At 44.3% G+C, this 72089-nt stretch overlaps 1 protein-coding gene across 2 annotated transcripts; it reads left to right on the top strand.

Moving 5' to 3' along the window:
* The first annotated feature begins 30551 nt into the window (after positions 1-30551).
* FBXO32 (F-box protein 32) lies at positions 30552-68216 on the top strand. Of its 2 annotated transcripts, XM_059995155.1 has the most exons (9): positions 30554-31253; positions 37334-37446; positions 38297-38346; positions 39520-39612; positions 51015-51108; positions 51953-52137; positions 57733-57915; positions 58853-58996; positions 59396-64765. In XM_059995155.1, exons 1-9 carry the CDS (start codon positions 31138-31140, stop codon positions 59483-59485), a joined length of 1068 nt encoding a protein of 355 aa, XP_059851138.1. In that variant the 5' UTR covers positions 30554-31137; the 3' UTR covers positions 59486-64765. The 2 variants fall into 2 exon arrangements, with proteins under 2 accessions (XP_059851139.1, XP_059851138.1); XM_059995156.1 differs by lacking the exons at positions 58853-58996; positions 59396-64765 and adding an exon at positions 68020-68216 and having other exon boundaries at positions 30552-31253.
* The last annotated feature ends 3873 nt before the right edge of the window (positions 68217-72089 follow it).

The raw sequence follows: 72089 nt of genomic DNA, 5'->3' as shown, positions 1-72089 counted from the left end.
TTCTTTGAACTTGAGGCATTTGACATCCACTGTGCTTGTCTGGCAATTAACCACACACTGTCCGTGAACTTGAATTGTTGTCTTGCATTGTTCCTTATCTCTTCCAGGGCTGAACTTCTCATGCAGTGATGATTCATCTACCAACTGAGATTTACAGGGTAGACTTCTTACAGATTTCAGTTGACAGAGAGAGACAGACGTTAGCCATCGCTCAAATGAGTCTATAGTTAGATATTACAGACTGAGACAGCAAAATGAAGGAAAATAATTCAGTTCAATGAGAATGGGTCACATTTAGGAGATCCAATCTGGACTGGAGGGAAGGAAAGGACTCCCTAAGAAAGTGGTCCTGGAGCTGAGATGGGGAGCAGATGAAGAAGAATGTAGAAAGGCCCTGGGCAGGAGGAACGGTGGGTCTGTACAAAAGTTGACATGTGCACTGTACAAAAGTTGACACTGTCGACCGACACTGAGGCCAGAGCAGAGACAGCAAAGGGGGCTGGAAGGGACTGAGGCAAGAGACTCAGGTGGATCCTTGTAGAACGTTCCCTAAAAGCAATGAGAAGCCCTTGAGGGGTCTGATCAGATTTGCACATCAAAAAGGTCTCCTGCCTGCAGCATGGAGCAGCCTTCTCTAAACATTGGATTACACATCCTTAAGAGTAAAAAGGTTTTATGTAAACTTACGTATTGTATATTTGTATATTCATATATACTGTATAGTTCATGTACATTATAAAATGTACAAATATAGAAATGTTTTTAAAGGGAGCTAAGAAATAATTTTTAAAGTCTTGTCTTGGCAAAATGCTGATAATTGTTGAAGCTGAGCAATAGGTACATGGGGTTTCATTATTATATTTTCTATCTTGTGTATGTTTGGAAATGACCACAAAGAAAAGATTTTCTTTAAATCTTGCAAATTATGATGATGACTAGATACTATCATTAGTTAATATCTCAAAGCACAATGTACACTTAGGGTGAGGTTTGTTACCAACACTAGTAGATGTTTGTCCGTATTTCATGTGATATTTTTGATCACTGAATTCGGGGGCCAACTTAGAGTCTGACTTGATTAGGTCATCATTGTCTTTACTCATTCGAGGAGGTGTAATGGCTCAGCTAGTAGCCTATCATTCCCTCTTACTTGTCTTTAGTATTATCTTCAATCTACAAATGTGATGCAGGAATCTTTTTAAGTCACTTGTCCATTTTCTGAAAGTTCATTTAATTAAAGCTACTTAATGTAATACTTAAATGGCTTCTCCAGGAGAAGATACAAAATGCAGCACATTGTAAGACACTGAGAACAAACGCGCAGAGGACCTGAATAGGCTTTTCCAAGATGGCCAACAGGAATGCGAAAAGATGCTCAACTTCACTCATCATCAGGAAAATGCAAATCAAAACCATCATGACAGATCACCTCACACCTGTTAGGATGGCTATTATCAGAAAGATGAAAGAGAACAAGTATTGGTGAAGATGTGGAGAAAAGGAAACTCTTGTGCACCGTTTGTGGGAGTGTAAACTGGTGCAGCTACTATGAAAAACAGTATGGAGATTCCTCAAAAAATTAAAAATAGAACTGCCATATGACCTAGCAATCCCGCTTCTGGGTATCTATCCAAATGAAATGAATTCAGGATCTCAAAGAGATACCTGCAGTCCCATGCTCACTGCAGCATTATTCCCAATAAGCAAGACATGGAAACAACTTAAATGTCCATTGATGGATGAATGGATAAAGAAGATGTGGTACCTATATATGCAATGGAATATTATTCAGCCTTTAAAAAGAAGGAAATCCTGCCATTTGCAACAACACGAATGGACCTGGAGAACATTATGCTGAGTGAAATAAGCCAGATGCAGAAAGACAAATATTGCATGATCTCAATTATATGTGGAATCTAAAATAGTCAAACTCATAGAGACAGAGAGTAGAATGGTGGTTACCAGGGGCTAAGGAATGAGGGAAATGGGGAGATGTTGATCAAGGGGTACGAAGTTTCAGTTATGCAGGATGAATAAGTTCTAGAGATCTACTGTACAACAATGTGAGTACAGTTAATACTGTATACCTGAAATTGCTAAGAGAGTAAATTTTAAGTGTTCTCAACACACAAAAAAAGGTAACCAAATGAGGTGACGGATATGTTAATTAGCTTGATTGTTGTGACTATTTCACAATGTATATATGGATGTAAAATCATATACATATGTATATAAAATCATCAAATTGTATACTTTAAATATGTACAACTTGTAATCATCAATAAAGCTGGGAAAAAAAAAAAAACAAGCAGAAAACCATGAGGGCATCCCCTGAACCCTGCCATGTTCTAGAGGCTTCCTCTTGATACCTCTTGAACCAAATATGACGTGCATCTGTCTGGCACAAGGATTAGGGTGAGAGCCCAGGTCAATCCATTTGTTGAGTATCAGTAAATCTTTGTTTTTAAATTGAAGTATAGTTGATTTACAATGTTGTGTTAGTTTCTGGTATACAGCAAAGTGATTCAGTTATACATATATGTTTTTCATATTCTTTTCCATTATGGTTTATTACAGGATATTGACTATAGTTCCCTGTGCTATACAGTAGGACCTTGTTTATCCATTCTATATATAGTAGTTTGTATGAATATCAGTAAAGCTTTATTCTTAATTTTATTAAAAATAAATTTTTAATGACTTTTATTTATTAAAAATAAATAAAAATCAAAATTCTGCCTGCACCCCAGTGGACTATACTGTATTCAGTTTTGGAGACACAGCAAAGTTTTGGAGACAGGAGCGACCCAGTGAGGACATCCAGGAGGCCACTCCAGTACGGAACGGAGTGATGATGGGGTCACAGTAGCGATGATGGAGGGATGTAGATGGATTCAAGAGATATTTGGAAGTATTGACACATCAATGCCAGATTGAAATGGGGATGGAGAAGAAGAAGGACACAGAAGCACTCCTGGGTTTCTGTCTTGCACAGAGTTATGCTTTCTACAAAGAAAGTACATTTATTCAAATGTTGAATTAAAGTAGCACAGTGTCATAAAACTGCAACCTATTTGTGCTATTTAAATGGATTGTTTATACTAATAGTGCTTACGGTGATACCTTCTCTGTTTTTGTTTCTTAGTAGTTCTAGAAAGTGCACCAGGTTCTCACTCAGCTAATTTCACTTGTGGGAAGCTTCTGATTTTGAACCCTGAGCCCAGGCAGAGTCTAGGAGACAATGGTAGATGAGCTGCACGTTCAAGCCTGTGCAGTGCAGCGCGCATCCCAGGCACTTTGACTTGGGTCAGTCCTTCCCCTCCCGGCACCAAGAACCAGCTTCCCTGACAGGAAGCTCGGTGTGAGGGCATATCAGAGTCAGGATGATGCGGAGAGGATGGTGAGGTGAGCCCCGGATATGGGCCGAGCAGGTGACCGCCTCCTCTAGTTTGACTGAGGGGCCTCCAGGAAGACCAAGACCCAAAGGCCAACTTTCCTCTCCTATTCACCTGGCCCCATTACCTGAGATTCTCCCCTTGGAAATGAATTACTCTGCATTAAGTATCATCTCCCAGGCATTCTGAAAGGAGTAAAACATTATCATTGTCGCCTTAATATGAGTGGGTTTATCAGATCACTTTTCTCATGGGCAGGAAAAGCCCGAAGTTTCATGACAACATTGTATGTCTGGCAAAGCACGGAAATGAGCATGCAGGAAACCCCCCCAATACAAACATCCTTGATGTGTCCTTGCCACACTACCAGGCTGCAAGGGGCAGGCAGACAGAGGTACCTCTTCCTTCTCACAAGCCAATTCCCCCAACTAGGGAGATTATGCCATTCTAGAATATAGAACAATAATGATAATATTGTTAAATTTTAAAAATTCTAATTTACTAGGAAATTATGTGTGCCAGGCACTTGGGAAAGCACTTTACAGGTAAAATCCCATTTATTCTTTACCGTAAATCCATGGTAGGTGATTATGATTGCCTGTACTTTACAGACGAGCAAAGATCAGAGAGGCTAAATACTTGGGTAATGATGAAGCATGAATGATGAAGCCAAGATGGTATTCAAGTTAGCAGGATGCTGTAGATTAAAGAAAACTGCACCAAGGATCAAGAGACTTGAGATTGAAATGCAGCTTTCCCAGGCAAGAGCTATGTGACCTTGGGCGACCTCAGAGCCTCAGTTTCCTCCTCTGTAAGATGAGAACCCGATGATGTCCCGGGCTCTCCCAGCTCTGACATCCCATGAATCTACTGAGACATAATCTTTCATCCGCCAGGCCTCCCATCCAACCACACACTTTCTCTTGAGGCCAGTTTAATTAGCCACTCTGTGCTCTAGCTCAGAGGAACTTTTCAGAGAGCAATCAGATGTTACAGTGGTTGTCTTTCTTTAATTTTTAAATTAAACTGAAAAAAGCTACTCTAGTGCTAATAAGATTAATGCCTGGGCATTCAAAGGGTCGGATGGAAAATATCAACCTGCTGAGTGGACAGGCTGATTCGAGGCAGGCTGGCGTGTTGCTGCCACTGTGTTCCTGTAACCAGGGCTGGGGAGGCTTAGCTTAGGGCTTCAGCTGTTCTATCAGCTGCGAACTATTCGTGTTTCTCAATTCTCAGAGTTACTCTGCCTTAGGCAGAGTTACTTTCCACAAAGACACATGACAGCTGGCCTGGGGTCCCCACGTAGCACCCAGGAAAGCCGTAGCGACCAGGCCTTGCTGCAAACAACTTTTCAGAAGAGGAAGTGCCTTCCTTTATAACCCGGAGGAGCCTTCATCCGGAGCCTGACTCTTGTTGATTCATCTCAAGTCAGCCTGGATCATCACATGTGAGCGCCATGAATAAGCTACACCTGGCTCTGGCCATGGGGTCATAAATCTCAGCTTTGCCGTTTATTAAGAACACCTGGGCTAAAATCCCAGCTTTGCCACTTATTAAAAACATCACCTCAGCTAAGTCACCTAACACCCACAAGCCTCAGCCTTCCCACCTAAAAAATCGAGATTATAGTACTTTACAGGGTCATTGAAAATATTAAGTAAGTGCTGACTTATATGGGAACACGTCTAGCCCAGGGTTAACATACATTAAGCACTCAATAAGTATTTGTTAAATCTGCATCATAAGTTGTAAGTCTCCAAGCCTGTATGGGGAAAGTTAAAGATTTTATGTCACTCAGAGGAAATTGTGGAATTCTGCAGCCCTCAAGAGCCATTGGAAATTTAATTCCATTTTTTCTGCAAGTCTTTACTGAATGTCTACTATGTACCAGGCACTGTTCTAGGTACCAAGGATACAGAAAAGAACAAGACACACAAGAACTTGCTCCCATGGAACTTCTTTAGTGTAAGCTATTTGAAATTTTCAAAAGTTTAAATACATTTGGGGGACTTCCCTGGTGGCACAGTGGTTAAGAATCTGCCTGCCAATGCAGGGGACATGGGTTCGAGTCCTGGTCCGGGAAGATCCTACATGCCTCGGAGCAACTAACCCCGTGTGCCACAACTACTGAAGCCCACGTGCCTAGAACCCATGCTCTGCAACAAGAGAAGCCACTGCAATGAGGAGCCCACTCACCGCAATGAAGAGTAGCCCCCGCTAACTGCAACTAGAGAAAGCCTGCACGCAGCAACGAAGACCCAACGCAGCCAAAAATAAAAACAAATAAATTAATTTATTTTTAATAAATAAATAAACCCATTTGGGGACAACAGTGTCGTATTAAGCTGTTAGGCCATTAAGAAAACCCAGTGTCCGGCCTCTAAGCCTGGCCTCAGCAGAGGGCAGCCACACGCTCTTGCAACACTCTTCTTGGTGGCCCTATCACAGAGCACATTCCTGGGCTGGAAGACTGTGGCTCTGACCCAGTGTGACATTTCTTATGTCCTCGGGTATCCCTTCTGGCCTAAGCGGACAGGCCGTATAGTGTAACACAGCCTCGCTCCCCCCCCCCCCGCAGTATATTCCTCAAGACATGACTAGATGATCAATGAGAAAAGAGTTCCTTGTCTACACAAGTTCAGGAAACAATGCCTTGAACCAAGTTCAATAGGTTTCTTTGCTTCAGGCCTTCTCAGAGGCTTTAGTAAGCTAAGGTGCTTGTGAGTCTCAGAGAGGATTACAGTGTGCAGCCTTTGACCAAAGCGCTGCTTTGACCATGGAACACTTCTTTATTCTGGAGTGTATGGTAAGTCTGGCTTTTCCCAGCACATATTTTCAGACACTGGATTCTTGGAAAGAAGTCAGGAGTCCCGAGTTCTGGTCGCTGGATGCTGCCGACTCACTCTATGGTCTCAAGCAGGTCAAGTCACTTCCCTAGGTCTTAGTTCCCTCATCCAGAAAAACGTGTTTGTGTGGTCAAGATGGGGCAAGAAGGTGATGAAGAGGAGGGAGGAGGCTGGACCACATCAACTTGAAGATCCCTTTCAGAAGGACCAGTTTATCATCTGGAAGGTCACCAAGCTCCCTAGCGTACAAGCTGGCTCATGACTCTGTGTGCTGGCCCACGGGTTCCAATGGCCCCTCAACACTCAACGCCCCTGGGTTTGACTGGGACGCAGTCTCCGTCATCCCAAAGACCACTCCTGCTTCCCTTCAGTTCTATTAACACACTTTCCATTTTATGGTCCACTAGCTCTTGAAAGAATTGCTCAGTAGCTTGGGTTAGCAGTCAGGTGGGGCCTTAAAGATGCTCCAGGATGAGCAAGAGTCAGCCCAATCCCATCTGAACCCTTTCTAGGGGACCGGGTGAAAATTATGCAAATATCATGAGCTAATACTTTTAACATGATCAAGCATGTACAAATCAATATCTGTCTATCTAACTACCTATCTATCTATCTAAATAGAGAGGGAGAGAGAGAGAGACATCTATATCTATTTATTTATCTATCACCCATCAAGAAACAAAGAGATGAGAGACTGGAAAAAATTCCAATAACATATTAGCAGTGGTTTTCTCTGGATCGTGGATAATGCGTGACTATTTTCTTATTGAAACTTTTCTATATTTTCTAAATGTTCATCAATAAGCATGTATTATTTTTATGATACAACAAAACTAATTCCTCCCCCCTTTTTAAAGAGTCATCTAGGGCAGGTCTGGCTGTGAAAGAAACCATCCAGCAGATTTTGTCAGGTTGCCCCAGCAAGAGTCCTCCGCGTTCCTGTCTCCCATTACCTTGGCTTGTTTCCCTGATTCCTAATCTTCAACACCAACTCGCAAGCACAGTTTTTAATAGCTCCCCAACTGAGTTCCTGGTATTTCCATGTGACCCCTGGCTATCAGCTTATGCAGGCCCCAAAGCCTTGGAGTAGCCACATATATTCCTGCAGGTTGTCCACTGCACACCTCCAGGGGTTACAATTATATAGATGACAACGTGAATGGTACCTCCTGAGTTGTTCAGTGCACAGTCTACACAACCTTACATGGCAGCCCTGGCTGCCATGAGTCATTTACTCATGCCCTGAGTCATTACTCATGATTGCCTGAACATTTTGTAGAGACAAGTGCTATGCAGAATACGGCAGTAGCTGGGCTTGGGAGGCATCTACCTAATGTATCACAGCATGGGCTCTGAAATCCAACTGCCTGGTTTATACACTAGCTCTGCCACTTAGCAGTTGAGTGACCTCTGACAAATTATTTAACTTCTCTGGCAATACAGCTTCAGTTTCTTGGCCTGTAAAGTGAGATAACACTAGTACCTACCCCCTAGTGTTGTTCTGAGGATTAAACGCAGTTAAAATATAAAGCACTTAATTTCCTGTCCCATGGTAAGCTCAATAAATGTTAATTACTGTAAGTATGATTTGCTCTGAAGTCACACCTAGAGACAAGCTCTTCAATGCTAATTAAAACTTGCATTCTTATTTAGCTCTATCTGGGCGGGATAAAGGGAAAGCCAGCCAGGGAAGGGATGAGTTCCTTGGGGCCAGAACTGGATCATGGGTTCTCACCAAGGCAGCATAGGATTCAGAGAGCCAGGGAGTCAAGCTGAATCAGGGTTGGTTAGTTAAGAACAGACATCAGTAGCAGGGGCAAGAGACAGGATGGAAATGAAGGCTGCGACGCCAAGACTGCAGCCGTCTGATGGAAAAGATGCTGGATTTGGAGAGTCAGGGATCAGGAAAGAAGCTCCAGAATCCTCACTGAAATATCCTTGGGATGCTCCCACCTTGTAGAGCCTGGATCTGTTGGACCTCCTTAAAGGTCAGTGCTAATCCTCTTCTTCCTACAATAATTGGGATTGACTCCAGCTGTGAGTTTTGAAAGCACCCCTAATAAGAGTGGCTTGAACAAGATTGAAATGTCTCACTCAACTCAAAGTGTGGAGGTAGAAATTCCAAGGCTGGTCCATGGCTCTGCTCCCTCCAGCCCACACCTCCATCTTCTATGGGGCCTGGCCTCAGCATCGTGGTCCAGTTGGCATCCACGTCTAGGCAGTAGGATGAAAGAGAGACAAAGAAGAAGAAGGGAAGGGGCGCTGCCTGCCGCCTGAGATTCCCAGGAGCTGCCACACACCTGCTCTGTCTACAGCCAGAACTCAGTCGTACCCACTTGGATGCAAAGAAGCCCGAGCAGTGTCCCTTTTATTCCCGGCAACGTATTAGTTTCCTACTTCTGCTGTAACAAATTACAAACTTAATGTTTAAAACAACACAAATTTTTATCTTGTGGAGGTAAAAAGTCTGAAATGGTTCTCACTGAGCTAAAATCAAGATGTCATCAGGACTGGGTTCTCTTCTGGAGGCTCTAGGGGAGAATTCATGTCCTGCCTTTTCCAGCTTAGAGGTCACCCCATTCCCTAGGTCATGACGTCCTTCCATCTTCAAAGCTGGCGCTGGCCAAGCAAGACTTCTCCCAATGCCATCTCTCCGGTTCTGACCCTTCTGCCAACTTCTTCCCCATGTACGGACTCTTGTGATTACATTGGGCCCACCTGGATAATCCATGATAATCTCTTTATTTTAAAGGCTACTGATTTGCAGTCTTAATTTAATCTGTAACCTTCATTCCTCCTTCCCATATACCATAACATATTCATAGGTTCTGGGGGTTAAGAGGTAGACATCGTTGAGAGGCTTAACATAGGCAACCATGGCAAAACTCCTATCGCTATCCAAGTAGGGCAAAGGACATGCCACACTGCCAAGAAGTCTGTGATCTCAGACAGTGGGTGTCCTGACACCCCACCCACCCACTGCCAAGTTCTGCCATGCTGATGGCATGGGAGGTGCCCACTGTGGAGGAGGGGCCAGCATCTCTTAAGGATGCCCAGCATCTTCTCATCTGCCCAGCATCTCTTAAGGATCCTGCTCCCCTATGTGCAGTTCAGGCAGTTCAGGTGGGATGGCCCCAACCCTCTCAGCCTCAGACAGTGCCAATCAGACTGCTCCTGGGTGGAACGCTGCTTCAGGAAATGGGCATGTGACCCAAGCCAGGTCAGTCATGTCGTTCTTGGTACTTAGGCTGGAATTTGGGGAATGATGCTCTCCCTTTTTTCTAGGATCACTGGCTTGTAGGACAAAGGAAGCTGGGAGGGGCCAATGGCCATCGTTGTCACCACTGAGAAAAGCCTGCCTGGTGTTGAAGCCAGCGCAGAGGTGAGCAAGAACCTGTGATGGGGAGAAAGAGACAGAGGCACAGGGGACCTCCAGCCATGCCCACAGCCTGACAGCCACCACTGGGCTTTCAACGCTCCTGGGCCAATAAATTCCCTCTGCTATTTTCTTTTTCCTTAAACTAATTTGAGTTTCTTTCACTTGCAGCCAAATGCCTCAGCTAATATGCTCAAGAAATACCTGTTGGGGCAAGTCACAACTTCCCAGAGCCCTGGAGTGTCTCCTGAATCCCAGCTCTTCAATGCTCTGACTCTAAGCCAACAGTCAGGACCCACGAGGCCCTCCAGCTTCTATATGCCCTCACAGATACTCAAACACCTGGCCTCCCATGGCCTAGCTCAGCCCAAATGCATGTAGACTTTGCCAAGTCATTTACTCTGCCTGGGAAAAACCCCCATGTAACCAGGGGCCCTTCCTGGCCACTCAACTGCTCTTTTCCTTCTGCATCTGCTGGGAACACTAACAAAGAGTTCAGAGGTAACCAGAGACCTGCATGGCTCTTGTAGGACATCCATATGGAAACTCATGGCTGCAGAAGGAAGAGAGAAAAAACAACTCTCTTTCTCTGAGTGGCAGCTGTGAGAACCTACAGTTATTTCCTCTCTCCCGCAGCCCCCTCCCAAGCACAGCTTTTCCTGGCCTGAGTCCCTCCCTGCAGTCCAGCTCTTGGCTCGGTTCCAGGTAAAAGACACTCCTTTAAATGTAACCGGAAGCAGGAATACCACCTCCAGGGAATCCAGCTACGGAGGAGGAATTTAGAAGACATAGCCATCCCCAGCCATCCCCTGTCCAAGCTAAGGTCAGAATCAGAGCGCTTCTGAGTTGGAGCAATGGAACTGAAGAATGGAGCTGAAGAACTGAAGAAGTTTACAAAGTACCTGGAGAGCTGCTTTGCTATTATAAGTGTCTCATTTCAAAATTTCCTGCCAGTAGTACACCTGGCTGGCTCATGGGAGCAGCTGTGAGCATCCTCTCTCAGACTTAAACATCTCCCAGCCCTTACCTTTTCCCAGCTGGATGGGGCAGGAGAGCCTATAAGACCCATCTGGGTTCTGGTGTCTTTAAAGAAATCAACACCCTCTTAGGTCATTTATTAAATGAGAAATTAACTTGTACTTTGACTAAAATCAAGTGTGAAGTCATAGTAATCACTGCCATTTACAGAGTACCTCCCATGTACCAGACACTCCACTTAACCTAACTACAACCTACCAGGTTTATTATCCCCAATTTACAAGTTAGTTGCCCAGGAACTCACTTACAAGAAGGTATGTGCTCAAAAAGAACTCAAGCCCACTGAATTAATTAATAAATAAAATTTACCTAGCAGTACAGCTGTCAACATCTGATAGGAGTGCTCACCCCTGCTCCCCAGGGGACAGCGCCTCCTTTATTTGTCTTCCATATGACTTCGTTCTGAGAAAAGTCCCATGGTGACACAGCGTTTAAAGACCACTTGTAGAAAGAGCCCAGTTCTTGGCGAGAGAGAATGTCTGGGATTAAATTCTGGCTCTGCTGCTAACCAGCTGTGCAATTTTGGATAAGTCAAGTAAGCAAGCTGAGCTTCCAGTTTTCTCAATGAAAAATAGAGCTCGGAATACCCATCTCTCTGGGGTTGTGTAGGGATTTGAGATAATATTTGTAAAGTGCCTCGCAGTGAGTACATGGTAAGTGCATGGTTTTATTGGTAGTTAGGTACTGTAACTGGTTGATCTGGGACAGAGTGATGGGCTCGATGAATGGGAGGATGTTGAAGGCAGAGAACCCGTTGAAAGAAGGCCCAGGAGAGGGCAGAGGTCACCAGACAGCAAGGTGCAAGGGGCAAAGTTACAGGGTAGACCAGGAACTGTAGAAGGAGCAGTGAGTGCCACTGAAGACAAATGGCTCTAGTACCAAGGTGCCAAGGATGCCATGGCCTGGAGCCCAAGAGCTGGCTGGAGGCAGAAGCCCCGCAGGAACTTTCTTCCAGAAGGACCACTCGTCCAGATGCTGAGGAGCACCAAGACCCTTGAACTGACTTCCTGTACAAAGGGGTGGAGACTCAAGAAAGTTCACTTGCTCACTTGCTCTTCCATCGCCAGATAATCAGCCCCTCTGCCCCCTTCCCACCCTTCCCCCCATCACTCTCCAGGAGGCCGAGTGGAAACATTCCCCAGAGCCTCCTCTCACTGCAAAGCCATGGGTAGGAGGCTCTTAAAAAGCAAATATTCAGCTTCATAAACATGTCATAAATTCATAACCAGTTTTCCACATTCTTTGTGTTTTTTATGTGATGCATCTAATATCTTTCTACTCTTGGCTTTGAACTCACATTTTTGGGTCCAGGTTACTAAGAAGCAGCTGTTCACAGGAGATTTTATTACTGTATATTACTTCTGTGTGGATGGGGCAGTTGCTTCTTTTTTATTTATCTCCAAGAAAAATATATTCCCTGTGGCACTTAGACAAAACATGATATTAGACATATTTTTCTTTTTCTGAAGAAGTTGCTTCAACTTCTGGTAAGATAGCGCCTAACCTGGATCTCCCAGAGGCTGCTTGCTTTCATGGTTTCAGGGTGGGGGCCACTGTGTGGGAACCTATGTCTATTTCCTTCCCTCAGAATGAATGTGCTCAAGAGAAGTGCTATCGGATGCCCAGCAGGCTCCTTGCAGATTCTATCCATAAATATGCATAAACCACAAAACAGGAGGGGAGCCAACACTTGATTAACCAGTATTCAACCAACCAGAACTCTCAGTTAACCAAAACTCTGTACTTGACTTCAAAGGAAAGGCCTAAGAACGCAGAGGAAAGAAGCTAATACTGGAGGGTTAGCTTTAGAAACAAAGCTCTTCCAACATACAGATGGCCAGTAGGCACATGAAAAGATGCTCAACATCACTAATTATTAGAGAAATGCAAATCAAAACTACAATGAGGTACCACCTCCCACTGGTCAGAATGGCCATCATCAAAAAGTCTACAAATAACAAATGCTGGAGAGGGTGTGGAGAAAAGGGAACCCTCCTGCACTGGTGGGAATGTAAGTTGGTACAGCCACTATGGAGAACAGTGTGGAGGTTCCTCAGAAAACTAAAAATAGAACTACCAGCAATCCCACTCCTGGGAACATACACAGACAAAACTATAATTCAAAAAGATACATGCACCCCTGTGTTCACAGCACCACTGTTCACAATAGCCAAAACATGGAAACAACGTAAATGTCCATTAACAGATAAACAGATAAAGAAGATGTGGTACATATATACAATGGAATATTACTCAGCCATAAAAAAAGAATGAAATAATGCCATTTGCAGCAACATGGATGCAACTGGAGATTATCATACTAAGTGAAGTAAGTCAGAAAGAGAAAGACAAATACCACATGGTATCACTTATATGTGGAATCTAGAATATGGCATAAATGAACCTATCTACAAAACAGAAACAGACTCATAGACATAGAGAACAGACTTGTGGTTGCCAAGGGGGAGAGGGGGAGAGGGGGAGAGGGATAAAGCGGGAGGTTGGGGCTGGTAGATGCAAACTATTACATTTAAAATGGATAAACAACAGAGTACAGGGAACTATACTTAATAGCCTGTGATAAACCATAATGGAAAAGAATATTTTAAAAATGTTAAAAAAAAATCCTTTCCAGTAGCTGTTTTTATCATAGCCAATACTTACCAGGAGCTCACGGAGTGCCAGACACTAGGCTAAGTAGTGCACATGCGTTATCTAATTCAGTCTTCACAACAACCCTTGAAGGAAGTACTCTTATTGTCCCCATTTTACAGATCAGAAAACTGAGGCTCAGAGTGGTTAAATAACTTGCCCAGTCACACAAGACTGCCCTTAAACCCAGGATTCTGACTCTAGAATCCACAATCTTAACTGTTTTAGGAAATCAGTAAATTCAGTTCCAATGTCTACACCTCCTACAGACATATCTAAAACTAACAAGAGTCTATTTACCCCCTCTTTTTACAATCAAGGAAATGGATGCCCAATAAAAGGAAGGGGTCAGCCTGTGGGCACCCAGCCAGCAACTGACAGAGCCAGGATTTGAAACAAGTTCAGCCCTTCAGACAGTACCCAGAGGCTGCATGTTTAGAAAGATGGCACAGCCAAGTTCCCCAGTTTCCACGACAGCCCTCTCTACTGCTCCTGGGGCTCATTAATATAGGACAGTGAGACCTTAGTTTTTCGATAGATTTTGAACAAGAATTTGGAAGGGAGTAAATTAGCCACTTAATTAACTTTTTAATTTATCATCAAGTAGCAGGAGCTAATTGAAGTTTCCTTTGGGTATGAGGTTCAATAAGCCAACATAATAGCCAGGATTCACTGAGCACACACAATGTGCAAACTCTACCCTGAGTAATTTACATGTTTTAACTTAGTTAATCCTCACACAGGCTGATGACTCGGGACTGATGTTATTCCATTGCACAGGTGATGAGACTGAGGCACAGAGAGATTAAGCACTTGCTCAGGGCCTGCTAAATTTATGTACTATTTGTATAAAACTGCTTCCACATATATTTTCTTATTTAATGTCACAGCAAACTTGTGATTCACAAACGAATATTTTATTTATTTATTTATTTGCGGTACACGGGCCTCTCACTGCTGTGGCCTCTTCCGTTGCGGAGCACAGGCTCCGGACGCACAGGCTCAGCAGCCATGGCCCACGGGCCCAGCCGCTCCACGGCATGCGGGATCCTCCCGGACCGGGGCACGAACCCGCGTCCCCTGCATCGGCAGGCGGACTCCCAACCACTGAGCCACCAGGGAAGCCCTTATTTATTTTTATTTATTTATTTATTTTGGCCGCACTGCGTGGTTTCTGGGATCTTAGCTCCCCACTAAGGAGGGATCAGACCTGGGCCCCCTGCAGTGGAAGCGCAGAGTCCTAACCACTGGACCGCCAGGGAATTCCCGAATATTTTCTTATTTTTATCACCTCCATTTTAGAGGAGGAGAGCCAGAGTTTGCACCAGCCCTGTCACTTTTGAGCTATGTAAGCTTGAGCAAGCACTTTACCTCTTCAAGCCCTAATTTCTGTAAAATGGTCAGGGTGAACCGGACGCTCTCTAAGATCCACCCCCACCTCCTCCAAGCTGGAATACCCAAGATAGTGAAGAGAGATGGCCTTGTTCTCTGGAATGTCCCTTCCCTATGTCTGGCAAACCTGAGGTGTCTTGGCTTAAATACAGGCATGTGGGCACCACCATAGTTGTTGTGAGTAACTATGAGACTTAACTATCCACGTGCCCAAGGGCAGAGGAGAGGGGTTGCATTTTTACACTGATCTAATCAAAGCCTGCTTCATTCAGGATGTGCAACAATTCTGATTCCATGAGCACCCGTTGGATGGTCTGGGGCCAGCTTCCCTTGAGGTGATGTTGAGGAAATGACACGGGGAGTTCACTCATGAAAAGTCCTGGGGCTTCACCCAAGGAAAGAGCCACATGGGAGATGGACACGGCCATCAGGCCAAGCCTCTCATGGTCTAAAGCATCAGGGAAAGTCCCCGATTACATATGCACGGCAAGATCGGAGGCTGAAGCCCCAGTGTTTTTCTGGGTATATTTGTTTTGTTTTTTTCTTTTCTTAAGGCACTCAATTCCGTTTACATTTAAAAGGGCACTATGTTCTGGCAGGATTTGCTTTTAAAATAAAAGGTAGGGATAGATAAGAAATTAATAGGTCTCTTGAGTACATGATGACCTGTCATAGCTTTGACACCTGACATTTGGAGAGTCGGGAGTAGATGAAAAATAACACAGTAAAGCTTTCACTGACTCAAAAGATTCAGAGAACTGGGCATTTTGTCAGAAGCTGTTGAACAACTACAATGTATTCAATTTGGAGAGATCTAGCTTGTCACCTATTACTAGAGTAAAAAAGAAAAATTTCTACCCAACACTAAATCTTCCTGTTCTAGAGAATTCCCCACTGAGAGTTCTGGGGTAAGGCAGAGCCTTAGACAGAAGTCTAAAAGATATTCACTTTCCCAGCTTCCCTTGCAGCTAAGTCACAGCCAATCAGCTGGGCCCATGAGCTTTCAATCAGAAACTGGTGATGCAAAGAAGTAGGGCCAATGGGGCTCCCCCAGTCGCGCAGTGGTTGAGAGTCTGCCTGCCGATGCAAGGGACACGGGTTCGATCCCCAGTCCGGGAGGATCCCATCTGCCGTGGAGCGGCTGGGCCCGTGAGCCATGGCCACTGAGCCTGCGCGTCTGGAGCCTGTGCTCCGCAACGGGAGAGGCCACAGCAGTGAGAGGCCCGCGTACCGGAAAAAAAAAAAAAAAAGTGGGGGCATTGCAAAGCTGGATTGATACGATGCATAGACTGTATGAAGCTGGAAGAGAATGTAAAAGTCATCCACCCGCTCGTCTTAAAGATGGGAAAAATCAAGGCGTACTGGAAGATTTTAGTGACTTGGTCAAAGCCACACAGATGCTCCTGTCCCCTAAGTTGTCCATTTATGGCTCAGTCAGGACACATTTGGTTGTAAAGGGCAGAGCCAGTGAAAAGTCCACAGGCAGGGCTGGATCTGGGGGATCAGATGATGTCATCACAACACATTCCCACTCTCTACTTGAGGTAGAGACTGTCCTGATCTGCCCAGGACTGAGGGGGTTCCCAGGATGCAGGACTTTATGTTTCAAAATCAGGTCAGTCTGGGATGAGTTGGTCACTCTAGTTTATCTCTTCAGCTGTGCTGTCCTCTCCATCTTCTCTCACAGAGGCAAGATGGCTGCAGGGCTGTGTCCCACCCTCTCAGGAACTCCTGCAGAAAAGGGCTATCTGAGTATCACCAGCAGGGGTCCTGCAGCTCGCTCTGATTGGCCAGATTTGGGTCACATGTACTGCATACCTCACTATATCCAAGAGGTCAGGCTTGTGCTCAGCTTCTCCTAGACCTTGTAGGGACATGACTATGCAAGACCACAGACTGGTCACCATTTCATTGCTGTAATTCGATGCCCATGTGCGACGCCTGGAACTGCATCACAAAATATATGTATATAAGTACATAAAAGATGATTGATACATAGATGACAAACATATAAACAACTGTATAACAAGATGGTGCTGGTGACCCTGTAAGAAATTGTTCCCAGGACCTAGATTTCAGATCCAGATGATACACCCTGACAAAGGCACCTTTTGCAATCATATGAAATGATGCTACAGGAGTTTCAACCGGAACTCACCCTGGACAGGCAGAAGCCCATCACCACAAATCCAAATGTATCTCCTAGGAGGAAATGGGGTGACCTAAAGAAGCAGTCCTCCCTTGGGACTTCCCTGGTGGCACAGTGGTTAAGAAGCCGCCTGCCAATGCAGGGAACACGGGTTCGATCCCTGGTCCAGGAAGATCCCATGTGCCGTGGAGCACCTAAGCCTATGTGTCACGACTACTGAGCCTACGCTTAGAGCCCTTGAGCCACAACTACTGAGCCCACGCACCGCAACTACTGAAGCCCGTGTGCCTATAGAGCCAGTGCTTCACAACAAGAGAAGGCACCACAATGAGAAACCCGCACATGGCAACGAAGAGTAGCCCCCACTTGCAACTAGAGAAAGTCCATGTGCAGCAACAAAGACCCAACGCAGCCAAAAAATAAATTAAAAAAAAAAAAAACTTTATAAAAAGAAGCAGTCCTCCCAGTGCATCCTCCAGCCTGAAACTTCCTGGTCCACTTTGCTGAGATTGTACCCTTTGTGCTTGTCACAGGAAACTGTGCTATCTGTAAGATTCCGGGTTGGTTTCGTCAAGCCCCCAACCCTGTCCTGTGGAGAAATGCTTCACCAGGGCCACGTGCCCACCCTGTCACCTGTAGGAGAGGCAGCCCCATACAACACAGGTGAGTTAAGTATCAAGGACGGCGTGCTGTTGCCAAAAGAAGGAGGGCGATGCATTTAAGAGTCCCAAAACACACATCCACCCCATCCTTTCGTGCTGTTTAATTCTGCTGACTTTTCATATCACGATAGGCCCCTCTTACCCGCGCTTTTACTTTCTTCGGTTTCAGTGACCCGAGGCCAACCTCCATCCGAAAATTTAAATGGAAATTTAAATGGAATTTAAATTTAAATGGAAAATTCCAGAAATAAGCAAGTAATAAGGTTTAAATCGCACGTTCTGAGCAGCGTGATGAAATCTTGCATCATCCTGCTCCATCCTGCCTGGGACGTGAATCATCCCTTTGTCCAGCGCATCCCATCCCGTAGTCACCTAGTAGCCGTCAGGGTTATCATCAGATCGACGGTCACGGTATGGCAGTGCTTGTGTTCAGCTGACCCTTATTGTACCTAATAACGGCCCCACACCCTGGCACACTGCTGATGGGGTGCACATTGATTAAGCCTCTCTGGATAACATTTGGACATCCCTGCCAAATTTTAAATTCCCATACCCTTTGACTTGGGAATTATCCTCCCAGGAATTTATCCAACAAATATTTTGGTAAGTGGGGAAAGGGTGTATATTCAGGTGAATTACCGTGGCATGGTCAGGGAGGACTGGAAACCAGCTGTTAATGGGAGGGTCGATGAAATACACTGTCGTGTGCCCGCAATGGAATGAGACTTGCTCAAGGCATAAGGCAGCTCTGTGTTTACTGATGTGTATCTCTAATATACATCGGTAAGTGCAGAAGCGCAAGGTGAAGAATGGGCCATATAGTTATTTTGTATTATTCCTGGCATGGCTGCATGTAAATCAGACACTTGTAGATGAAATTGATTTAAATATTGTAGAAACTCTTTTTCAAGAAACACTACTACATATCCTTTGAGAAAATGAAGACTGCTTCAATAAAATGAATAAAATGAAAATGTTATGCTTCAGTAAAATGAAATCAGCTCCCAATTTGTATCACAGGGACCCAGCAGGTTACAAAACTCTGCTCAGATGGTTTAATTTAAGAGGTTTTAATGAAGGGATCAGTTACGGAGGTGTGGATAGAGTTAAGGGAGCCTTCAAGAGATGACGGCAGCAGGAAGCTGTTGCTACCTCTGGGTCTTCAAGGGCAAGGGGAGAAAAGCAGTTCTGCAGAACCCAATGAGAACTGAAATCAGGGCAGAGGAGCTGCCCGGCAGGAATTAAAGTCACGGAAGGGTCAAGCTGGTGGTGCCGAAGCAAAGAGGGAGTGAGGAAGAAATAGTCTGACTTCTCTCCTCCCACCCTCTAATTTTTTTGCCCGTAACTTCCATTGACCAAACCGAAATGGAAACCAGAGGGCAAGGGAGCCCAGGTAAGGTGATCTGTAGGGCTCAGCCCTAGGTCTAGAGAAGGACAGCACGTGCACTGAGGGGAGGCGAGGGGAGGGATGCTGAGAGTCCCCTGCACGATCCACCCTGTTGCATCCACTCAGCATCCATCTTGCCCCTCACTCGGATGAAGAAACTCTCACCCCCAGCATTACCGACACCAAATTCCATAAACTGCCCTGTCGTGGAAAGGAGATGTCAATTCAGTCACACTGTCACTTGGAACCTAAATTGTAACACACCCTTCACGTGAGGCAGCAGAAAGGCAAGCAGAAAAAGGAAACTGTAATTGATTAGATAAGACATGTATAACTACCATCCACACCTTTCGGTCCCCCGCTGATCAAGGGACTGAAATCAACAATCAAGCCTCCTTCTTCCACCACCCGATCCACCTTCTCCCTTCTCTCAGCACTGCAGATGACTAGAGTTTTATTTACTTGATAGGATGACTCAACCTTTTATTTCCATAGGATTAGAGCCCGTAGTGACTCAATATTCACTGGGTTGTCATGGTTTTTCACTAACCATTATGACTGTATGTGAGAGTGCTAAGAAGTGACCCAGTGAATCTTCTGGGCTCTGGATATGTTTTTTTTTTTGCCTTTGCTGGGTAGCAGTAACCTAATTTTCCTTGATAATGAGGACCAATCCCCCCAGTCGACACAGTAAGCTTCTATCTGCTTGTTGGTCCAGGGGCATGAGGAGCCTCAAATGGCCAGGGCCACTTTCAGCTTCAGCTCTAACAGAACTATGCCTGTGGTCCCTGGTGGAAACCAGGGCCTCCAAACTCACCAACCAGGGATTTCAGGGATGGGAAGCCAAAACACTCTAAGTGGGTTGTTAGGTGTCATAGTCTAAAAATGAGATGAGGTTACTCCCACCTCCCCCTTGGTTCCACGGACTTGTATTTTGGATATGGGGGAAACACTGTATTTACTATATTTCACAGGACAGAAGCCCCAAACTTTAAGGACGTTATTTCCCAGTGGTCTTTAGGTCATTCTACAGTTCTAAGCTTCTGAGTGGTGGGTCACATAGTATCAGCTAATTTTGTCACCAAGAGGCCAGTGCTGTACTTCCTCTGCCATAAGGCGAGTTCCTTGGTTATTTAGAGGTGAGATGGTATAGGACACCAAGGCAGTTGAGGTCCCTTCAGAGTCCACATGGCAGCTGTGTTAAAAACCAGTCAGCTACGTCTCTGGTCCCGATTCTCCTTTACATGGAAGAAGAATTCTCTTCCTAAGGTCTAGCAGCCTACTCTCTGTTTTATCCTCCCTGCTGGTTTCCTGTAAACTTCAGGAGGTGGAATGGTGCCATAGGAAAGCACATGAGCTTTAGAGTCAAAAGTCCCAGATTCAAGTCCCAGCTCTGCCCCATATGAGCTGTGAGAGTCCAACTATGCAGTTTCCTTGTGAATAAAATAGGCATATTATACCTACCTTGCAGGTTTTGGGGTGAATTAAATAAACTAATGTAGATAAAAAGTCAGGCACACAACACACATTCAATAAACATTCCTTCCTCCCTCCTGCCTTCAAATTAAATTCCACATCTGAAGCATCCATTTTAGAAACTGTTTATAACAAAACATGTACCTTAGGGAAATTTATAAAACAATACCAGTTGAATTTTCTCTGCCTCAGCCTTGCTGCCCTGATGATGCGCGTGGCATAGATTTATAATAAAAATCTACAGCTCTCAGCTTTTCAATTCCTCATCCTTTACTTTCACACATGGCCAGCTCAGCATTCTTCTCTGTATCAATGTTTCTAAATCTGCCAGTTTTGTGCAAGCCAAAATCCCCTGTCTGGGCTTGAGTCCAGTTTTCTCAGCAGATGATTTCTTTTGGTAAGCCCTAATACTTACATATCATCCTCTGGTCTAACTCAACCCTTGGCCCGAGTTATACACGTAAGCACATGAGACTCTAGGGGGTTAGAGGAGAGAAGGGTGGACGGGAGAATGTGTATTTGTGTGTGACCCAGTCTTTGAATAACTTTCCTGCATGGGAGTTCCATACTGTCAAGATTGCTGTTTGCAAGCAACAGAAATCAGACTATCAGAGTCCATAGCATTGGAAAGAGGCTGAAGAAACAGATGTGGAAAACAGGTGGGAACCAAGACAGCCCAAGAGGACCAGACAGCAAGGACCATGCAAAGCTGCTGCAACAAGGACCACCTGAGTCAGCACCCCTTCCGATGATGCTGGCCAGGAATGCCTTCCAGTGAGGAACCACTAACTTCCTTCCATCATTCCCCGGGAGAGTGTGATCAGTCAAGTCTAAGTCAGTGCCTGTCCCTGGCCTGACCGCAGCAGGGAGCAAGAAAATCTGGTCCCTTTACAGGTTCTGTATCTGGAAATAAGCACTACCACCCACCAAGACACAGTGGGGCCTCCCCCTAAGTCAGGGGGCTAGCGGGAGGGTGCTACTCACTGGATGGTAAATATATACACACAACAAATTTTCAACACACATTCATTCACTTGGTTTTAGGCAATTTACAATCCTTGGCTTATTTGTTTAAAAGAAAGTTTGTTATAACTTATTTGTAGTGAGAAATAGCACTACATATATTTTGTAACATTTTTTAAGGCCTGAAAATGGAACCTTTCATCTCATGGTACAGGGCTGTGTGCTGTAACCACTGGCAGAGAAAAACCATCTCAGATGGATCAGATACAAGAGGGCAAAGGAGAACAGTCCCTCTAAATGTTGTTCTAAATAGAGTTCCTGCCTCTTTCTGGGCAGGTCTGGGCAATTAGGAAGAAGTCCTTCCAGAAACACAGGCAACCTCCCCCCAGGCAGAGGAAATACAGAGTTTGCTCTGTTCCCCGCCCTAAAACCAGTGAAAGTGAGGCCTCATGCAAACAATGAGACTCTAGCCCTCAGCCTTCCATCCAACCATTCACTTCTCCTTTCATCCAAGCTAGAATCTTGAGAGCCCTCGTTGGTGCTTCTCTGACGTCACCCTTCGCATCCCATCGATCGCCAAATCCTGCAGTGTTTGCCTCCTACACACGTCTCAAGTCCCTCTTCTCCTCACACCCCCGCTGCCTCTCTCCTGGCTCTGATGCTCGTCAGCTGCTGTCTGGAAACAGCAACATCCTCTAACTTGTGTCCTATCTCCTGTCCTTGTGCTTCTTCCATTCACCCCTCTGACAGCCAAGAGAGAAGTATCTACAGCAAAATTGACCCATGTGATTCCCCTGCTTATAGCTCTTCCGTGGCTCCCACCGCTTCAGATCAAGCCCAGGCTTTCCAACAATCCTCACTGAGCCCTCTGCTGTCTGCCCGCACGCAACCTCTTCATCCCCAGCTCTCCTCAGTCCCTACCTCACATTCTGACCTTCACCGCACCCAATGCTGTTCCCCTCCTCTTGTCATTGGTCCATCTGTCTCCTCTGCCTGGGTGGCCACCCCACTCCCATCTTTATCTCCATTTGCTTCATCAGTTCTTACTCATCCTTTAAGACTCAGCTCAAGAGCAACTCCAGGAAGCCTTGCCTGACTGTTGCAGGTTGACTTAGGTGCTTTATCCTTGTGTGTGTCCCAACGACCTCTGTGCAAACTCTCTCACTGCACACATCGCATAGTTTCAGGAGTACATATTTATGTGTCTCTCTCTCCCCATGGCCTCTACACCCCTGAGGGTCAATGTTCTGTCTCTCTCTCCCCATGGTCTCTACACCCCTGAGGGTCAATGTTCATCTCTGTGTTCCCTAAGCTGCTTTAGATAGAAGAGGGCCAGGCACATAGCAAGGGTGTGATATAACCCTGCTGAGACAATGAATGAATGACATTCTATAATAAACTTTACAGCCTGTAAAATGATCAAAAACAGAACAAAAGATAACCACTCCTTTTGCTTAGTTGACAGAAGAGAGAAACAATCTAATTTATGTGCCATCTCTTCAATAAACACACAATTTGAAGATGTTTAGCAAAAGCTTTTATGGAATACCATTTTTAGCAAAGCAGATGTTTAAAAGACTAAATTATTTCTTAAATTACTATCAACAGTAAATCCTGGTTGAAAATATTAAGTCCCTTAAGGGACTGAATTTCTCAGGCAGTAGTCAGAATGGGAAAGAAGATGAACATTCTGTACTTCTTTTTAAATTACTTTCTTCTTCCTGAAATGAATGTACTGTTATTTAAAAGAAATCGTGGGTTCATTTTATTTTTATTTTTATCGAATAAACTGAGACAAACAGTAAAATGGTTTTTAGGTCATAGACCACAATTTCTAGGCTACAACTTAGAAATTTAATTCCACGTACATGGAGACTTCATATGTGCCCGCTATCAGGCATACATCAGTGAACAGAATCCACTTATAGACTTCAGCTTTCTGGGGAAAATAGTGGCTAAGACAGGCCGAGATATACAAATCACCCAAGAAAAGACAGGAGAGAATTGTTTTTCTATTTCCCGATGAAAATTTGTAATTATTGTTATTGATCACCTTTCAACCAATGATGTCATAGAATCATTTAATGATCTCTATAACATGTGCATGTACATAAATGTGAAAACCGAACACCAAATAGGTTAAGTGACTTCTCCAGGATTTGACAAATCAGTAGCTGACTCATATGAGGAAACACACTTAACATGACTCACAAACTTCTTCTCCAATAACTAGGGTTGACAAGTCAAAACATGCAGTGATCACAATTTGTCAAAATATAACAAACTGTAGATCTGCATTCAATCTGATGGTCAGGTAAGGACTTACAAGGCACCTGGTTTTTCAAATCTTCTGTTTCTCTAAGGATCCTCGTTGACTTTGAAGAGGAGTCTCTTTAAGGGCTCAAATACCTGTTACTGTTTTTCTACTCTTTGGGCCAAACTCACTGATGAGAAGTCCTGATAAAATCCAATCATTGGAATGTGTGAATCAAAGGGTTTGAATTTTACTTTGAAATTTACTTTTCTCAGGGATATTGGTCAGTAGAAAAGGTTAATGGAATATTCTAACCTTATTGGTTTGGTCTCATGGTACCCAATTCCCAGGACTGCTACTAACCAGCTCTGTGTTCCTGAGTGAGTTTTTCTTCTTTGGAATTGGACTAGGTAACTTCTAAAAGTTTGTTCTGATTTTTATAAGCAGACTTTCGAGTAAGTGGTTAACATACCTGAGCCTCAGTCTCTTCATCTGTAAACTGGGAAAAAAACATCATTTTTCTAAGTTATGTGAATGTGAGTGATAATATAAGTAAGTAAACCACAAGACACAATGTCTAGATGAATTTCAGTCTGAGCTATTTTTGCATATGAGAAATCTCAGAATTAAAATTTGCTACTCAGCCATTCAAGATACCATTTGAAGAATTACAGATAGGCTAGTTTTAACCAATTTCAGGAACTAATACTGTATTTAAAGCTTTACATCTATAACAAATGTAACAAAAATTTAATATAACAAATTTAACATTCACATTTTAAAATCTGTGGATTTTTAAAAAAACCACTAGAAGTCTGGGCTATTGGTGTAAATGTTGTGGTTTTATTCATTTCCCTATATTATACAAAAGTTAGTAGCTTTGTCTCCAAATCCTTTTTGCTACTTATCAAAAGAAAAAAAAGAATTTTCATTAAAATTGAGCCATTGAGCTATAAAAGGAGGAGGATTATAGCAAAATGTCCTTGACCCTCTCTCAGGAAAAGAACCAGGCCCCCATTTGAGGAATAGCAAATGATTCTCATTAAAGTAATGAGAATATTCTCAGTGACATGTGTCTGACTGATTTTAATTTAGTTGGCAGGACTCCTGGCAGCCAGAGACCCAGAAATAAAACACAGCTGGCAGTTCCTGCTCAAACACAACTAACAGACTTATTTCACACTGTTTCAAGGATGCCCTACCCTAGACAGCCAGGGCACAAGGTCATATGCAAATTGCTGTGGCATTAAACATTCCTCGTTACAGCACTAGCAGGTTGCAAATACACTAGCTCCTCCTTTATCAAATTTACTCTGACTTGAACAGGGTAAGCCAACAGATTTGGTTGATTTCAGTCCCCACCCAACCCAACAAGCTAAAGTTATTTTTAACTTACAACTACTGCTAAGTATTTTTCACACCAAAAAATACCTTTTTAGAAAGAGAAACTATGAAAAAACAAAATATCATTACATTTCAGTAAGAAGTAGTCAGTCCCTCGGCCAAAGCTATAAACAAATGTCATTTTGGATTAGAAACGTATTTATCATATTTATTATACTTATCAAGTTTTTCACAGTCCTTTCTACAAACAATTTCTCTAAAGAGCCTTATGAGGTAGCAGCCAGGCTAAAATTTTGTCAGCTTTACCTTTGAAAATGTAGTCTTTGGAACAGAATAAAGCCCACTTCCATAGTTCAAGTGCAACAAATAATAACTAATAATCTGTAAACTATCATTTCATTGTACAATTTGTTCCAACAGACACATTTTCCCACATCTGGAAATTAGCTAAGTGAGCTGGGCTCCATGCCCTCAAAACTTAAAATTTGGTGCGGAAGACACAAATGGACTTAAGCAAGTTTTGCATAAAGATAAATAATAATAACTACTACTGATGTTAGCACTGTTATAGGTACCTTTATACATGTTACTTCAATCTCACAATACCTTCTGAGGTAGGTACTGTCATCATTCCCATTTCACAAATGAGGAAAAAGTAGCACAGAGAGGTTAAGTAACTTGCCCAAGGACACACAACTATTTAAGCAGGGAACTATGATTTGAACCCAGTCAATCTGGCTCCATTTGGGGTTGAAGATAGACTTCGGTACCAGCCTGGATTCCACCACATATAGTTGAGTTATCCTAGGCAAGCTATTTAACTTTTCTGAGCCTCAGTCTCCTCATCTATAAAATGGGGATAATGATACTTAGCTCACAGGCTTTTGTGAGGAGTGTTAAACAGGATTATGTTTGCAAAGTGCTTGGCACACTATCTTTAGCATGGCTAATATCTGCCATCAAGGTAACAAGCACATTAAAACATCTTTTTCTAGGATTTTGACCACCTTCTCTATTTGTCTCGCCAACTGGTAAGGCACCATTGTTGGAGAATTCAGATATGCAGGGCAGGACTGCATATCTGAACTCTCCCACCTCCCTATTCTGCTATGTCCTTAGAAATAATATGTCAATAGGTAAAGACATGGAACTAACAGCATCCCACAGTAGTTTAACATTTATTGTGTTATTTCTGGTTTATCTGTCATGTACCAAGCACCATGCTAGGCACTGTGATGACTAAACCACTAAGACACAGCCCTGACAACAAGGAGCTCACAGTCCCACAGGGGAGAAGCACATGTAAATAATCAAATACCCAGCATGTGATTTGGTCAATCTGTTGCACAAAGCTGTTCAGGAGTGGCAGAGGCTCGGTATCTGTGCAATGGAACTCATGGCCAAACTATCCTGTGCACTGCTCAAACCATCAGGCCACACTTGTCCTCCCCAGTCTGTGCCTTGTGAAATTCTCAGAGTATCCTTCTGCCCCTATATCTTGAGTCCAAAGCCATTTGTCTTTGTGGTTCTCAAATGCTCAGCCATGATAAGGATTCCAATTCCAGAGGCTTTGCAAAGTCAAGTCAACATCTAATGTGAAGGTAACTGGTCTAGACATGGCCTAGCACATTCTTTATCTTGAAGGGCTCAGCATTACAAGGCTTCCTAGTTAGAAACCATGTGTTGGAAGAAGTGTCAAGTTGGATTTTTAATGGTGTGGGAAATCTAAAGCAGTCACTCATACTTCAGTAAAGGCTGAGCTAAGATATGATAGCCACATTTTTTTTTTTTTGAGAAGGAAGAGAAAGCCAAAGGACTAGAGACAAACGTTGAGGCTTCCTGAGATTAGTTCTTACCCAAAAAGACAAAGACCCAAAAATTGTGATTTCCTACTTGTGCTTGAATCTTGAATCTTTCAAATTAAAACTTTCACAAACTTTTATCTACTCAACCCTTTGTAGTAGTCAGCTATTGACACAATACTTCTGTGTAATAAAAGATGACAATAATCTCAGTAGCATTCGATAATAAACATTTATTTCTTGCTAACATAACTGTAGGACAACTGGGGTGTTTGCTCCATGTGTCACATCCTAGGACCAAAGCTTGAGGAGCAGTGGCTACCCCAGGTATGCTTTGCCAGGGTGCTGGTAGAAGTACAAGAGGACTAGCCCAATCAGACAAGCACACACAACATATCCTCTATATTCTCTGCTCACATCATATCCACTAGCATCCCATTGGCCAAAGTAAGTTACATGGCCAAGGCTAATGTTAAGAATCAGGGAAGTACCAACTTTGGACTATACTACAAAGCTACAGTAATCAAAACAGCATGGTACTGGCAAAAAAACAGACACAAAGATCAATGGAACAGAATAGAGAGCCCAGAAATAAGCCTATGCACCTATGGTCAATTAATGTACAACAAAGGAGGCAAGAATATACAATGGAGAAAAGACAGTCTCTTCAATAATATGTGGTGCTGGGAAATCTGGATAGGTACATGTGAAAGAATGAGATAAGAACATTTCCTCATGCCATATACAAAAATGAGCTCAAAATTAAAGATCTAAGACCTGAAACCATAGAACTTCTAGAAGAGAACATAGGCAGAACACTCTTTGACATAAATGGTAACAATATTTTTCATATCTATCTCCTAAGGCAAAAGAAATAAAAGTAAAAATAAACAAATGGGACCTAATTAAACTTAAAACCTTTTTCACAGCAAAGGAAACCATCAACAAAATGAAAAGACAACCTACTGAGTGGGAGAAAATATTTGCAAATGATACAATCGACAAGGGGTTAATATCCAAAATATATATATAAACAGTTTATACAACTCAATATCAAAAAATCAAACAACCTGATTAAAAAATGGGCAGACCTGAGTAGACATTTTTCCAAAGAAGACATACAGATGGCTAACATGAAAAGATGCTCAACATCACTAACTATTAGAGACATGTAAATCAAAATAACAATAAGATATCACTCACAACTGTCAGAATGGCTATTATCTAAAAGTCTACAAATAACAAATGTTGGTGAGGTTGTGGATGTACACTGTTAGTGGGAATGTAAACTGGTGCAGCCACTATGGAAAATAGTATGGAGGTTCCTCAAAAAAACTAAAAAATAGAGCTACCATATGATCCAGCAGTCCCACTCCTGGCAATATATCCAAAAAAACAAAAACACTAATTTGAAAAGATACATGCACCCCAATGTTCATAGCAGCACTATTTACGATAGCCAAGATATGGAAGCAACCCAAGTGTCCATCAGCAGATAAATGGATAAAGAAGATGTGATACACACACACACACACACACACACACACAATGGAATGTTACTCAGCCATAAAAAAGAATAAAATTCTGCCATTTGCAAAAACATGGATAGACCTAGAAAGTAGTATGCTTAGTGAAATAAGTCAAAGACAAATATTTTACGTTATCACTTATATGTGTAATCTAAAAAATAAAAATGAATATACAGTATATAGCAAAACAGAAACAGACTCAGAGAACAAAATAATAGATATTAGTGGGGGGAGGGGCAAGATAGGGGTAGGGGATTAAGAGACAGAAACTACTATATACAAAATAGATATGCAACAAGGATATATTGCACAGCACAGGGAACTACAGCCATTGTTTTATAATAACTTTAAATGGAGTATAACCTATGAAAACACTGAATCATTACACTGAAACTAATATAATATTGTAAGTCAACTATACTTCAATTTTAAAAAAAGAATCAGGGAGCTACATATTACTAAGAGGCCATGGGCCATGTGAGTGCACGACACTACCAAAGAGGAAAGAACTGGTAACAATAATCCCATTTAACACACTTTCTAAACAATCCTGAAAGGTAGGCATTTATAGGCTCTACCCTTTCTTGACAGCTGAGGAAATTGTGCCTCCAGAATTTGTCATTCATGTAGGTCAGACAGACAGTATGTTGCTCTAGCAGAAATAGAATTCAAATCTTGACTTCTATAGTTTCTAGAGATGTAGTTTGCTGACATGTAACTAGCATGCATCTTTAATAATCACATCTCTTTATTATGCTGCCTTACAGCTATCAATTCTCTCCAACAAAGGCCAGACCCAACACTGTCTCATCTGTCAACATGATCATAGTGACTATCATTTATTTGGGACCTTCTGCAGTGTTTTTACAAGATATTTTTACTATTACTATGCTAATAAATTATTTATGGTGGAAAAACTGAATCAGAAAACTCTGGCTACTTGAAAACAGACTTTATTAAAAACACCTCCTTTCCCCTCCAACATGTACCCTCCTCCCAAGGCACACACAATTTCTTTGTCTACTCTGAGCCTTAAAGATTGCACAGAGTCGGTGGGGCAATGTTGATGGCTGCACAGGAAGGGGTGTGGAAGAATCAAGGAATCAAGTGGAAGCTAATTATTGAGCATGCAGATTTTACTCTGCTGTGACCACTCTTTGCAATCTAATTGACAAATGGAACAGACTGTAAAGCATCATAACTAGAAGTCATGAAGAACAAGAAGATACCCTGATTGTCAGCAGCTTCCCGTATGTATTCACCTACTCATTGGACAAATAGTTATCTAAGGCCTACTCTAGGCCTTGCAAGGTGCTGGAGCTGGGATACCCCCAAAACAAGACGGTTGATCTCTCCTGGAGATTACATTCTGCACAGAGTGGTAGCTTGTTACCAAAAAGCAAACAGGATAATTTCAGATTGTACTGTGCATTGTGAAGAAACTAGCCTTGTGACCCTAGTAACTGGTTTAACCCTTCTCAGGGGCTCTCGGTGCCCTCGTCTGGAAAACCATAGCTGCCACACTGGGCCCCCCTCCCGGCCCCCCGCCCCGCGGTTTCAAGGATGAGGTTAATAAACTGAGGTCTGTGAGGGCCTCGGACTCTCGGGCATCGCCTCCTCACTGTGGACTTTTACCGAACTTCCTTTAGTCCCCATCAGTCGGGAGGAGGCGCATTCTGGACCCCTCTCCCTAAACGCTCACCAAAACTAAAACAAAACTCCTGGCTTGATTATTTCCCCAGGAGAGCCTAATAGCCCAGAGGATGCCGAACAGCAGGAAGGGGAAAGGGGCTTCGCAGTTCTTCGTAATAAAATCCCATTCCCCGGCGCCCTAGACCCGGGCCAGGCGCCAGCGCTGCTCGCTTAGGGTGCCCAGAGTGGGGTGGAGGGCTGTCCCTGCTCTCCACTCCCACCGCGCGGGGACCAGCTGCCGCCTGGCCTCCTTCTCCTTCCTTTGCCACCTCGGAGACAAGCCTGACAGCAGACTCTTTAACAGTTCTGGGGCAGGGTGAGGTGAGCTGCTGTCCCCCCGCCCCACTCCCGCCTCGCGGTGGGTCCCCTCCTTCTCCCAAGAGCGGGTCTAGGCAGCGAGAGAGGCCAAGGAGGCTGCGCCCTCCTACCCGGCTCCGGGCCGCGCTGTGCCGGGCCTCGGTTCCTGCAGGGGTGCTCTGGATCGCGGGGCTCGATTGTGACAGCTCGGGGTTGGAAAGGGTGCCGTCCTTTCTTCCCACCCCCCGCCCCGCAGCGATCCTGACGCCACTCGGGCCTCCCCCTCCCTGCACCTCGCCAGGCCGGGAGCTGCAGGAGGACGGGGCGCAGTTTCCCGAGTGCCCGGCCTCGCTCTCGCGGCTGCAGAAGCTGCGCCCTGGGGGCGGGGTGGGAAGGCAGAAGGGCCAGAGGCGAAGGGGCAGTGGGAGCCCCGGCCCCGCGGCGCGGCTTCAAGTTTCCACCAGCGACCGGTTGTGCAACAGCCAGAAGTGCAGGAGCCGAGGGCGCCTCGGAAAACAAGCCGAGCCTATAAACAAAGCCACGTGGCCTCTGGGCTGGGGGGGGGCCGGGCTAAGAGCAGGCGCCTCTTCCGGCAACAAAGAGCCGCGGCCAGCGGCCCGGGATAAATACGGCGGCCGGGACAGCAGCGCAGCACTCCAGGGAGCCCCGCGCGCCCGGCGACCCTCCACAGCGCCCCCCGCGAGCGCAGGTACCCCGCTCCGCACCCCCGATCCCGCAGCCCTCCACTCGGGCTCCCTGCAGCCGCTCCCTCACCGGCCCCGGCACCCCGAGCATCCGCCCAGGGCGGCGCGTCCCCAAGGCCGCCGGGCCAGTCCCGTCCATCAGTCCGTCGCGTCCATCCGTCGCGTCCGTTGGCAGTGCCATGCCATTCCTCGGGCAGGACTGGCGGTCCCCCGGGCAGAGCTGGGTGAAGACGGCCGATGGCTGGAAGCGCTTCCTGGATGAGAAGAGCGGCAGCTTCGTGAGCGACCTCAGCAGGTGAGGGGATCGCCACTAATTTCAGCTGCGCAGAACTGACCCTGTTGGTCTCCGGGAGCGGGTCGGGTGACTGGGACTCAGGCCGGGCTGGAACAGGGTGAGAAGGGAGCCCCTGACCAGAAGGATGGAAGTGAGTTGTCCGGGTTTCTGCAGAGGTCGCCAGAGCACGGGATTCGGGGTATTTGGTTTCTCTTATGGTTCAAGGTCAGCGTCTCCAAGTGGGCACGACTCTTTACAGAACCCCGTGTCCCTCTGAGAATCTGACGACAAACGAGGATCTAGTCCCCAAACGCTAAACCTTAAACACACAACTTCAGGGGTTCCCTGCCTTAAAGGACACCGGTGTCGCGCGGTTTGCGGGTCGGGGCGCCGGCGAGTGGGCTGCACAGCTTTCATCCTGGGGTGGCGGGGCTCCGAGCACAAGCCTGGAGACGGGATTGCACACGGGTCCCGTCGGGAGCACCTCCAGGCTCTTCCCACGCACAGGCGACCACAGAGTGGGAAGAGAGGATGAGTAACCAGGAAGGGGCCTCCAGATGGTCCCTGGGGCACCAGCGCTTGCGGGCGGACTTGCGGAGCCATGGTAAGGACTGAGAGACAGAGCTGCGGAGGAGGGAAGGGAGGCGGGGTATAGATCCTACAAGCCTTGTACTTCTGGGAGGACGGCGTCTTTGCACCTGTTTCCTCGGTGGCCCTTTCAGTCAGTTTTCTTTGTAGAGTGAGTGCGCCCCCATTTCAAGTGATGCCTATCACCTGCAGCCCACCTGGCTTGCGTGAGCCTCTGGACTCAAGTTCCACCTGAGCTCTGTCAATCTGGTGGAAATCCGAGGTCCACCGTGCCTGCTGCTCTGCTTCGTCAATAACACAGGGAAGCAGCGACTAATGAGTTAGGTGGTCTGGAGTCCCTCAGTCATGATCTCCACAGATGGCTTCCGGATCGCTGCCATTTGGCCCAGAGGGGATCAGTGCAGACCGCTTACCCTTGGGTGCCTTTATCCCGGGCCTTTGCTGAAAACCACTGCTCCACACCCCAGCCCTTAAATTGACTTCAGTGGAGGCCAGCTTCCCACTCAGATTTACCAGTGGCTGTTTGGCTGAGCCCCTGGCACTCAATTTCGCGAAAACTATCAAGGAAAACTCGTTATTGCCACGTCCTGACCTCCAGAGCCCCACACCTGTTTGTGATTTGTAAAGCATCACCTTTTGTCTTCCAATGGGAAAAAAATGTTTAATCTTGGGGGTCTGCCAGGAGAGACAAGAGCACATTGACCTTTATGTTAAAGACACTTGGAAGCAGTCCCTGGGGAGTTTGGGGAGCACTGTAAAGAAATCTTATTTATGGAAAACCAGATAATTTACAGGAAAATAAAAAGACCAACTGCTGTCACTAGACTCTTTTAAGGGACTCTAGTTACCAACTAGGCCTAAATTATTCTCCCTAGACTAAAAGCTTCCTTTTATTTTAGTAGAGTAGAAACTTCCTTCCTTCCTTCCTCCTCATTCCCAAGAAATGAGGATCTAATATTTTAGTGCTTTATCTTTGTGTAACAGTTTGGATTCTTTCTAGGGAGGTGCAGTCATGATCTGCTGAGCTGTATCACAGTGGCCCACCCAGATATAAGTGTAGCATGCTCCTCAGCGGGAAACAGACCATTGGGTTCAGCAGGAGAGGTTCAAAATGCAGAGCCTCTGGTTCGCATAAACATTCACACTGCATCTGCTCCAGGAGAAAAGCGGGTATCGCTCCTATTTCCAAGTAAATAGTGGTGCCTCCCCCTCCACAGTAGGGGAGACCTGGAGAAGGTTTTACCTTACCACAAAAGTTTAACCCAGGCTGGAATCAGGTAGCTTCCCACCCCCTCTCCCCTTCTTGAACCTCCTTTCTTTCCTCCATTTTCACGCTTTCTGAGCTAGAACTGTCACCACCAGCATCATCACAAAGGGTGATCGATATAGTGCCCACCTGTGGCTCTTTGATGAGTCATCTGAGGAATCATTTGGTAGCTCCTAGCAAAGCAGCTGGCTGTTTGTTTGCAGAGTGTTTTTTTCCCCAGCAATTGTAAACAATCCCTTCCCTACTTAGCATGAGAAGTCTGCCAACTTCTTAAAAGCAGTTGGCCTTCTGAGACCTGGGTTTGTAGTCTCGAATATCCCCACTGTTTTCAGTCTTGGTGATGTTTCGCTGTGATGTCAGGTTTGGGCTGAGTGCCTGCCTACTCAGGTGAAGTTGAATGCCTCCCCTGTTAGGAGCAAACAAGGCAGGCCCTTTTGTTTGTTTTTTTTTTGTTTTTCGTTTTTTTCGGTACGCGGGCCTCTCACTGTTGTGGCCTCTCCCGTTGAGGAGCACAGGCTCCGGATGTGCAGGCTCAGCGGCCATGGCTCGCGGGCCCAGCCGCTCCGCGGCATGTGGGGTCTTCCCGGACCGAGGCACGAACCCGTGTCCCCTGCATCAGCAGGCAGACACTCAACCACTGCGCCACCAGGGAAGACCAAGGCAGGCCCTTTTGAAAGGGAGGGAGCGGGTGGATGTAAAACTGAGGCCTGCAGGGGCCTCATGCACTTACTCTGATTCCACCTACCATTCTGTGAGCTGCCTGAACAGGAGAGAGGGATGAGGGTACACTTGGTGTATTGCAGCCTGGGGACAGTGTTTTTGTGTTGACCACAGTTTGTCTGCCTAGCGCACCTTCTCTGGACTCTGCTGGCCATTCTCTCTGTGGTCCAGGGCCCTGTCCTCCTCCAGCAGCAGAATGTTACAAAACCCCATCACAGCTAAGTGCCCTGAACTGAGATCATGGGAGGATTTCAGATAAGCTTCAAGCAGGGCCCCTTGTGAAAAAGTTGAAGCTACATAAGCTGGAAGAGGAACGGCAAGTGTTACATTTGAGGAAAGAGTTCGGCATGAATTGGAGTGATCCAAGAATGCTTCAAGGAAGTGATGGCTGAGCCACCTCGTGTGCAGTCTTCCTCACCAACGACCCCCAACCCCGCCCCAGCCCACCTCCAGGATGAGTAATCTAAGCTCCCTGAGCCTGGGCCACTCTTCTGCAAGCCTGCAGTTCAAAACTCCAATGTTGCTTTCCAGTACAGCTAAGACTGAACCGGAAGCAGGAAGTTTACTTCAGTGCCCTGGATGAGTTAGTGAATAAGCAAATAAAAATAATAGTTAAGATTTTATGAGTGCTTACTGTGTGCAAGGCACTGTTCTGAGAGCTACATACACTAGGCTGTTTGTTTTGCCAGAACAATCCGGTTACTAGCCATGTGAGCTTGACAAATTGGGTATGTATTGGAGCAAATTAGCATAGAAACTCATTGGCCTTAATCTACAAGTAAGCCCTTTGGGGTAGGCCACAGCTTTCTTAAATGGCCTGTTATTACAAATGAAATGAGAAATAGGGCTTTTTTTTTTTTTCCTTCCCTCCCTTTATCTCTGCTGCCAAATGGGCCTATTTTGAAATCTTTCACTTTTTCTAAAGTTGTCTTTAAGTATCTTTGTATGTGTGTGATGAAAGTACAGGGCTGGACGAGGTCTTTTTTCTTATTCTAGGCCTGTGCCTATAAAAATCAAGATTAGTAAGATCTGACTATAATATAGCGACTTTCTGGTTATTATTGAATTTAATGAAGAAAGCACCCTCTTTAAATGGTTTTGCTTGTTTGAAAAAAAAAAAAATGTTGTGGTTCCTAAATGGTGGTGGCTTTTCTTGTTCAAAATTTCAGTTGTAATTTTCCATTGGCTTTGCATTTCCTTGAAATGGGCATAACTGAACTCTCAAAATAGCCTCTAACTGAAATATATTATTGCTTAAAAGAAAACATATAAGCAGGCAACACAAATAAACCCCATAGCCCTTCCTTCCAGGCCCTACCTCTGAAGTCCAAAACCTATTGTCTAAGTGAAAAGTGCAGGGTTTCTCTTTGGTTAAAGCTTTTCTACATTCTCCAGTGGGAGAGCATCATCAATTATGTCAAATTCTTCTTAAACTAGCTTTGGAAATGAGTCACTTGGGCTTAAAGCAGGTTATTGTTGTTTCTGTGAAGAAAGCAAGTGCTCAAATTCCTTTGAGGAATGTTTTCAATTAGAAAAGAATAAGATGAAATATAAATATTTAACATTGCTAAGGAATGGTCACAATCTATGGCCCAGGCTCCGAAAATGTTCTGCTAAACCTTAAATGTGTGATTGAGAATAAGGCAGCTTCATTTTATGGTTCTCTCTATGTGGAACTCAGGCTGTAGGCTTTTGTTCATGGTGTATGTGCGAGTTTCCTTTAAAAATAAGGCTTCGTGTGGTATTTTTACACAAAATGGCCTAACTTTGTTTTCTAAAGCTGTTCTCAGCTTTGGTACATCATGGACCAATCAAGTGACTTTCCATCTTTCTCCCTTCTCCTCAGCATTGATTGAAATTTCTTAAACTAGCTCTAAGGGCTCAGAGTTCTACTCTCCCTTTCTTCTGCCCCTTTTCCTGCTGACCTTGGTGCAAGTCAACTGACTGGTCGGTGGTTTTCTGCCTCTATAGCTGTGCAAGCAGACAGACACACACTCACGTGTGACACAAAGCTGGACCCAAAACATTCACCCTGGGCTCACTTAAGAAAGTGCCTCTAAGAGAGCGCATTTCCACAGTAATCGCTCTGAAACCTAAAAATATCCTGTTTCCCTCAATGAAAAAGAGAAGGCTAATGATATTAGGAAACTCAGTAAATGGTATTAAGCATGGCCTTCTGAGGGAAGATTAACAAATGACTGATTATCTATCAAGCCTATCCCTATGGGTCCAGAAACACTGAGTATATTGTTGGTAATGTCACGTGTAAGCATGTTAGTAAGATACTTATTGTACTTATTGAAGTGCTACTGGAGAGATCATTGTAGCAACAGGATACTGGAAATTGTTTCAACCCCTCTTTTCTCTTTTACATAATATCCATACAATGGAGAAGTGCAGGTGTACCACATCTTATCCAACAGATGTAGGTCCAAAAAAGATATAAATTAAATCATATTTTAAGTTCAGCAGAAGAACTCAGAAAATTAAAGGCCTCTAATATATGGCTGATGTAAGGGGAAACAAACCCTAATTGATGTTTTACTGGTTGGCATTATAAATCCTGCCTGGCGCATGCATGCCCCACGGGAGTTGGGGGGATCGGGGAACCTGTCTTCTCGTTGTACCTCAGTATTTCTCCTGCATTGCTTCTGTGGAAGCTCTTCAGAGACTTACTCTGAAATCCCATTGCATAATAGAATAGAACTCAGTCAGCCCCCCAAATGACAGCTCAGCTCAGTTTACTGAAGGAAATATGCCCCTGACCCAAGCTGAATGTACACATCTTTAGTGACCTGTGAATTGGCCAGTTCTGTCTTTTCAGCTCTTATAAATGTATGAGTTGTAAATACAGCTTGTTTCATTTAGGACTCAAGGTCTTCACCTCACAGCATGATGCCTACTGTTAGTCAAGGAATTATATAAAACCTAAACAACTAGTACTATACACTGAACATCTCCTAGAGATGCAGTCTGTAAGTCAGATTTTTGTAAATGTTTTAAAGACACAAGGGGAGCATGCTAGTTAAAAGCAGCTTGGGTTCACTTTAAATAGGTGAATTGTATGGTATGTGAATTATATCTCCATAAAGCGGTTTTTTTTAAAAAGCAGCTTGGGGTGGATGTTTTTGCAAAATGAAAGTATTGTGTATTATAGTGATACCAGTAACAATTCCTCTCCCTCCCTCCCTCCCCATCCATTCATCATTTTTGCTTAAAATAATGTTGTTGTACCCTGCATGGCTCCTAAAGAGTGCAGGGCTGTGTGTCAAATACAATGGCAGACACTGTTGGGAATTCAAAAGAAGCAGAAGCCCCCGTCCCTGCCTTCCACAGAGATGTGACACTATTTCATCCCCCAAGAGGGAAGACTGGGCCCGTACAGACTTCTTTTGAGTGATTATTTTATTGTTTGGTTTGAGGAGCATGTATGTTTGTGTTTTATAACACAGTAAGCTATTTATAGAAACAGCTCATGTTAAAGTCTAGCTGTTACAGCTCATCCCCTCTTGTCTGTTATTCCTAGTTACTGCAGCAAGGAAGTATACAATAAGGAGAATCTTTTCAACAGCCTGAACTATGATGTTGCAGCCAAGAAGAGAAAGAAGGACATGCTGAATAGCAAAACCAAAACTCAATGTAAGCCGTTTGTTGTGAACTTGAGAAGAAAGCTGAAGATCATTATGATTGGGTTTTGGCAGGGGAACAAATCACACCTCACATGTTTGGCATCCGCTTTCATGTTGACTGTGTCATTCACAGAGGTTACCCGGATCTTTGCACTCAGAAACCTGGCTGTGCATTTTATGAGTGAGATTAATGTATTCTTTACAGTCGTGTTTATAAGTCAGTTGCTAGTTGGGGTGTTTTTTCCCTGCTTGTCACTTACATTTGACATAGTTAAGTTTAGTTATTATTCAGTGGTATGGTCAGCTGAACCAGTTCCAGTGTGTGCTTTTGTTTAGAACTGTGTTTTGAGGCTTCGAACATAGATTTCTTTCTCCCTCTTCCCTTGTATAAATACTAGTAACATTTCTAGATGCTGGATGTAAGTATGAACAGAGAGTATAAAGTTCTATTAATAAGCATGAATTACAGATCTTTAGTTTATTCCATCTGTACTGTATGGCTTCTTCATATTATCTGTTTTATTTCTACTTTTTATGGCCTTGTTTAACTTGTAAGCTTGGCATTTAACACAAACTCGTACTTGGGTATTAGATTTTTTTCTTTAATTTGGAGCTCTGGTATACTCAATCTGAGTATCAAAGACTTGAAGTGCTTCCGACAAAGTAAATTACGACTCCAGTATTTATACACTGCAGAAGTTAGGCATTTGCCTCCCCTTAGATTGTCAGTAGTCTGTCCTTTTTTGTCGAAACTTTTTTACACTTTGGATTAAATGAAAACGAAACAAGTTTAAAATCTTGGGCATGTTATAAATTTTAAAGCTGTGGGGTTTTGGGTTGTTTTTATTTTGTCTTTGTAGATTTCCACCAAGAAAAATGGATCTATGTTCACAAAGGAAGTACTAAAGAGGTGAGCACCCATCTGTTTGCTAAGGAGTATGCTTAGCTTTATGCCTCCCCTGACAGGGTAGGGGCGAGACTGGGAAACTACTTCACATCATGACTGTCTTCTTGGATGTGGGTGGTGGAGGTCTGCAGCCCACTACCTAGCCAGCCATCAGAGTTTGGGGCTACAGAGAGAGATGCAAAAGTCACTAGGTGGGCTCCCCAGTCATTCAGTGGGATGATGTATGTAGCAATGCTTTGTAAAGATTAATATTCCCACATCTCAAACACACTATTATCAAGCTTTAGCCTTTCCCTCAGGGCAGTGCCTCCCTTTTGTTCTAAGGTCTCTTTTAGACTTCAACTCAATTCATTTTAGCCCTGGAAGGGTTAATCCCTAAATACGGGAGAAGTTTTCGTGCGCACCCAGTGTGAGGCTGCACGAGCTAGATGCAGGAGAGAACAAGACACTGTAATATCTAAATTTGCATGGCACTTTGTAAAGCCCTTTTATGCACATTTTCCCGCTGCACAGGTATTTGCTCAGATAACTAGGATACAGGCAGTAGGACAGATTGATAGAATTTCTATTGCTGTCAGGGACCTTGGAAAACATCTAGTTCGCTCTGTGACTTGAGGCCCTGAGAGGGCCAGGGATACACCCGAGACCACCCAGGTACTAGAAGCAGAGCTGGGACTGTGAGTCAGGGCTCTCTACACCCAGTGCCTTGTGTGTTCACAGAGAAAAGACCAAAACTTCTTTGGCTTCTTCATGAAGCCTTAAAAACGTTTCTGATGATCACAGAGAGAAAAGTACCAGAGATGTGGCAGACAGAGTTGACACACATGGGGCTAATTCTTCCCCCAGGAGTATGTTACAGTGACCAACACACATCACATACCCAGCTCCCAACCTTTCCTTGACAGGCAAGTACAAGTGCGTGCAGAGAACAAGGGCCCAAATGGTACATGTCACGACTTTAGTCACTGACTAAAGCAGCTGCCGGCTGTACTACCCATCTTTGTGGCTCATGGTGGGGCAGGGCACCAGGGGCCCAGGGGCCCAGAAAGGGCTGATCATGGCACAGGAAAGCAGCAGATGGCCATAGGTTACCTAACACAGCCGCCAAGCTTGTCAGCAGAGTCCAGGCAGATTTTTCTGGAAAATGACCTCTGCACCCCCTGCTTTCACATTCAGCGCCATGGATACTGCACTCTGGGGGAAGCCTTCAACAGGCTGGACTTCTCGACTGCCATTCTGGATTCCAGAAGATTTAACTACGTCGTACGGGTGAGTCTCTGTAGATTACCCAGACTCCCAAGCTGAATTGTCTTTTCGGGTTGTCTTGAAGTAGTTCCCCCACACCAACCAAAAAAAACACAAACAAACAACTTTTTAGGACCCTGGGGATTTTAAGGAAAGCAGAAAATGGGTTCCTCAACTCCCCCCTCCCCCGATGTACTTCAGGTTCCTATACGGATACTGAGATCCACGTAGGATGGAGCCATCCATATGGATGTCCCTGAGATTGGCCCCCTCAGACAGGGGCCGCCGTAATACCTCACGTGAGCCACAGTGCAGGCAGCACAGGCTCTAGCAGTAAGATCAGCAACAGAGAATTCAGCAGAAAGCAAGTTGTAAAGCACCTTGGCTTGTTTTAAAAACTTTGTGCACCTATGATTGTTCTCACTGTCCTTCCTGCCCGGCTTTAGCTGACTCTAGGTGACCCTAAGGCATTCTTGGTTTAAGCCTCAAAACTGGGTGAGTTCAAAGCACCCCAGAACTTCTTCCTCCAGACTCCCTTCCCCCACCCCCATGTAGTAACAATATTCAGTCCCAGGTTCACTTAAAGCCTGAAACTACCTGTTTGGCTCAGTTGCTTCCCATTTTAAACCCTATGTTGGAAAAAAATAATTTTTTAATGAGCTTTAGCAAAATATTAATGATGAAGGTAGTAAAGCAAGGAAGTCTAACCATGACCTTCAAGTCACTGATTCTTTTTAGTTGGTTGGTGGTTGTTTTTCCCCCTAAGCTCCCTTGTATGTTTTTGTCAGTGGTTCCACCTGGGCGGGTAGCAGCTGTTTGGGTTTTAGGATCAGAAGTAGGAGGGAATTTACCCGCTGTGGGTGTTAGTTGGTTGGGTTTTTATTTTCTTTTCCCTGGGTTGTGCTTCTCAGTGCCGTGTCATTGAGTCAGATGATTGCAGAGGCTCAGCCAGAGCGATGACATTCAAGCCCCCTTGAGGCCTGGATCATTCACCTGTCATCTGGGCAGATGCAGGGCTGGCCGTCCCAACTGACCTGATAAAAAACCCAGGCCTCTTGTAGGTTAGAAGCTCTGAGCTGAGCCCATGACCAGACCTGTCTAGTCTTCAGCTGAGCCCTTATTCCAGTCCAAAAGGGATGAAAATAAGAGACCTTCTTGATGAAATGTTCATGTCATTTCATCAAGACTCTGCCGCTTCTGGGAGGTCACTGTGGCCGGCAACCCAGTGCAGGCTGGTTGGAGTCAAGCCCGGGAAGATCTGGAAACTTGTTGCTAAGACTATGAATAGTTTCCATCCTCTAGGTGTTAGAGGAAGACACCCAGATCTGATGTCTTGATTCCAAATTGATCAGCATTTGGTCAGTTTTAAGACGGTTCTCCTTCCTACTTGTTCTCCTTCTCACAAGAAATAAAGCAAAGGAACAAGGATTCAAATAGTGATATTCTGTTTCATGCAATTATGTGCACTGACACCTTTTAGCCTTCCATTAACCCTGTAAAGTGTAGGTACTTTTATCATCGCTGTTTATATAAACAGAGGTACAGTGAGGTAAAAATGACCTGTCCAAGGTCACGAAGCTACAGAAGGGAAGAAAATCCAGATCTGAAACCTGGGCAGTCTAAAGTCCACACTCTTTAGCCGCTGCAATGAGTTCCATATAAGCAGAGGATTGAAAGTAAAATGGCCTGAGGTCAGATCCCAGCTCCACGGCTTTCACACTGTTTCAGCCTCTCCAACACTCATGTTCCCGGGTGTAAGAAGGACTTAGAATAACCTCACTTCACAGGGTATCTGTGAAACTCAGTAACATATATGGAAATACTCTGCAGACCAGAATATGTTATTCAAAGTTAGCTACTAATACTTATTATTACCTACTTATCAAAATTATTGTTTATTCTCCCTGAAAAGTCTTTTCAATTTGGTTGATAAGAAATGTTTTTCTACTTAGAAAAAAGAAAAATTACCTGGGGAATCATGCCCTTTGCCCTTGATTAAAACTCAGCATAGAGGACTTGTGTCTGTCAGTATCTGATTGTAAAATACATCCTGAGCACATTCTCCTAACCTTTAAGAAACTACTGAATGCTTTCAGTTACTAGGTTCAGAAAGAGGGGGGAATATTTCCATTTTGGAAAGAACAATCTTTTTTTCCCCTTCACTGTTAAGGGTCCTCTGTAATTTGAGAAATGCCATTTTTATAAAGAGCTTAAAACATTTTAATGATAGGCACCATGTTTTGAGGGTTTTCTTCTAAGGAACTTAAGACACTTCTCAAATATTCTTCTTATCCTTAAACCAACTTTGCAAAGTAGCTTGCCAGTATGTTATCCTCATCTTACTACTGCAGCTTAATGGTTTTTTAATACTACAATGATTCCTCAGTCCCAGTAAGAAACCGAACCAACTTTGAAGCCTTAAAATCTGTTTAACCTCTTTAAAGACAAAGTACATTTTTTAAAAAGGTGTCATGTTCATGCTAGCTGTCAATGTTAATAAAAGAGACATGCAGAGGGAATAAAAGGGATAGCCAACACTCCTATCTCAATGTTATGATGTTTTATCAGCATGAAAATTTTGTGGAACTTTTGGAATCAAAATTTGAATATAAATAGGAGAGGTTTTTATACAGCATTTGTACCTTTTTTTAATTGGCTTCAGGCTACACTCATTGCCTCTACCTGCTTCTCTACACACTTCCAATGGCTTAAACATAGTTTTAACTGGGTTTGAAAGATGATTTTAAATCTTTAAAAGCAGTAGCTTATAAAAGGCCATTTTTAAAAAATGGGTTTACACCATGCCTCAAGACCACATTTTGGAAAGTCCCCTGGGGAGCCAGCGAGGATTCCAGGGGCTAGGCCAGTGGTGGGGTTAGAACCGTAACCACAAGAAAGCAAGTACTGACTAACCCACCCAGGGCACAGAGAGGCCAGCGGAGAGAGTGGATCTCCAGTAAACACATCAGAATCACATCTGCACATTAGAATCACCTGTGAAGCTTGCTCCTCTAAGGAAGCCCACCTCTAGAGCACTCGAGTTCATCAGTTGAAGGTGGTGCCCAGGCACTGCTACTTAAATTTATCCACCAGGTGATCCCAGTGTGTTTTCAAGTTTGTAAACCAGCTCAGAAACTACTTGGGAGCCCAAATGTTATATTTTGCATAATGAGTTTTTAAACAAGACACTCCGAGGCACAAGTGCAAGAGAGGGCTTTAACGCTTTAATGCCAGAATGCTCTTTGATCTGGTCCTCCCAGCTCTCTCTATGGGATGAGAATGTGGCCAAGTACATGGTAACTGTAGATGCTGTCTTCAGACCAGGAAGAACCTTGAATAGCGGTTTCCTGACCTGAATGAAGTGACCCCTGTGTGCATCAGATCAGGAAGGACAAACAGAAGTTTGCAACCTCACCCTCTCTGTCCCTCTGCAGCAGAGAAGAACATCCACAAGCTAAACCAGTAGTGCATATTTTTATTTTTTTCTGCATTACCACCCTAAGTCCATTTGAATGTTTCCAGCAAGTTACTGCATTCCTACCGCCCCTAAAAGTCTTTTCCAAAAACATGTTTTAGTTTAAGTTGACTGGTGGTTTGGCAAATGAAAGGCTGAAATATGGCACGATGACTCAAATTCAAACCCAATGCCTTAAATTAAGGGCGTGCTGTTGCCAAGCCCCTGGTGGGTTGTGATGTGTATGGGCAGCCTGGCCCCTTCACCAGGTCCCTCTGCTGCAGTGACCTTGGATTAATTTGGTGCTGCACAGCCTTCCTCTGATGGAAGGCGGCCCCTGCCACCTCGGTCTTAAAACTGGTGGGTATCTTTTTCCATTGAGACAAAGAAGCTGGCGGGGAGGGAAGGCAGCCAGCCATTCCAATGGCAACAAAATCAAAAGAACAGGGCGCAAGCCCATTTGAAAGTGATTGGCAGAAATGGTTGGGAATTGTGAGAATTCACTGTGGGGTATTAACAGTGAGGGCCCTGAGCAGGTCCCTAAAATGAATGCTGATTAGGCTGCTAATGATTTTACCGAAGAAACGCTGCAGCTCTTGGAATTCCGAGCCTTCTCAGTCACACTAAGCCTTTAGGCAAGCAGGAGATCCTGCAATTTCTGGGTGCCCACAGAAGTGGGGGACACTCAAAGACCTTGAGAGTATGACCACAGGATTGGGGGAGTGCATGCAGAAGTAGGGGGTACCCAAAAAAACGGAGGAAGCCTGAGAGACCAGAATAGTGGTATTTTCGACCATGGACACCTGACAGTACATTAATAATTTAAGCATGTATTCTCAATTTATGTATATTCATAAATTCATTTGTAAATCATATACCTATAAAAGGTGCTAATAATGGTACCTACCCCATCGTGTTGCTATAGAATTAAACTGAGCTTAAACACGTGAAATGCTTTTAGACAGTGCCTGGTATATGGTGAGCGTCAGTTGTTGCTGTAACTATTGTCATCTTTAGCGTCCTAATTACAGGAATTAGAAAATATATGAAAATAGAAACTAAAGATGAAATAAAACATAGAGATTGATTATTTTACGACTTTTCTACCTGATTTTCTTTCCCATCTGACTTTGGAGACCAGAAGATCAAAAATGTGCCCATGTTGTGTAAATTTTTTTCTTGAGGATTCAGAATTTAAATATATCCCACCATGAGCCCAGAAATATATTTTATACTAAAATTCTAGCTAGTTTCTAGGCTCAGTCAGGTGCTTATTATTACAGGGGATAGGCTAAATTGGATAGGTGAGCTGCGTGTTAATTGCCAATTCAGCAGACGTTTTTCCCATCCAAGGAGGGATGTTCCTGAGAGCATGTGACATTGCTCTAAGTTGCTCTGGTTGAGGGTGAGACAGAGGTTTAAGTATCTGTGAGCTAGGATCCGAAGGCCCCTCGAGTCTTCTAAAAGAAGGGCTTTCCAAAGGCAAGGAGGTGACAACATCCTCTGCTAGGTCCCCATACATCAATATTGCTTCAGGTGAGTGTTTTCAAATCCCTAAGCAGGTGTTTTCTATATTAAGTCCATACCATATACCTAGTGTTGCCACAGTCACTTGAGAATCAACTAAGACCTGGCCTCTGCTGGTCAGGAGTTTCTGGGCTACTCTGGGAGACAAGGTACAAGGTACTGCAGTAGCAAATTGGGTTTGGTCCTGTCTAGGAGAACGGAAGAAGCAGCACTGGAGGCAGCTTCTTGGAAGAGGTAGAACCTGAGATTCTCCTTCCTTGAAGGATGGCCAGGATTTGGCCAGGTGGAGAGGCAGGTAGAAGGCTTTGCAGGGACAAATGGCATGAGCAGAAACCTGCAGCTAGAGAGAACAGAAGTGGAGGGGAGTGATGGCGGGCCAGGGGCCAAGGGCAATGTGACATCCAACCTTGTAGAAGCGTAGGGTGGGGGTAAGGAGGCTACAGCAGACAGGGAGCCCAATTTAAGCAGCCTCATTGAGGCAGACAGACCTGCTCAGATCAATGCGGCAGGGAATAGGGCATCATTCTAAGTTCAGAATTTTCTGGGATGGATGGAAGACAGAGAGGCAAGTGGTTCTCGGCTAAGAATACAATTAATTTGTGTAAACTTGGCCCTCAGTTAGAGGGATGTTTCACTTGCAAATAATATTTACCCAATCTTGACATGCCTGGAGATTATTAATGTAGCAGAAATGTTCCTTCTTCCAACCTGTCAGTGTTCAGGCTCAAAGTCAGGACAAAACTTTCCAGGTTTTAATCTGTGTTATCCATTGAGTAAATAAGGGTCTTGGAAGTACCTGGCACTCAATGCAGGCAGAAGCACTGCCTGATGTAACCAAAGGTTTATTGCAAAGGACATAATTTTCCTATGGGCACAGCTGGCGTACTGAGCATGTGAGAAATGGCAGGGGCTTCTTGAAGTTTTTTCCTACCTTTAATAATCCTACGGCTTGTTTTCTAATCAGACATATACCTTAAACTGCAGAGCTCACTGTCAGAGGAGATAGAAGAATTAGGGATAAGTTACATTCTTAACAATATTCTATGCAAGATAGAGTATGCTTGGGCAACAGCTGCATGGGTAACCTTGAACTAACAGGGAGAGTAGCTGCTGTTTTTGTTGATGCTTCTGAAGCCCCAGTTGCTTAGTGTCCCTTTAAATCCCTTTAAATATGTGTATGTGTGTATATATATCTACATAAATAGATAGATATAAATATATGTATTTGTTAAGTGCCTGCCGTGTGCCAGGTTGCGGTAGAGTGGTAAACAAGATAACCCCTTCTGTCTTGAGGTTTCTATCCCAATTAGACAGTCAGCAAGCAAGTAAACAAGATCATTTCAGACATGTATAAATGAAACAGTGAAGAACACTGAAACCATAGTAAGATCTAGGATGGTCCGCAAAGGGCTCTCTGAGCTCTGAGCAGGTGGCACTTGAACTGAGACCTGAGGGGTGGGATGGAGCTGGCATGTGAAGACGTGGCAGGACCAAGGCTGGGAGGTGGGAATGAGCTGAGCCTGCTCAGGGAACCAAAGGCGGGCGGTGTGGACAGAGCAGAGCGAGCTAGGGAGGCACTGGGCAAAATGAAGCTGGACCAGGGGCGAAGACCAGGTCAGGGAGGACCTTGCCAGTTATGGGCAAAGGGAAGCCATTTGAGGGTTTCAAGCAGAGAAGTGACGTGAGCTAATTTATTTTTAAAAGTCTGAATGCTACGATGAACCGAAGGGAAGAGATGACACGAAACGCGCATTTTCTGCGGGCAGAGTGAGATAAGAGGGCAATCTCCTCTCCCCATTCATCTTCCATGCACCACTTCAAGCTGAGGTTGATATCCCTCCGAGACTGACTATAGGATATTGCTTGCAACGAGACTTTTCTTCTACTCAGCATGTCTAAGACTAGCACAAGCCAAAGCTGAAGGGCAGGATGTGGTTTCAGCAGGCAGCAACCACCAGCCCTTCCTCCCGTGGCCCAGAACCGGTCCTGTTACTGCACAGCTAGTCACTGTGGATTGGGTCGTGCTGGATCCCCAGGCGGCCCCCACGGTAATGATAGCCTGTAATTCAGGAGGAGCTGAGAACCCTCTTCTCCAACCCCTAGCCCAGTCCCCCACCCCGCCTCTCCTTAAACACAGCCACAAATTACTGGCACCTGGGCTAAAATTTGCCCAGCAGAAAACAAACAGCCATTTTCAAACAATCCGTTTTCCTCTGCTTTTTCTCGTGTGGCTAGAGGCAAAGAATCCAACTGGCTAAGTCATCTTGGTAAATAAATTGCTAGATACAGCCCTACTCCCCCTAGGCACACAGCTCTCTTGACACAGAATTAAAATTAATAAATTCTGTCTTCTTTACCACTAGTTCCACACAGTACTGGTTCTGGGTCCGTAGAGTTATCGTGATGTGGAAAGTAGACCTAAATGATTTACCCAAAGCAACTGCCTCATCCTAAATGCGTTATTAACCCTTTCTGGGTATTATTGCTCCCTTAATGTGAAAAGCTGATTACCGGTCCCAGTGTAACACTGATATAAGATTTCCAGACTCTTTCCTAGAACATAACACTACATGGTATTGCCACTATTTTTAAAGTTTCGACCTAGATGCAAATTTGATTGGCCTTGACAAACTGAAGTCCTTAAACTATCAAAATACATGTTCTCCGTTAGACATTTCTGTGTCCAAGTCCTGGCTCCACCACTTGCTACTGCTATATGTCTTCAGGTGAGTTGCTTAACTTCTCTGGGCCACAAAATCCTCTTTTGACTAGTGGAGAGAACCCACTTCAGTGGGTTGCCTCTGAAGATTAAACAAGATGACACATGTAAACTGCGTAGCATGTAGTAAACACCCATTATTGCTAGCAAAATAAGACTTCATGGTAGATGCAACTATGTAAGCCACAGAATGTATCAACATTAACTTTTATCAACAGACAGGGAGCTACTAAATATATCAGAAACATAATAAAAATGACAGAGAGGAATATGAAAATTTGAAAGCATTTAAGCATTTGGTTGACAATGCATAAAATTGAAATACAGGGATTCTAAAGGTCTCTAAACCAGCTGTACTTTACCCTACTATTCACTATGCCTTCCCTGGCAGTGCTTCTACCTAGTAATAGTCTCTGTACTATGATAAAAATGAATGATAATAATTTATTGAGTATATTCTCGCTACCAGGCACTGTTCTGAGTGCTTTATGAATGCATTTAATCTTCACAGCAACTCTAAAGTAGGTACTATTATTATGTATGGTTTACAGATGGGGAAACTGAGGCAGGCAGTTTGGCTCTGGAGCCCCCACTCTTGAACCCTATCATACACACACACACACACACACACACACACAGACACACACACACACTCTATCAGAAATTGACAAATTATGGCCCAAGGGCCAAATCTGCCCCCCATGCCTGTTTTTGTAAATAAAGTTTTATTGGAACACAGCCACACTTACTCATTTACATACTGTCCAAGGCTGCTTTTGTACTACAGTTGCTGAGTTAATTAGTTGCAACAGAGACCTTATGACCTCCAAAGGTTAAAATATTTACTATCTAGCCCTTTACAGAAAAAGCTTTACAGAAAAGATAACCCTTGATATCCACTTTAAACTTCACTAAAAGAATGTGGTTTGGAAGGGGAAGAAATAAAACCTTATAATAATAATGCCTTGTATTTGGTATTTACAGTGGGTTTTTACATACTGATCTCAGTTACTTCTCATAACAACCCTGTGAAGTAGGTAGTCTTTTTTTATTTCCACTTTAGAAATGAAGAAACTGGGGTTCTGGGAGGTTAAATGACTTACACCACAGACTAGATGGTAAACTCCGTGAGTCTAGGGATCGTGTGTCTCTATCCGCATCACCTATCACAACACTAGGATAGAATGGGCATGCAGAAAATACTTGCTAAGTGAATGACAACTGTAAAGGTCACCCAGCTAGAGCATCCAGGTCCCCTCCTATTCTGGGGTTCTCCTGACCCCAAGGCTGCCGGACAGTGAAAAGAAGGACTTTCCTTTGACACCGGAATAAACAGAAGGTGGCTGACGTGTCATTCTCCTGAGAGTTGATCGATTTTTGCTTCTGTATCTTTCTCTTCCTTAGTCAAAGATCATCTCAGTCAGACCAAACGGCTTTTTTGTTTCCCCTCAAATGCATAGTCACAGCCTTGAGAATTTTTGTGTCCTTGTGATTGGTGCATTTTTAGACAAGATTGAAACTGACGCCCTCGTGAGATGGTAGTCACATGAAATGGGGGTTTTGGATGGATTTCAGGCAGAGCTCTGCCCGCCCTCCTCCCACCCCATGATGAGTCACTACCCTTCCCAGAGCCGACTCAAGATTTTTGTTTTCTTTCATCTTGCTTTGTGCTGGTCATGTGAGGCTCGGGGTATTAATAGACCCTGGGCTTGGCCTTCTGAATCTCGTTGTTGGTCAAGGAGATAAAGGAACGGTTTGGCCAGTCCTTCTGTGCCATTTTTCACTCCTCTCTCGACCGTCACGCGCTGGTTGGTGACAGAGCTGAACTGGAAAGGCAGAGGACAGCCTGTCTGGTCACCGCCTGTGGACGTGGCCTCTGCTGATGTTTTGACTTCTTGCCGCTCTTTGTGGGCATTTGGTCAGTTCCTGACGTCCAGCCTTGGATCACCAGTACTAATCTTAAAAACCAGCCTCAGTCTTTCTCTGCCACCTTCCCCCAGCCTGATGACAGCAACTCTCCCTGTGTGTGAGAGAGATACATAAACCAGGCAGGAAAAGATTGGGGGTCTTTTTTTTTTTAACTTAGAGTAAAATTATGTTCAGGAAATTAAAAGTCTGTCCGTGGTTTGACAGGCTCCTAAGGGGCTCCATGGGGACAAAAGTTTTAAACAAATGCCTTGGAAGCAGAGGTTCTTTGAATTGCCTGGGGCTTTGATCCAAAAGTTTCAGTTCTTCTCTGCAGCCCAATTTTTAAAATGTCACTTTGCTAGTTCCCTCAGCCTTGATTCCAGCACCCAGCACAGTGTCATACTTGGTGTTTACTGACCTGAAGTGAAGTTGGGCTGGGGCCTGGCCAGGAGATGAAACTGCCTTGGAAGGTTTCCTAGGAGCAGAGATAGAAGCTTTAACATAAAGGGAGGTCCTGGGTCTCTAAATCTAGTTTACTGGCTCTAAGGCTAGTGAGTTTTACTTAGCCTGGTGGGTTCTGGTGCAATTAATTATTTTCACTTTATATCAACCTCTTTTGTTCGATAACTCTGTGAAAGCATGAAGTGTGTTAAGAAGGATCCCGCTGAGCCCTCTCACTCCTTGTGGCATAGTTGGTAAAGTTTAGTTTCTTGAGCCTCACTTTGCTCATCTGTTAACTGGGTAGAACCCCATGATCTCTAAGAGCCCATTCCAGTCTATAAAGTTTCATTTTTTCAATAATAGAATCTTTGTTTTTTTTTTAAATCTTGCCACATTTATAAAGAATTTTGCTTTTGAAGGGAAGAAAGATTATGCTAAGGGTGCACCAACTTAAATTATTACCTTTATTTCTTTTTGTTTGGTGATAACATGGGTGGTGGGAATGGGACATACTCCTTCAGTAAACCGACCAACCTTTATTTTCTACCTACTTTATGCCAGGCACTGCGCTAAGAGCTTTATGTGCATTCCCTCCTTTAACGCTGTCACCAATCTTGGAGACTCTAAGTATTACAAGTAGAGATGAAGAAACTGGAGCACCAAGAAATTCAGGAATTTACCCAGAGTCACAGAGCTAATAAGTGGTCAAAGCAAAACTTGCACATAAGTCTAAGAGCTACAAGGTTCCTAGCCTCTGAGTAGAAATATGAGTATACACTGTACATCCCTGAATGTCTCTTTCTTCCTATTATTGGCTTCTTTCTACAGAAAGTTAAGCGCAGTGAAAGTTTCTAATTAACAGACATTTTTATTGAATGCTACATAAGCAGGAGATATCTGGATAAGAATTGCCACTTCCTTGAAAAGTGACCATCGTTGCTGAACTTGAGCTTTTAGGTGCCTTGAGAGCAGTCCCAGCCAGTGGGGAGAAGTTCAAGTAGGGGGTAAAAGAATTCCCGCTGGGAGTGATTATGTACAACTCCAACATCACAGGTCACAGGAGGTTTTGTTCCCTTTGGAGAACCTCAGCTTCACTTGCTGAAGTAGGACAAGTAGAATGAATTAGCCCTGGCTGAAGCCAACCTCTTTATATTTAAAAGAAAAAAGCAATTAAATATTCAGCCTGATGCCTAGGTTTTGAATTACCCCCATTTGTCTTTTACTCAGAGCATCTGCTTTTTATTGCATTGTGGCCCTGCCTGCCATTTATCTCTCCCCGTCAGTCTGTATCTACGTGTCATGTGACTCAAAAGTGAAGATTAGAGGAGAAAAATATCTCTGTAGTCTAAGCCTGGCAACTTCTATTTTTATCCACAGCTGTTGGAACTGATAGCAAAGTCACAGCTCACATCCCTGAGTGGCATCGCCCAAAAGAACTTCATGAACATTTTGGAAAAAGTGGTACTGAAAGGTGAGCTCTCTCTCTCACTCTCTCGCCCCTTTTTATAGGCCTGGGGCCGGGCAGATGGATTTTCCAATGCAGTGGACATGTCATTGGATTTAAGGGAATGTAAGCAGATGGAAATGAATGACTCCAGATGCATTTCAGGGGTGCTGGATTCCAGTTTAGAAAGGAGGGCCATTCATGCTCATGACAAAGGGTGAGACCATCACCCTCCTGTCCTTGTGTTGGGATCATCCATTTGTCCTGCTCTAAGCCTCTCAAGCTTCTTGGTGTAGGCACGTGTCCCAACCTTGGCTACTGAACCTCTAGATTCCAAATTCCTAGAAAATTGAGCTGTGTACAAGGCAGAATAGATCCATAGACTCTCTGAGCTAGAAAGAACTTTACGTCTCTGGCTCAACTGACTCATTGTGTATATGGGAGAAAGAGTGATTTATCCATAATCACACAAAGAGTCAGACAGACTGGATGAGGATCCAAGCTCCTGACCCCCAGACCTGTGCTTCTGCCACTGATCATCTAAAAGAGACATCACTCCTGGGCAAAAGAAGCTGCTTTCAGATCAGGTGAGCTATTGGTGCTGGTAGGACAATGAAAAGAGAAAGAGTCTTTGTAGAAAACGGGGAGAAGAGAACAAAGAGGGACCTAGATAATGGAAACTCTATCCAATAACCTCGAGTGCAGAAGCTTGGCCAAGTGTAGAATAAACACCAGTGAGAAAGAAAACCATATCCCCAGTGGGTGTACCCAGGTAACACGAGCAGAGGAGAGAAGAAGAAAGAACCACTTGTGAACTATGGAGTGTTCTAGTCTCATAAACGTTAACTACTTTTTTTCTTCCCCACTCAAGTCCTGGAAGACCAACAAAACATTAGACTAATAAGGGAACTACTCCAGACCCTCTACACGTCCTTATGTACACTGGTCCAAAGAGTCGGCAAGTCTGTGCTGGTCGGGAACATTAACATGTGGGTGTATCGAATGGAGACAATTCTACACTGGCAACAGCAGCTGAACAACATCCAAATCACCAGGGTAAGCTGGAGCACCCCAGCCTCCTCCCAGCAGGAACGGCTGCAGCTGGTTCCTCTGCTGGGATGCTGGGCAGCCTCGCCAGGACTTTAAATCCTCTCTGGTGATGGAAAAGTCTGGACAGTTCTGATTGGATGCTTTCCACTGGGTGCTGAGGGTGGGCTGGGGGACCTTCCAATAAAGGGGGTGTGGGGAGAAGAACCTGGCAGCGCAGGATCAGAGTATATGAACGACGACAGCCAATGGAAACGTGTTGGGAAAGCTAGAAACTTGACCTTGGGGCCGATGTAGGCTATTTCACTGAAATCTCTAGTGGGATCTGGAGATCTCTGCCCATTTCCTCTTAAAGTGCGAGTTTGTTTATGGTGTTAGGATGCTGCCTTGTATACAACAGCGCTGTGATGGCAGTGGCTTGGAGAACTGGCACCAGCCTTTTAAAACTCTAGTTCCAATTATTAATAGTTATGATAAAGGAAGGCTTTGAGTAAAGGCTGTAAACATACAGGTAGGAAAAGACATGAGCACCTCCAGCCTCGGGTCTCACTGCCCGCCTCCTTGTGACCACTGATCTCCCCAAGTAGGGGAGATCCCCCAAACACGCTGCCCACAAGGTCCTCACTCTGCCCGGGCCTCTGCTTGACCACATGGACATACTGAATAGCTTTGAGTAAAGGCTGTAAACATACAGGTAGGAAAAGACATGAGCAATTCTCACTCAAAGCAAACAAACCAAAAAAAACCACACGTTACCAGCTAAACCTCCTACCAGTAGTTTCTTTCGGCTTTTAAAACGTAAGTTGGCCCCCAGCTCTTGGCCTCTTAAGAGTGAGCAAGCGAACTAAGGCACAGAAAAAATGTGAGAAAGACGCTGGTGTAATCGCTCAAGGCTCCCTAATGGACACACACACTTAGGCGGCTCACGTAGCACTTGGCTGTCTTATCTAATCACTGACCATGGCTGTTTTAAGTGGTTCCGGGGCCCAGGCTGATAAAGTTTGGGTCTGCCCCGTCTCTCGAGAAAGAAACATGAAAAAACTTCGTTGACCTCTTTTAAATATTTCACTCTATGAAGTTTGCAAAATGCAGTGTCCTTGACTTTACTGTTAATAACCTCTCTGTGCCTTAGTTGTTTTTTTCCTTAACTCTGAAGCAGCAAATAATTGGAAGTCTCAGAGTTCTGTGACTTCCTTAGAGTCACTTAGGCTACAGTACACACACACACACACACACACCCCCCCCAGTGATACTCAACCAGCGATATAAATGAGCAAGTCCCATTAGTCCCAAGGGCATCTTCCCTCCAGCAACTTGGAACACCCATTTAGATGGTCACACTTGCCCAGAACTTGCCTCTGTTCTCTCTGTCCACCTCACAGGAGCCCCCCCTTGGCCACATCTGCCCACATACCTTGCACTTCCATGGGCTTACTTCCCCAAAGCCCCCCTCTATTAATCTACAAACTCTCTTGGGAGGTACCCATTGTAGTTGCTATAACTCTTCATGGAGTGAGGGTAAAGGGGGATCAGAGAAGCCCAGTGACTCTCCCCAAGTGACACAGCAATCAGGGCCAGAGCTGAGGCCAGAACCCTGGGCTTCTTATTCTTAAAACGGCAAAGCTTTTAACATCAGTGGTTTCCAAACTTTTTTTCAATCTCGCTTTCTTCCAACTATTTATTCAATGACCCAGCCTTTTGCAAACCTTTTAAATCTAATGAAATCCTATGCAGGACAGATCAAACGCTGAAGTTCATCTCACCCTCCCCTCTGCTCACGGCACCCCAGTCAGGCCAAGCTATTCTCTGCACACTCTAAGCTTGGTCCTGCCTCGGGGTTTTTAAGCCACCTCCCTCCCTGACCATCCAATCTACGGAAGCCACTATCATCTTACCTTCTTCAGAGCCGCTACTATGATCTGAAATCATCTCATATGTATATTCACTTTCCTGTCTCCTGCACTGGCTTATAAACTCCACAAAGAAAGGACATCACCATCTTGTTCCCTGCTCTATTCCTTGTCCCTGGACCAGAGCAGATGGCAGTCAATAAGTTTTAGTTGAATAAATAAATGATTGAAGGGGACACTCCTCCCACCACCTACCTTAGAACTTGTTCAATGTGCAGAGGAATACAGTTGGAAAATATTGCCCTGTATTTACAGTTGAGCATGAAAATTGACCAACTGCAGGATCTGGGACTAGTGATTCGAATTCTCTGTGCCTCAATTTCCTCATTTGGAAAATGGAGGCAGTCGTGCCTATCTCAATGCCCTGGTGTGAGATTTAATCAGGTAATATATAGAAAGCACTCAGAACAGTGCCTGACACATAGTAAGTATTGTAAATGCGTCAGCTGTTATTATTATGAAGGACTCACTCTGTGGCAGACACTCTTCTAAGTCCTCTAATGTATTCATTAACTCATCTAGCGACTAACTGTAAGTAGGAGTCATCATAATAGCTAATATTTACTGGCCACTGTGCTCAGTACTTCCAGGCATTGTCTCATGAGAAAAATCACACTGAGTGGTTAAGAACAATCTGGCCGGGCCCTCCCCACCAATAAGATGTGGGTTGAACCCAGGCCTGTCTGCAGAGGCTATACTTTTACCCATGACACTCTACTCCCTCATGCCCTCCTTCCCAGCCCCCCTTGGCTCTGAGCTACAATATTTTGAGAGCCATACTGGAAGGAAAGATTGAGAGAGAGAGAAGGAACTTAATTACTTCAGTCTGGACTGTATTTTAAAACTTACTTTTTAACAGTTTGGACCAAAGAGAAGTATGTTATTACGTGAAAATGTTAAGGTGACATTTACAGTAATTGCTTTCTATTTGCCAAAGTTCTATCAGTATTTTCCCAGCAGATAATCTTGTTTTCCTTCAAAATTTCCTATCTAATTCTATGGAGCCAATTTTTATTGGCAAAAATAATTTATATAATAAAGAATGAAGGGGAAAAAAAACTAAGAGAACTGGCTTGTAGGGGAAAAAAAGCAAATAGAATCATAGTGTCCTGTGAACAAGGCAGAGAGAGTCTGGAAGCATGGGGGGGTGGGCAGGATGAATATAAAAAGATTTTCAGCAAAACACTTGATAGGGGGAGCACGACTAACTTCTTTTTCTTTTATATGTTTATATTCAAATAGAAGAAGGCATGCAAGCAGTTAATCATTTACCAGGAGTAAGGACTCAGCATGGGGTCTGGGCAAGGATTTTGGAAAAGTTCAGGTTTGAAAATCTGAGAGTGAATTCTGCCAAGTGGACTTTAATAGGAGTTCATGTAATAATTGGCCTGGGAGTTTTAACCAAAAAAGTAGATGCTTTGAAGTGCTGGAAACAAAAAGAAAATCTCATGGCAGTTTTATTGGCTCATACAATCAGCAGCAGATGATAAATGACAAATAGGTCTAGGACCTTCTGCAGTCCGGCAAAGTCCTGAATTTTGCAAACAATTGAAAGTTCAGCCCAGCAGCCTGAACGATATAAATTGTCAAGTCACAGACACTTCTCACGAATTAGGAGGCTGAAGCTACTCCAAGTCTGAGATTGCTGGAGCTGGAAAGGATCTTCAGAGACTTCTACTAAGCCAGTTCATTTTGGACACAGGGGAACTGAGACCCAGATTTCCCAAGGGCACTTGGGATCCGGATCTGCTGCTCGTCCAACCCATGTCCCTCCCATGCCACCTCCCATTCTTCTCCATCGTCCAACTTCCCAAGCCGCCCTGCCACTGCCCACCTTCCCTCTGCACGCCTGTCCTGCTCTGCAGAGACGCAGGAGGGAATTGCTGAGACTGTGTGTCCCCCTGGAATCCTGTGTGTTCCAGCCTTGATGTGCCTCGTACAGAGTTTAGTTCCCTAAAATTTCGAGGAGGGAACTCAGTACTCATTCCCAGGATATTTTCCCCTCAGCTGAGGAAGGGTTTCTTCATCCTGTTTTGTTTTTTTTGTTGTTTTTTTGTGTGACCTCCAGAGGTGATAGAACACTGAGCTAAAAATGTCAGTAGTTCAAATTCAAGAGCTCACCCAGGACTAGCATGGGAAGGACAAAGAACCATGGTCTCGAGCGATTTGAGCTGACTTCTTATCCAGATGGCAGCAGCCAGTTGCTGTTCAAGAAATAGCAACAAGTACTACTGAGGACCTTCTGTACAGATTGTTCCCATAGCACTTGGCGCTTACATCCTTGATGGCATTTAACCTTTGTTCTCTAATGACTTGGTTATATTTCTGGGTCTCTCGCCCACTGCAGCAGCTCCGGTGCCAGGCATAATAGGTACTCAGGAGAGGGGTTTTGTGCTGGGCTAGTCTGCAAGGGATACAAGCTTAGACCTTGCCTTCGAGGATCTGGGTCTGGGTGGAATAACATGAGCTCATCAGAATTTAAACATTAAAGGGCTTAAATATAAATTCAAGGATACGTAGAAGCAACTTCTGCAGAAGCTCATGATTAACTGCCAGTGTGTTCTCCACAGACCAGTAGTTATCAGAATGTCCCGTACAGCCCTAGGTTTGAATAGAGACGCCTCAATGGATGATGGATCTTAGGCTGAAAGGTTCTTGACCAGCCATTCCCAAAGCGTGCATACACGTGTGTACACACACACACACACACACACACCAGTATAGAGTCTTTCTGTTGTTGCTGTTTGTACCTATTGAATTATTTGACTTCTATCATTCCACAAATATTTATTGAGTGCCTACTATATGCTAGCACACTTCTAGACTCTTCTAGACATAGCAATGAAAAAACACAAAAATTTCTGCCTCCATGGAGCTTCCTTCTGCAGATGGGTTACGTGACATGACAATAAGGAAGTTGTTGCAAAAGGCACCTGAAAGAGATCCTAGGAATTCTAGGAAGATGCAGTGGCTAAGGCCTGAGGGAGTCACCAAAGCAGAAAAGGCCTTTCAGAGGAAGTGAGTTTGAACTGGATGTGAAGAAGAGTCACATGTGGACAAGCAGAGGCCCAGGCAGAGTGAGGGCCTTGTGGGCAGCGTGTTTGGGGGCCAGTGAGAAAACCTACTTGGGGAGATCAGTGGTCACAAGGAGGTGGGCAGTGAGACCCGAGGCTGGAGGTGCTCTGTCCAGGGTAGTGAGTCCTTTGGGAAGGTAGCGAACATTGTAATTGAGTGAAGCACAGGAATCCAAAGTGCGCTATTAGGGGAATCTTTCAGAGAAAAAGTGTAAATAGATGAAGGGGATTCAGACCTCCAGGTATAAAATAAATGAGCCATTGGGGCTGTAATATACAATATAAAGAATACGGTCAATAAAACTGTAATCACTTTATATGGGGACACATGGTTACTAGACTTATCGTGGTGATCATTTCATAATGCATGCAAAAAAAAAAAGCCTTGTGCAACTTAGGAAAATCCCTCTGGCACCGTCTGCGAGCCGCTCCAGGCTGTTCTTTGCGGGTCTCGGTCATGGGTCCTGTGTCTGTACTTAGAGTAGAGAGAACTGCTGCTTTGGTCTCTGATCAATAAACCACCTTGAGGCTGGAGGATGAGGGGACAGCTGCATCCTTGGTGTCACCTGGTGCATAGCTACTCTCTGCCCTGCAACTTAACATAACCCTTCTCCCCACAGCCTGCCTTCAAAGGCCTCACCTTCACTGACCTGCCTTTGTGCTTACAACTGAACATTATGCAAAGGCTGAGCGACGGGCGAGACCTGGTCAGCCTGGGCCAGGCAGCCCCTGACCTGCACGTGCTCAGCGAGGACCGGCTCTTATGGAAGAAGCTCTGCCAGTACCACTTCTCCGAGCGGCAGGTCAGTGCAGCCCAGTGGCCGTTCTTCCTTCTCTTCCTCTCTGCCCGCCGCCCTCAAGCTGCCTTGGCATCCTTCTCAAACCCACTCTCCAGGGCTCCCTGGTTTGACTAGAAAACAGTTCAAGGAGTTTCTAAATAATATCTGTGAGATTTTGTTTATGTGTTTCAATAGGAAGAAAAAAAACACCTTATATTCTTAACCTAGTCCCATGTTACAACTTGCTCCAAAAAAATTCATAAATTGGCACCAGTCCTTCTTTTCTCTAACAAAATAACTTACATTTTTATGAGATTTTACAGCTAAAGGACTTACTGATGTTATTTCATTTTGTGTTAATGACCCAGGGAAGGGTAGATATCGTTATGCCCACTTCAAACAGATGGAGAGACTAAGGCCACAAGTGGCTAAGTGACATATCCAAATTAGTGGAGCGCTCTCTAGGTGGGGAAACTGGCCTTGGATTTGAATTTGGGCCTTCTGACACCAGCTCTAGGCCTCTTTCCCCTCCGCACACTGCCTCAGATTTTTTTTCCACCTTCTTTACATAGAAGTGTGAGCACAACAAGTGCTGTTCACGAAACCACTAATATTTCGATATAAAATAGAGCCATTGTGCCAAGCAGTCACTGCATCTCCCTGGAAATAATCACTCAAGTTACAGCAAAGAAAAGATTGAAGTGGTTTATTGAGATGACCTAAACTTTCAAGACCATCCAAATGCAATTTAGTACAGGTCACCAGTCAGGCGTCATCGGCCACCTGTTTCTTTTAAAGACTGGTTAAAAGCTATTGTTTCCTTCACTAGGTAGAGCGCAGAAGCTACTTCTTTATATCTTTGCTACTTTTTCCCTAGCTGTTGCCAGGGTATAGATGAAAAAGGTGGAAAGGAGGCAGGAGCAGAACTTTTCAGAACTACTTTTATTTGTTTGATATTTAGATCCGCAAGCGATTAATTTTGTCAGATAAAGGACAGCTGGATTGGAAGAAGATGTATTTTAAACTTGTGCGCTGTTACCCACGGAAAGAGCAGTATGGAGACACCCTTCAGCTTTGCAGACACTGCCATATTCTTTCCTGGAAGGTATATGTCTTGGAGGTTGTTGCCACACATCCCCAGCCCAGCCCCTAAGAGCCAATGGCGCTAGCGCTGTGTCGCCAAATGCTTTCCTGCTCTTCACTGTTGTAGCCCCCAGCTGAAGGTGAAGGTAAAACTGATTCAGAAACTTTCAAAGACCTTTGTTTCCTTCACCCCCCTGTGTTTATTTTTTCTGCAAGCCCCCCCCCAGACTCCCCCATCGCTCTGTGCACGCGTGCATGTGAGCACACACACCCACACACGCAGCTCTTTAGTTTTTCCATAACACAGGGCATTCTTGACAGAGGAATGTTGTTTTGAGGTTGGGCAATGCCTTACTTAGGGTGCTACAAGCCAATGAGATGCCGCCGAGAATGCCCACCTAACCACGATGTTCCTTTCTAGGGCACCGATCACCCGTGCACAGCCAATAACCCAGAGAGCTGCTCCGTTTCACTTTCACCCCAGGACTTTATCAACTTGTTCAAGTTCTGAATCCCAGCACATGACAACACTTCAGAAGGGTCCCCCTGCTGACTGGATGGTTGGAAATACGGAGTTTGGACGCTTCATTTGTAAATAGTGTACATTTTAGACATTGGCTCAAAACTTCTGCGATAAGCCATTGAGAGGACGTTGGAGGGGAGAGACGCAGTTGCTGGCTGGGAATTTAAGCATATGGACTTCTCATTAGAATTGGTATGGAAAAGCAGAAATACTGTAAATAAACTATTTTTCCTAATGATTTGCCAGCAAGACTATGAGGCAGGAATTCTATTTCATCGGTGAAAATGGAATTCTCTTGACGTTCACTGAGACTCCTTTATAGTTCCCTAGAGATGTGGGAGAAAGGGGCAAAACTCAAATACAAGATAGAATGCTCTCTGTTTACAATGTGAAAATGTGTTGGAAAAAAAAAAAAAGAAGAAAAACTACATATGAGAAATCCCTGGGCTTTGGGTTTTGATCTGGAGTTTGTTTTGAAAAGGCAAAGGAAGCACCACTCATCTTAAACCCGCATGGGTATAGGGCCTTATCTTCTGAAGATACCACACAATAGTCTACCTCGGAAAGCTACAATACTCGCTCGGACAAAGCGCGTGGTCCAGTAGGCAGTCTCTGTTTTTCTTGTTTCTTCATCATATAAAAAGTGATTTAAAACAGGAAGAGATATTGGAGGCAATCCTCATCATGCTTCAGGCTTCCTTTTTAGACGAATGGGACACTCTTTGGGGTTGCCTCTTTTCTAGAACAACCCCAAAGCATCTATGCCTTTTTTCCTTCCATGTTGTAGCTCATTCGGGACAACATCATAAGGCCAATTAAAAACAGTTCAAGAGGAAATCCTGCCACAGAAAAGATGGAATTAGTCACCCAATAGCTGTGAAGACTTTCTTATTCCTGTTTAACTTCTTGGCTTGTCTGGGCTTCCTGGGGTATCTTCACGGATAAGCCTCTCCCTGGGGACTGTTTGGAGCCAGAGTACTGATAAAGGCTTGTAAACCAGGTTTTTACATATCAGCTGCTGTTCCTCTTGGTGGGTGATAGTTGAGGAGTTTTCTTTACATGCAACACCAAAATTTAGTCAACCTGAGGTAGGGCTTCTTGTAAGGATGATAAAGTAAAGCCTGGCGTTCCAGCCAGATAGGGAGCAGAGGTACCATGAGTTCATCCTTAACTTGCTCCAAACCCCAGGGGAACTTGCTAGGCCAATACCAGCAGGTAACTATGTGGGAGAAGGAAATCTCAGGACTTACGGAGTCAATATTCCTGGGAGGGAATGGGGGATGTTTTTGTTTTTTACTTTTTATAGAACTTTGCTTTTCTACAACAATGTACATATTTCTGCAATTGTATTTGCTTTCCTTTTTTTTTAGTAAGTAAAGTGGCCACCCAGCATGACCTTGGCACATAAGTGAAGCAGAAATAGGAACTTGGTTCACATTTACGTTGAGGAGCAGTGTATTCTTAGGGGTTGAATCTGGGGTGACCTGAAATGGGGAGAGATGGTTAGGAATGTACAGAGACAAGCCAAGGGACCAACTAGTGATGTAGGACCCCTTCACGCCCTTCCCTCAAAGCACAACCCAAGTACCAGCATCCGGAAGGGAACTCGACCACTAGTTGATGTTCCTCACTTTGCAAGGTCTGTGCCTACACCAGGATTTCTTAATATCTTTTTTCGTCACCACCCCCCTGAACAAGAAAAAAGTAAGTTGTTTATTTCAACTCTGAGCAAAAGTAAATACTGAAGAATAAGATCTTGTTGGGTAAGGTTGAGCTTTGGAGGGCCACAAACTACTGTAACACCTCTTCTCCCCCCGAGTCAAGGTCACACTGAGAATGCAGGGTCCAGACCATGGAATAAAAAGCTCTGTCTTCCATAATTCAGGCAGGTTCTCGCAAAGGTCTCAGCTTCCTTAAAGATGTGAGTGGAGCTGGGGCTGTCGTTGCTGTGAGGGCTCTGGAACCGTTGACTCTGGCATTTTTGGGCGTTCATGGCCTTCCACATCTTCCCCCCAACTCATGACCTCCACCCCTCCACGCTGAAGGAGCAGACGGAGACTCCTCGGCACCTTCAGGTTTGCAGTCCCAGAAATGTTGCCTGCTTTGGCTGTCAGCACGAAACTGGCGAACCAGTGTCACTTGGACTGTCCGTGGTGCTCATGACCGCATAGCGTGCCCCAGGCAGCAGGAGCATCTGTGCAGAACGACCCTACCACAAGGGATAGGCTTAACGGTTTTCTGAAATGTCTACCCAGATGGTGACTCGGGGCTCTCCCCATCTCCTCTGGCATAATTGGAGGTGGTGTGTGACAGAGTCAAGGAAAATTTTTAAGGAAAAGAAAAGAAGAAACCAACATTTGTGGTTCCCTTTCATTGGAAGAGGAGAATGAGGAAGGAAATGGCAGGTGGAGAGGGAGAGGGGAAGGAATAGAAGTGGCGTGTCTTTGATGCTGTGGTTTGTGGGAGGGCAGTGGGGAAAAAGAGCACAGCAGGTGTGAGCACCTGTGTTGGTGCCACTGGGTGGCTGTGAAGCATGGCCAGAGCCTCACGTATAAGTAAAGCGAGTTAAAAAGAAAATGCTTGTTCCCTGGGCACTAATTGTCTATAGAATTTCTATTGGCAAACCCTCCCAGGACAAAGTGACCTAAAAAACAAAAACAAAGAATCTCTGTCTCAGAACCGCTGTTCTAAAAGCCAGAAGGGACATGACAATGGAAAGTGCTGGAAGAGACAGAATGCTCTACTGTCTTTGCTGTACCTACCTACCCCCACCCCAACTCTGTAAAGGAGAATTTAAAATTGATGTCAAATATGAAAGTAGCCTGGACTTCCAGAGAAGGAAAGAGTTTTGTCCAGGACAGTGGAAGCCGAGCCACAGGGGTGTTATGCTTTGGTTCAACACACAGGTTTCCGAGCAACGATCCTAGAGTCTTGAGAAGAAGGCACAGCATTTGAGGAAAGGAGAATATGCGAAGCTTAGGAGGGCTCAACTTATAACAAGATCCAGACATTTTAAACTAGATGGTGTTATTACTCAATGCTGTTACTTTTAGTGGATGGACCAGTCACGTGGGAGGATTGTAGCAGAAACTACAATGTGAAAACATCCCCAGTTTTGAGATCAAAAGGGTCAGCTGTAAGATGACCTATGTTTAGTGATGATCCATTTTATATTGAAGTGGCTCAGAGGAGATATTGATATTTTAGATGGGCTGCAAAACTGTCAAGGCAAGAACAGGCTTTACTTGGCAATGGTGAAGGAAGGTAATGAGTGTGTATTGCCTTATTGCCACAGTTCTCTCTTCATAAACTGTTTGGGAGCTTGCAATTAACAGAGCCTCCTTGTTTCCGTTGTTTTTATAGGGGAGAAGAGAAAGAGCTTGGAATTTCATTTGTCTAAGCAAGTGGTGTGATTTACAAGAAGTTCAGTCATTTCAAATGTATATCATTCTTAGTGTTCAATACAATGTTTATCATAAAATAGGCACCTGAGTTTATATATTCCTGCCAGGCTGAAGGGCAATTATGTCTTGCTATGCAAACACGCTATTTTACGTGTGAATTTTTTTAACTGTAATAATTTTATGTGTGAATTTTTTTTAAACTAAACTCTATCATCATTTTCTATGTTGACATCTGTTGTTTTTCGTGTTTTTTTGTTTTAATCTGTTTCCAACTCTCCGAGTCTGTGAACCATCCTCTGACTGGATGCTGGCCTAAAATCCTATTAGTGTTTAAACAGACCTCAGAAACACCCTCAACCTCTAGGCAATCGCAGAGATGGGGCTCTTTGATATATCTCTGGCCCCTGATGTCTTCAACAAACAAGATCGTAATTCCTTTAAACTCAATGTTTTCTGTAGATGCTTTCTTCTCCGTTTTGTTAAGGAGAGTCAAGCCTCGTGGTTTTCCAAAGGAAGGAAACTCCTCCCCCAGACTTGAGCGCTGGGAGGGACGTTAGAAACGCTGGAGTCTGGCATTCCTCCTGCCTTTCAAAATGAGGTAGTGGGTCCAGAATATTCAGGTGACATGCCTCAACCCACCTGGCGCTCAGCAGTGGACCTGAGCGTAAACTTGGGACTTTCTGAGGCCTTGACTTTGTAACCCCTGCCCCAGCACCTTTTGTTGTGGCTGGACACACGTGACACCTAAGCTGATTCTTCTCAAGACGTTCGCTGTGGAAGGCACGTTCGTGTCCAGTGTTCGGTGTCCGGCCGTTAACTGTTAAAGACATTTTAAGTCCCTGATTCTTCCTGGAGAAGTTAAGGGGTTGCTTAACATTGTTACTGACTCTGACTTTGCTGTGAGTACGGCATACTAGTGAGTACAACCTGCTTGCCACAAAGTAAGCAGCATATTTTGACAAGTTTATTTTTCCCTGGATAATTGGATTTTAATTATAAAGGTGGCCCCTGAGACACATAATGGCTGAGCAGCTGGCTTGCTTTCTAGAAACTGAGGTTCTGATGGTAACCAAGCAGGTATTTCCTCTCCCCTTAGACTAAAAGGTACATTTGATCCATCCCTTCCATCTCCCTGGTACCTGCTGTGAGATCCAATAAGCTTCCACCCAGTGGAAGATCACTCTCTGCTAAACCTCACAAGCAAAGGGGGGTTGTTCCATGAGGCAGCAAGGAGCAAGGGACCACGATATTCATGACTTTGTCTGCTAGACATTTTTCAAAGTGTCCTTGAACTCAGCAAACAAAGCTTTCTGAGAGATCTCTCAAAACTCAGGCCCTGCTCCGTCTGGCCAAAAATGGATGGCTGCTTCAAAACTCTGAACTTCTTGAAACTCCATCTGCTACAACATTACTTCTGGAGTTTGAACATGACTTCTTCTGTCTCTGAGTATAGAAATGTTTGTTTAATTAATGATACACAAGTCTGTTAAACAGAAGGCTCCAACAGTGCTCTACACTTGAGAACACTTGGCGCCATCTTTATCCTACCAAGTGCCAATCACCCTAGCCAGAGGGGGTGTCTATTAAAGTCCATATCCTAAGCTTTAGAAGCTTTAAAGTACTTTTTTAATTAAAAATACAATAGGGGATTGAACATTTTAACTAAAAGTTTAAGGTTAGACCAATTACATGCAAAGATGTTTATTTAATATTGTGTGAGCTGAGTCTTTCTGTATAAATTATTTGCACTCTTTTCTTGCATGATGAACTGATTTCTTTTTTTATAGTTGTTTGTACCAGACGGTGGCGTATTTTTGTAAAAATTTTTTGACACTGAATTGCAATAAATGTTTTTCCAACAACACACACTGGTGCATTTTTGGTGCATGTCAATTCAAGTTGGTTTTTTAATCGAACTGAGTATGTTTATCTTTTGCTGAGTGAAAGTTATATTCCTTCTCCCAGAAACTTATCATCGTTGTAAAATTTTCTAGGAATACATAGAAAACTAAGCTTGCTGCTGAGTACCAACCTGAATCAGAAATACAGTATTATGCTCAAATGGGGTATTTCCACTTACTATTCATATAATAGAATGCTTTGGGAATAATGAACTTTAAAGTCAGTATTAATTTACTCATCAACAGACATTTATTGAACAGCTACTATATGCTACACTGTGCAAGGCACTGGGTATAGGATGGTGAACAAGACAGACGGGGTCTCTATCCTAATGGAATTTAGATTCTAGTGGGAAAGAAAAAAACAAGTAGGGGATGAATTTAATTTGTAATAAGTGCTATGAAGGGAATAAACAAGGGACTGAGATGCAGAATAACAAGGTGGGTTGGGGGTAGGGGGAGCTCTCTGAGGAAGTGATGTTGAAAGGTGAGAAGGAGCCAGCCTCAGAAGATGAGGGCACGAGCATGCCAGAAAGAGGAAACGGCTTGTGCAAGGTTCAGATCATGGTCCTGTCACTTACCTGCAGTGTAACTTTTGTCACCTTACTTAGCACCCTTCTCTGTGTCCGTTTCCTCGACTCTGTTGATAATCTATTGCTGTGGCTGTGAGTGTTAAGTGAGCTAATACATGTAAAGTGCTAGGAGCCAGGCACATAAAATGTGAGCTCGGTAAATGTTAATAATTATGATTTCCTGAGCAGCAAGAGAATCGGGTTAGGAATTGCACTGCATTCCTAGTTGGGTATAATATGCTCAAGTGACTAACCCATGGATGACAGACTTCCCCAACACATTTACTCTGGAACCTGCCCTGATCCTGCCACTAACTCTCCATCAGAAAATGACATAAAAGGCACCTGAGGATAATTAGAGATTTTTTTTTTTAACTCCCAACAGGATCACAAAATCTCACCATTCCCTACACATCCCATGCATTCTTTGCGCAGGCCGTTCCACCTCCCTAGAACGCTTTTCCCGGCCCCTCTATCTGATGAGCATCTATTGCTCCTCAGGACCACCTCCTGGCTGAAGCTCCCTCCAACTGAGAAAATCTCATCTTCTGTATCACTTTTTTGCATATGGACTTTGTTACACTGTAATCTTATTTGTACCTAGCACAATGCCTGGGCTGAATCAATGAATAAACCCACACACAGATTCATAAAATGCTTTTGAAAGTCTCAGGACCACAAACTTACCCTGGACTAGAATAAGAATCAGCCTGAGCTTACATGCATACAACTATTTATAGTGTCTTGGTTAAAAATTAATGGTAGTTGAAAAAGTAACAAATGTGGAAACCTCGTGTTCATTAAAGTTTCTTTTAAGTTCAACTAAACCTTTACAAGTCTAGTAAATTTTCATACGAAATAAGAGGGTCTTTTATTACTGTTTGATAAACTCACATTGGACAGACTAAACAAGTCCCTTTTACAAACAGTAAAAGTTCCTTTAAACGTTTTAAAGCTGCAATTATAACTCTAATGCATTTGCTTTTTTAAAAAATAAGCACTTCAAATACCTGCTCAAAGAAGCTTCAACCCTAATAAGCAAAACATTCCCAAGTAAATTAATAACTTATAAATTTAGTAAACATAAATATATCTCAAATTCTGTAAAAAGAATCTAAGATTGTTAATGTTAGTGAAATTTTTATACCTTTCCATTAAAAATCATATCTTAGGGGCTTCCCTGGTGGCGCAGTGGTTGAGAGTCCGCCTGCCGATGCAGGGGACGTGGGTTCGTGCCCCGGTCCGGGAGGATCCCACATGCCGCGGAGCCACTGGGCCCGTGAGCCATGGCCGCTGAGCCTGTGTGTCCGGAGCCTGTGCTCCGCAACAGGAGAGGCCACAACAGTGAGAGGCCCGCGTACCACCAAAAAAAAAAAAAAAAAAATCATATCTTACACTAATACCTTATTTTAAAATGGAAATCATAAGGCTGCTATGGTGGGCAGAATAATGGTTCCCCAAAGAGACAAGGAATGATATTGAAGTCTATAATGTGGAAAAGGCAAGGAAACCATCAACCCCTAGAGCCTACAGAAGGGAACCTTGCCCTGCTGACACCTTGACCTTGGCCCAGTGAGACCTGTGCCAGACTTCTGACCTTCTAATGAATTTGTATTAAGCCACTAAATTTGTGGTAACTTGTTACAGCCATACAGGAAGCCAGGACAGTGCATCAGACAGACACTCTAGCTCTGCCCCTTCAGACAAATTCCCTCTGATCCTTCTGCTGCATGTCCCCCATCCCATGCTGAGTGACGATCTGTCTGCAAATAAAAGCCACAGCCTAAATCAGCAGCAAGTTATCTTGGCCGCCCTGATACGCGGACCTGCAAAAACTGGACAGGAGGGCTCTGCCTGTCAGGGACAGGTGTAAAGTTGCCTCCCTCCTGTTCTACATGGGCTTCATTGAGGCTGACGCCAATCATGTTTGTACCCAAGAAGCATCACAGAGAATCGGCATTTCAAATTCTCGCCAATGTTTAAGGCATGTTTATGAAGCAGCAATGTCCTGGGCACCGGAACAGCCATTCAGAAGTGTGAACTCAGCACTTGCTCTCAGATAACTTTATCGACCTGGTCCCCAGGCGGGCAAGAGAGTGGACATCAACCACAACATACGATCCAAAGTTCCGAGTGCCCTAGTGAGGGACAAAGTACCAGAGGAATTCAGAGAGGAAGAACTGAGTTCGTGCTTCTGAGAAAGAGAACAGTGCAGCATCAGACACAAGCCTACTATATGCTCTTCCTGAATCAGTATGAACAGGGGCTCCTCCTTTGAAATCTGGGAGCCAGGGACTGTGGCTTAAGAACCAGAGACAAGACTTACCACCCAAGCCCATTTGGTGGTTTCAAATGGTTTCTTGAAAACAAAACACAAAACACTGAAGTTTGGGCAGATTTCCCTTTTGGAGAGAACTAAAGCTCTGTATCCCCTACGGTCCCAGTGCCTGAGCCTCACCAGTGTTCTAGAAAACTAACAGAAGCCCAAATGAACCCCAGATCTCTTCAAGGAGCCCTGTAGTGGGAATTTTATGTGTCAACCTGGCAAGGCCATGGTGCTCATTTGTTTGGTCAAACACCAATCTAGATATTGCTGTGAAGGTAATTTTTAGATGTGATTAACATTTTTTTTTTTTTTTTTGCAGTACGCGGGCCTCTCACTCTCGTGGCCTCTCCCGTTGTGGAGCACAGGCTCCGGACTCACAGGCTCAGCAGCCATGGCTCACGGGCCCAGCCGCTCCGCGGCATGTGGGATCCTCCCGGACCGGGGCACGAACCCGTGTCCCCTGCATCGGCAGGTGGACTCTCAACCACTGCGCCACCAGGGAAGCCCATGATTAACATTTAAATCAGTAGACCCTGAGTAAAGAAAATCACCCTCCACCATGTGGATGGGCCTCATCCAATCAGTTGAAGGCCTCAAGAGGAAAAGCCTACACCCGCCCCCCCTATGCCCCCAAGGAAGGAATCCTGCCTCCAGACTCAAAACTGCAGCATCAGCTCTTCTCTCCGCCTCCAGCCTGCCGGCCTGCCCTGCATATTGTGGACTTGCCAACGCCACCACGATTGCATGAGCCAATTCCTTAAAATAAATAAATTCTATAGATAGACAGATTCTAAAGAACAAAATATTTTATTTTAAAGAATAAAATCTATCTCTATGTTAGGGGAAACACTGACCGAAGCCGCCCGCCCTGGCCAGGCAAGATAGTAGCCACTTGCATGAGTCATCTTACAACAGGAGATCCTGGTAAGGAACGCAGAACTAACAAGCTACCATCAACGGGAAGAATTCGGGAAAGGTCTCAAGGAGAGAGGAGACACCAGTCCACATGTCCTCCCAACCTCCCAGAATCCTCCTCGTGGAATCCATCTTGGCTGAGTGATGCAAGCGCCACCAGGAAGGACCCTGAGTCAGAATGACTGGCCACAGACAACCTGGAAACTAACCCCATTCCCCTAAAACCCGAGACTGCGAGCCACGTGGCAGAGCAGTCCTCCTGGGTTCCCTTACCCTCCTGCTCTCCACCCGGGCGCCCCTTCCCAATACAGTCTCTTGCTTTGTCAGCACTTGTGTCTCCTCAGACAATTCATTTCCTAGTGTCAGACAAGAGCCCACTCTCGGGGCCTGGAAGGGGTCCCTTTCCTGCAACATCTATGTATCTATATCTGGGGGAGGAGGGTACTATATATATCTTTACAGAGATGGAGAGAGAGAGAGAGAGAGAGACATCCTATTGGTTCTATGCCTCTGGAGAACCCTGACTAATAAATACAAGCTCCTAGAAAGAGAACAAAGGCAAGGAAAGTCTAGAGGAAGGCTTCAGAGGGCAAGGGAGAAAAACCAGAGGGAAAGCGGAATCTAGTGGCTCCAAGAGGCAGTTAGCCAGCTACCACATCCTGAGAAATAATATTTGGCAGGTGCCAAAGAGTGCAAGGAAACAGTCACTCTTAACCCACATAAGAGTACTTGAGTGACTCCCCTTTCTTTGTACTTTTTAAACTTGTATTCAATTGTTTTAATTTTACTTTGCAATTTCATTTTTTCTTAATTTCAAAATTACTCCAAGGAGCCCCTACTTCCTTCAGAGAGGCAGCAAGGCATAGTGAGCAAAGAATCTGAAGCCAACCTGCCTGAGTTTGAACCCTGCCCTGCCTCTTCCTGCTGTACTGGGCACTGTACTAAACCTTGACCTGCCTCAGTCCCCTTATCTGTAAAATGGGGATAATGACAGTACCTACATCACGGAATTGTTGTGAGGAGTAATTGAGTTGCAGCATTTTTTTTTTTTTATTGGCGATACGCGGACCTCTCACTGTTGTGGCCTCTCCCGTTGCGGAGCACAGGCTCCAGACACGCAGGTTCAGCGGCCACGGCTCATGAGCCCAGCCGCTCCGCGGCATGTGGGATCCTCCCGGACCGGGGCACGAACCCGTGTCCCTTGTATCGGCAAGCGGACTCTCAACCACTGCACCACCAGGGAAGCCCCTGAGTTGCTGCATTTTACATGATTAATAACTTTTGTGTGGTTAGAGCAGTGCTTAACACATAATAAGCTTTACATAAACATTTGTTATTATTATTCACAAGCCCACTATCTTTTTTTTTTCTTTTTGCATTATGTGCTCTAGGCAGAAAAACCATGTAGCCTTCACTGCCTCTAAAGAGAAACATAATAACTAAATCAATGACCCCCACAATTCTAGCCTTTGCTTATTGTTTAAAACCAGTGGTCTCCAACCATCCCATCAGTAAACATTTTTTAAGCATAAACCCAATATATATGTATTTACTTATCTATCTATGAAGTATTGGCAGGCACTACTATGATTAACTAATACTTCGAAGCATAATGCACACATAGGACAGTCATCATTAGTAACAATGGACATAAATCGATATTTCAAATAGTTGTGATCATTATGAACTTTCTGGCCAATTTTCAGTCAGATCTCATTAGCTTATCGTTAAGCTGATGCAGCCAGCGAAGAGCCATATTAGTGCTCACATTTTTCTGTTCCTTTGCATCTGCAATAGTAGTATCGTCATTCTGCTGTTTCTTTGCGAGAAACTAGGAAACTTCTTAAAGCATTTGTCCATTTTGTGAGGTTTTGTTTATTTAAAACTAGATACTGTAATCCATAAGTCCATTTAATCAGGCATACAGAAGTTACAATATGTCACAGTACACTGAAAACAAACGATCAACTTTGGGTACCACTGGCCTCCGCTCCCCACTGAGGCCAAGGTGCCCTGGGTACTGACTGACATCTGATGGATGGACAGAAAGGACCACTGTCAATCCAGACATTAAACGTTTGTAAAGCTTTTGTGCTGGTTGTTCTCTGCTTGTCCCCGAAGATCCATTCTCCACTTCTCTGCCTAGCTCAGCACCCTAGAAGGCTGACCACAGGGGCTGCGTCCCCCAGACTCTCTTGCCAGTTGGCATCTGGTTGGGTTTGTCCAATGGGAGGTGCTGACAGAGACCAGAGCAGAAAGAGAAAGAGTTCAGGGTCCTTCTTGCCTGCTCTCTCCTGACTGGCCCCTGGTCTCTGGCAGAAGCTGCAGCCCTCCTCCACATAAACCCTCCTTACGGCTCCAGCCATCACGAGGCTCCTCCCCAAATCTGGGAGAAGTAATTTTCCTTGTTGCTCATCTCTGGGGGCCTCAGCATCTTTTGTGTTCCCTTAACCCCTCCCACACCTGTCTGAGTAGTCCCTTCAATGGAACTACACAAGATTATTTCCTGCCAGAAGCCTCATAGATGATTTCTTTACTTCTTACTCTTTAATAGAGAGATCAATGAAAGTTTTTTTTTCCTTCCAGCACCTCACTTTGGAGACGACTGGTTTAAAGAGCTATTCTGATGATTGAGCCAAATCACTTTTCCTGACCAGTGTGAATGGAAGCCTTAGATTCCCATCACTCTTTGCTCAAGCCAACAAATGCAGGCTGAAAAGAGGTGGGCTCACAAGATGAGCCCTGGACAGCCGGTCAGCAGACTCAGCTTCTACTCAGGGCTGTCACAGCAGGGCTGAACCTCAGGGAAGTCACTTCTGTTCTCTGACTCAGTTTCCTCATCTTTAACAGGCAGGTGGGTTGGATTAGCTAGTCTCTAGGTCCCTTTTAGCTCATATAGCCTTTTGTGATTTTAGGAAATCATATAATAGTTCAGAGGAAACTATGTTATTTTGTCTTTTTGTTTTATTTCTTGTTTTTTTTTTCTTCAACACTCTCTCCATCCCCTCCCAACTCCCACATACACTCTCCATCAGTTAGAATTTTTCTTGGGTGAAAGTCCTTTAAATTTTATAAACTCCAAGGTAATAAGAAATAAAGGAAGCCCAGATGCAACATCAATAATAAATTGAATCCTACTCTTTCCCAAATGCTTTCAAATACACTTTTAACTGCCATAGCAACCCTGTAAGGTAGATACAAGTATTATCATCACTTTACAAATGTGGAAACTGGGGATGCTCAGAGAAATCATATGATGTGTTCAGTATCACACAGTGCGGCAGGCTGGAGCTGGCTCATGACAGCTGAGCTGAATGGATTCATCTTTTTCCAACCTCACATTCAGTGGCATGTTGGTAACTTAAAATCAGCCATAGTGGGGATATTTATACCTCAGAAATCAGCAAGAGCTACAAATCAGAGCTTTTTCTTTTTTTGAGAGAGAGCTGATTTTTAAACATTTACTATCACACA

The sequence above is a fragment of the Delphinus delphis genome, chromosome 17 (genome assembly GCF_949987515.2).
Source record: "Delphinus delphis chromosome 17, mDelDel1.2, whole genome shotgun sequence".
NCBI classification, from domain to species: domain Eukaryota; kingdom Metazoa; phylum Chordata; class Mammalia; order Artiodactyla; family Delphinidae; genus Delphinus; species Delphinus delphis.
The sequence above is the reverse complement of the archived record's forward strand: the minus strand, read 5'-3'. Positions and strand labels throughout refer to the sequence as shown.

Excerpts from the sequence above, each read along its gene's own strand:
- FBXO32 (XM_059995155.1), top strand. The coding sequence starts at position 31,138 with ATGCCATTCCTCGGGCAGGACTGGCGGTCCCCCGGGCAGAGCTGGGTG. Across the intron at positions 31,254-37,333 it reads TTCGTGAGCGACCTCAGCAG|TTACTGCAGCAAGGAAGTAT; the intron begins GTGAGGGGATCG and ends TGTTATTCCTAG. Across the intron at positions 57,916-58,852 it reads ACCACTTCTCCGAGCGGCAG|ATCCGCAAGCGATTAATTTT; the intron begins GTCAGTGCAGCC and ends TTTGATATTTAG.